The sequence below is a fragment of the Lycium ferocissimum genome, chromosome 11 (assembly GCF_029784015.1).
Source record: "Lycium ferocissimum isolate CSIRO_LF1 chromosome 11, AGI_CSIRO_Lferr_CH_V1, whole genome shotgun sequence".
NCBI classification, from domain to species: Eukaryota; Viridiplantae; Streptophyta; class Magnoliopsida; order Solanales; family Solanaceae; genus Lycium; species Lycium ferocissimum.
In genome coordinates, this window is record NC_081352.1 from 25,503,840 (window position 1) to 25,572,771 (window position 68,932).

General features: G+C 37.4%; 1 protein-coding gene, 1 long non-coding RNA gene and 1 pseudogene across 2 annotated transcripts; all 3 read left to right on the forward strand.

Annotated features, from left to right (window-relative positions):
* The first annotated feature begins 33,055 nt into the window (after positions 1-33,055).
* On the forward strand, positions 33,056-40,760 carry LOC132036535 (uncharacterized). Its single transcript, XR_009409605.1, has 4 exons — positions 33,056-33,283; positions 37,929-38,006; positions 39,940-40,143; positions 40,626-40,760. It is a non-coding gene; the product is annotated as an uncharacterized LOC132036535 (long non-coding RNA).
* Positions 40,761-40,978: 218 nt separating this feature from the next.
* Positions 40,979-42,102, forward strand: LOC132038167 (uncharacterized; annotated as a pseudogene).
* A 21,308-nt stretch (positions 42,103-63,410) lies between these two features.
* Positions 63,411-68,775, forward strand: LOC132036534 (cytochrome P450 84A1-like). Its single transcript, XM_059426887.1, has 4 exons — positions 63,411-64,063; positions 64,535-64,895; positions 66,757-67,192; positions 68,298-68,775. The coding sequence occupies exons 1-4, from the start codon at positions 63,477-63,479 to the stop codon at positions 68,483-68,485; spliced, it is 1,572 nt and encodes a 523-aa protein (XP_059282870.1). The 5' UTR covers positions 63,411-63,476; the 3' UTR covers positions 68,486-68,775.
* The last annotated feature ends 157 nt before the right edge of the window (positions 68,776-68,932 follow it).

Consider the following 68,932-nt stretch of genomic DNA (forward strand, 5'->3'; position numbering starts at 1 on the left):
AGTCCATTTATATATTCCACATAAACCAAAAATAGATTAAATTTTATCCACATATCCTATACCTCATTTACAAATTCAATTGATTACCCAAATTCGGGGTAAACAGTTTGGCGCCCACCGTGGGGCTAGAATAATAGTGGTCTTTGATCTTGGCTTCTATCTCTTACCCGTTAAGATTGAAAAAATCTTTTGTTCGTCTTCGTGAAAACGGACCAAATGGCAACCCAAGTAACTGTCACGTCAACAACAACGAGATTGTGGCCGAAAATGAGAACAGTGGGCTACGGGGCTTACCAGCAGAACCCATCGACCCAAACTCCGTTGATTCGAGGGAAGGCCTCAACCGACAGAACACCGTGAACCAGGAGAATGCCGCCCAGCCGTCCACTGATCCCTTAAATACTCACAATTCAATTACTTTATCCCGGGCACAAGGCCGGAAAGTGCCGGATACCCCGGATGATATTAACTTACGTTTAATTTTTGAAATGTTGCAGGAACAGAGAGCAGCTATTGCCGAACAAGGAGTTGCAAAGCAAAAATAATGAAACGACCTCGGAGAGGACGAAAGGTGTTGCCGAACCCGTAAAATGACGAAACACAGATGGTCGAGAGTAATGGGTCCAAAGCTGGCTCATCCACCGAAGTTCTGAGAATGCTCGAAACATTGGCGAAGCAGGTAGACTCAACTGAAAAGAAGGTGGAAACATCTAACTCTCGGGTGGACTATATCCCGGAGGCTCCGCCTATCCTCGAAGGACTAGATTCGAAGAGGTACATTCAGAGGCCTTTTCCTCCAAGTGCGGCTCCGAAATTGATCCCGAAGAGGTTCAAATGCCGGATATCCAGAAATATGACGGCACAACGGACCTGCAGGAACACGTGACTTCATACACCTGTGCCATAAAAGGCAATGATGTCGAAGAGGATGAAATTGAATCCGTGTTGTTGAAAAAGTTTGGGGAAACTCTGTCGAAGGGAGCATTGACTTAGTACGACCATCTGCCCGAGCATTCAATCACTTCTTTCGAAATGCTCGCGGATGCGTTCATAAAAGCTCATGCCGGTGCCAAAAAGGTGCAGGCCCGTAAGGCGAATATCTTTCGTATAGCCCAAAGGGATGATGAGTTATTACGTGAGTTTGTCAACTGGTTCCAAAGGGAACGGATGGAGCTCCCTCCGGTTCGGGAGAAATGGGCTGCGCAAGCTTTTACCAAAGGGATTAATCCTCGAAGCTCGACGGTCTCGTTCAAACTAAAAGAGAACTTGCTGGAATACGAGGCTGTAACCTGGGCTGATGTTCATAACAGATATGAATCAAAGATCCAGGTAGAGGATGACCAGCTTGAGCTTCTCCCGGGACCTGTAAATATGAGTAAAAGTTCTGAGAGATCGAGGAAAAATTACGAGCCGTAGTCTAGACCATCGAGGGAAAGGTATTGGCCGTACTATCATTCAGAAAAGCTAAGCTTCCAGTCGGAAAAATCGAGGGTTGGTCCCGCCGCTCTCCACGGGGGTGATAAACGGACCGAGCGCCCGTCGAACAGCCGAGGACTATCATTTATAAGTGATGCCAGGAGCTCGGCTACTAATAAAGATTTGCCGAGGATATCGGAGTACAACTTCAAAGATCAATATTTCGGATCTCGTTTCGACCATAGGTCGTATCGCAAAAGCAAGATGGCCGAGACCATTGAGATTAGATCCCGGACAACGGGACCTAAACGTGATAAATGAGTACCGCGGAACCCATGGACACAGGACTGAAGACTGTCACCAATTGAGAGAGACGGTGGCTCGGTTATTGAAAAATGGCCAGCTTCGAGAGTTCCTGAGTGAACGGGCTAAAAGCCATTACAAGAAAAAGGAATCCCACAAACGGGTCCGAACCAAGAGAACCTCGATATAATCAACATGATAATCGGGGTATGGACGCGCCTCGAGGCCCGTGATGAAATGGACAAAGGTTTCCATTGTACGTGAGAAGCACAATCGGGATTACATGCCCGAAGGTTCCATCTCCTTTAAAGAACGAGGATGCAGAAGGCATCATTCAACCGCACAATGATGCTTTGGTAATTTCTATTCTTATTTTCAAATCACAAGTCAAGCGTATTTTGATTGACCCAGGTAGCTCAGCCAATATCATCCGGTGGAGAGTGGTCGAACAACTGAGACTACTCGATCAGATCGTACCTGTGGCTCGAGTACTCAGTGGGTTTAATATGGTGAGTGAAACCATCAAGGGGGAGATTTCTTTGCCGGTCAATATTGACGGCACCATTCAGCAGACGGTGTTCTATGTCATTGAAGGAGACATGAAGTATAATGCTTTACTCGGTAGACCATAGATACATAGCATGAGGGCTGCCCCATCGACATTAAATCAGCTGCTGAAATTCCCAACGCCGGAGGGGGTAAAAACCATCCGAGGAGAACAGCCCGCTGCAAGGGAGATGTTCGCGGTTGAGGAAGCGCCACTCATTCCCAAAAAATTGAATCTGAAAGAGGACGAGCCAATCGGTGGCAAGAACTCTAAATAACAACTAAAGTGTACGGGTTCAGCAGCGGAGCAGCTGGGATCTGACCTGGGGTATGAAGAAGATGATTTCGGTGTACCTAGATCTTTCGTCTTACCGGATGACTCGGATGCAACCAAGTCTACAGTGGAGGAGCTGGAGAAAGTCGTGTTGTTCGAATATCTACTGAATAGAAATGTATACCTGGGCACGGGGTTAACTTCGGAGCTCAGGAACAGGTTAATTAAGTTTCTTCAAGCTAATGCCGATTGCTTCGCATGGTCCCATATAGATATGACAGGTGTGCCACCGGAAGTAACAACTCACATGCTCAGCCTCGACAGGAGATTTCCCCCGTGAAGTGTAGCCTATGGCAGAACCGAAGCACGCCTTCATAAAGGATGATGTAACAAAGCTTTTGAAAATAGGCTCTATTCGGGAGGTAAAATACCCAGATTGGCTGGCTAACATAGTGGTGGTGCCGAAAAAAGGTAATAAATTTAGAATGTGCATTGATTATAAGGATTTAAACAAAGCATGTCCAAAGGATTCATTTTCGATGCCTCACATCGATAGACTGATCAATGCGACGGCCGGGCATGAAATGTTAAGTTTTCTCGACGCTTACTCTGGGTATAACCAAATCCGGATGCACCCGGAGGATCAAGAGAAAACATCCTTTATTACCCGATACGGGACTTACTGTTATAATGTCATGCCCTTCGGATTAAAAAATACCGGTGTAACTTACCAACGCCTAGTTAATGGGATGTTCGAAGAACAGATAGGAAAACCAATGGAAGTTTATATTGATGACATGGTTGTCAAGTCCCTGGAAACAGAGGACCATTTAAAACATTTGCAGGAAACCTTCGATGTGCTCCGTAAATACAACATGAAGCTTAACCCGGAGAAATGTGCCTTCGGTGTCCGGTCGGGCAAGTTCTTGGGTTTCATGGTGTCCAACCGAGGGATTGAAATTAACCCGGACAAGATCAAAGCAATCGAGGATATTGAGGTGGTAAATAACGTCAAAGGAGTGCAGAGGCTCACCGGAAGGATAGCAGCGCTGAGTCGGTTCATATCGAGATCCTCGGACAAGAGTCACCGTTTCTTCTCCTTATTAAGGAAGAAGAATGACTTCGCTTGGACACCGGAATGCCAAAAGGCCTTACAAGAATTGAAAAGATACTTGTCCAGCCCGCCTCTGTTGCACACATCGAAGGCGGATGAGCAGGTTTTCCTCCACCTTGCCGTATCCGAAGTGGGGGTAAGTGGTGTTTTGGTCCGGGAAGAATCAGGTACGCAATTCCCTATATATTACGTGAGTAGAACTTTAGGGGATGCGGAGACCCGTTATCCCCACCTTGAAAAATTGGCTTTGGCATTGGTAAGTGCTTCTAGAAAGCTCAAACCTTACTTTCAATGCCATCCGATATGTGTAGTGACAACTTATCCTCTAAAGAACATCATGCACAAACCGAAATTATCGGGTAGACTAACTAAATGGGCCGTAGAGATTAGCGGATATGATATCGAATATAAGACTCGGTCGGCCATTAAGTCCCATATTTTGGCTGATTTTGTGGTAGATTTCACTCCGGCCATGGTCCCCGAGGTTGAGAAAGAACTTTTACTAACCTCGGGAAAAGCTTCAGGTATTTGGTCGTTACACACGGACGGGGCCTCGAACCTCAAAGGTTCCGGGCTAGGAATCGTCCTTAGAACTCCCACCGGGGATGCCATTCAACAATCCATTAGAACTATTAAATTGACTAACAATGAAGCCGAGTATGAGGCAATGATTGCAGGTTTGGAATTAGCTCGGAGTATGGGGGTCGAAATAGTCGAAGCAAAATGCGGCTCTCTCTTGGTCGTTAACCAGGTGAATGGCATCTTCGAAGTTAAGGACGAACAGATGCAAAGGTATCTGGAAAAAATTCAAGTGATACTACACCAGTTTAAAGAATGGACCATGCAACATGTACCCAGGGAGCAGAACAGCAAAGCCGATGCATTGGCCAATTTGGGCTCTTCAGTCGAAGGGGAAGAAATTAACCCCGACACCATGGTACAGTTAATGAATTCGGCGATAGAAACCGGGCATGCTGAAATAAACACGATGGGTCTAACATGGGATTGGCGCAACAAGCACGCCGACTACTTGCAGGATGGAAAGCTCCCGAGTGACCCAAAAGAATCACGGTTACTGGGGACAAAAGCAGTATGATTCTGCTTAGTGAACGGCCAATTGTATCGACGGTCTTTCTTCGGGCCCTTGGCCAAATGTTTGGGTCCCGGAGAAATCGAGTATGTTATGAGAGAAGTCCACGAGGGGACCTGCAGAAATCACTTCGGTGCAGAAGCATTAATCCGAAAAATTATCAGAGCCAGTTATTATTGGAACCGGATGGAGGAAGATTCAAAGAATTTTGTCCGAAAATGTGATGGGTGTCAAAGACATGCCCCAATGATTCACCAACCGGGGGAGTTGCTACACTCGGTGATGTCACCTTGGCCCTTCATGAAGTGGGGAATGGACATTGTTGGTCCACTGCCGTGGGCACCAGGTAAGGCCCGTTTTATTTTGTTTATGATTGACTATTTCTCTAAATGCGTTGAAGCGCAGGCCTTCGAAAAGATTAGAGAAAAGGAAGTTATTGACTTCATATGGGACCATATTATCTGTCGTTTCGGCATCCCGGCCGAGATAACTTATGATAACGGTCCTCAGTTCGTTGGCAGCAAAGTCAATGATTTTCTCGAGGGGTTGAAGATCAAGAAAATTGTATCAACTCCATATCACCCGAGTGCAAACGGACAGGCAGAATCCACAAATAAAACAATAATTCAAACTCTAAGGAAAAGACTTGAAACATCGAAGCATCACTGGAGGGAGGTGCTCCCGGAGGTATTGTGGGCTTACAGAACCACAGCAAAATCAAGCACGGGAGAAACACCTTTCTTGTTGGTCTACGGGGCTGAAGCGATCATCCCTGTAGAAATTGGCGAACCGAGTCTCCGGTTCAGATACTCCACCGGTGAATCAAACGAAGAGGCCATGGCCATAAAACTCGACCTCACGGATGAACTTCGCGAAAATGCGTTGGTCCGAATTGCAACCCAGAAACAGAGAATGAAAAGGTACTACAACCGGAGGGTCAATTTTTGACATTTTTAAGTTGGGGACTTGGTGCTTCGGAAAGTTACTTTGAACACTAAGAATCCCAACGATGGTAAGTTGGGTCCGAACTGGGAAGGGCCGTACAAGATAATCGGAATAACGGGTAAAGGGTCGTATCAGCTGGAATCCATGGACGGACAACGGTTGCGCAATAACTGGAATGTGGCGCATTTGAAGAGATACTACTACTAAGGTATGGACACCTGCCCTTGTGCTTATATTTTGCTAATCTTTCTTTTTTGCAGGAATTCGAGTACCGGATGAAGTTAGATGTTAGGTCTGAAAACACGTGTTGCACTCTTTTCCTTAGTACGGTTTTGTCCCAAATTGGGTTTTCCGATAAGGTTTTTAACGAGGCAACAAGTACAACGTGTTACTTGATAAAAACGAATGTAAGTGTCCGGGGGTACCCTACGAGTGGGACTGGATAGTGCTTACCCGATCATGCAGCTCGGATAAACACTAGGGGACTACTATACCCACATCGAGGCTTACCCCGGTAAACAGAAAACGAAGCAGCTCAACAAAGCAGAACGCCATTAGGTCCTCGAAATTTTATTTCTCACCTTCGTCCAAAAATCGGACCTTCTGTATTAGGTTTCGATGTAAGGACCAAACGATCAGAATGAATCGTGTCCACTTAGTGTTTGCTATGGCAAAAACAGAAGGAAACGGACGAAATCTTCATATCATGTACGTACAAATACTTGCAATACAAAGATTATTGAAAATTCAGATTATTGCATTTGGGATATGTCTTCTTATTAAACACCCTCCCCCGGTGATTACCGCCGAATTTCGGCATCACTTTATTCAGATACCCTACACCGGGGATTACAGTCAAAATTCGACAAAGGCAACAAGGTCACATTGAACCGAGCCAAAATCTTTAACACCCTCGAGTGGGGACTGCTATATCAGAATTTGCTAAGGCTAGAATTCAGGTGTCCGAACCTAACCCATGATAAATGAACTGGCTAAAAAATATCGGCCCTAAAATGCCTAATGTGATTCGGAGACATCTGAATTCACAGAGCATAATTAAGTCCCATGGGCAAACAACTTGATCAAATCCCCAGACAAAGTGAAAAGCCGATAACAAGGCATAATCCAAAAAAAAAAAAAAAAATCTCCGAGCAAAAGTCATAATAAACACAGATCGAAGGATAAAGAAAATCAACAAGAAAAATGCGCATTCCATATATGAAAGGTTTTTTACACCTGAAATTCCTACGAAGATAGAAAACAAAAAACAAGCCAAAAAGGCAAAGGCAAAATAAAGGCTAAGTACAGGCCCTGATCTATCCGGTGCAGCTGGAACCAGAACGCTCGGATACTGTCTGCTCGGAATCCTCAGAATCGGTATCAAGGGCTCTCTTGGCTTCCTCCTCGGTCTTTTTGGCTTCAAGTATCAGGGCCGGGAGGTCCCCAAAACCTTGTTGAGCTTGCTCGAGGGTGGCCCTCCGGGACTTCCACCGCTCATACTCCACCGCAATAGTAGTATGGGCCTCGGCAGCCTCCACGTTCCTAAGGGCTTCTACCAAGTCATTCTCAGCCTGGGCCAGTTTGTCCACCAATTCGGATCTCTCAACATCGAGGATTCTTTGAACTTGAGTAGCCGACTCGAGCTCGGCCTTCAGGAGGTCATTGGCCTCGGCTGTCTCCTCGAATTTGGTTTTGAGCTCATCGCATATCCGATCCCTATCCTCGGCTTTCTGCTTGAATACCCTCAACTTGTCCTTGTACTCGGCATTCCCGGATTCAATCCACCGATGCCTCTCGGCCATGTTCACGGCATCAGTCTTGACCGAGTCAAGCTCCCCCCGAAGTTGAGAGATAGTGGCCTCGAGTTCACCAAGCCTCGAAGAAAAATGACCATTATCTTGGCTAAGGCCGACCTTTTCCGCTTCTAGGAGCTGATTTTTTTCAACCATCCCGGCCAACTCATCCTTTAACCGAAGATATTCGGCTTTCGCTGCTTCGAGCTCAGGTTGAAGGTTGGAAAAGGCAGCCGCTTAGTTCAATTGATCCTCCTTCACTTGCAAAAGGTGCTGGAACTTCTCCGTTTCCCGACCCTGGGCGTCCAGCTGGCCCCTAAGGTCGTCAACCTCTTGCTGAGCACGGATGAAGGCTTCATTGATGAGCACCACGCTCTATGAAAGAAAAGAGACATTAAACTTAGATAAAACGAGAAGGAAAAATTCACATTGAATTATAGAAAGATAGGCTGATAAGCTTACTCGATTGCCCGCGTGCATGCCCTCGTTAATAAGACTCTGCCAAGGGACCCCACTCATCTTCTACTTATCCGAGTTCGAGACGAGAGGCCTCAAATAGCTTGCAATTCCCACAGGACGCGATAAAAAACTGCAGTCCTCGGGAACGGTAACCACGGCCGATCTTGTTCTTCTAGGTTCCACACTCGGGGCTGGGAAGATACGCACCAGGCTAACTCTTGAACCTGTTACGGTGGACCGACCATCTGCCCTTGTGACTCGAGGGATAGGGAGATATTCGAAACCGACAGCTTTCCCGGTAGCAGGAGGAGTATCCGAGAACATATCATCAATGTTATCTGACCTCGAAGCTGGAGTTGGGGAAGCCAGAACAACACCAGCAGCCTCGGTAAGAGCAGGTGCCTCGAATGTTGTAGCTGGGTCCCCGACAGGTGTTGAGCCGGTATCCAGTGGAGCCTCGATCTCGGGGACCGGCTCAGCCCTCTGTTCGGCCTCGGCAGTTGGTGCATGCCCGGATCTTCTGGTCCTTTGCAGGGGGGTCTCCTCGGATGAAGCATCACCTGAAATGTCAACATATTCAATTGACCTTAGAGGAGTCGGGTAAAGAACTTCTTCCCCACCTGTGTGCAATGCCGGAGCTGACGGTCCTTCCCCGGCTGAAGGAAATGGCGGAATGGTTGTATCCTCCTCCGGAATAGAGTCAACGGAGGGAGTCACACCGACCCTCCGAACAAGGAAATCGGGCTCTGTTTCATCTCTTAGAGTCCGAACGACGCTTCTTGCCCTCTTTTTCGATTTCTGCCCTTTGTCCGAGGGCTTTCTCCGCCTTTTGTTGGCAGCAGCAATAATACGGGATGTACCCGCTGAATCAAATTCAGGTGCCGGCGCAGCTGGCTCGGCTGCTGGCTCCGGTCTGGGCTCCACCGAACCCTTGGGTAAACCTGAAAACCGAAGAGGTTAAGAAAAAGGGGAAAGGAAAAGGTAGAAAATACGATAAATTCCAACCCAAGCAGAGTATTACCGTGGTTTTGGGCGACCCATCGGCCACGCGACAGGTTCCCCCATGTCCGTGCTTCATGGGTGTGTTGGCTGAGGAGAGCTCCAACCCATTCATTCATGTTCCGGACAGCCGGAGGTATCCATGCCACGGCTGATATAAAGAAGAGGAGAAATCGTTTTAATACGAGGGGGCAAGTGTTTGACAAAGCATTCAAGGGTAATTATTGAAGAAGGAACTGAGAAACTTACGATTATCATTCTACCTCTCCAAAAAGGGCATATAGTCGGCTGAAATAATGTCCGCGGTCCTCACCCGGACGTAGCGCTCTAGCCAACCTCGGTCTCTATCTTCATCCATCTTCGAAAAGATCGAATTTCGGCTTCGCTTGGCGAGCTTGATCACACCCCCTCGGAAAATATAAACGGATGAAGTGAGCCATCGTAAACTCCTTTTTTACGTCGTTGGCCAACAACCGGAGGCAGGCCACAGTCCTCCAGACTATCGGGCCAATTTGGGCCAGGGTCACATTATAAGTCTGACACATATCCAATATGACTGGGTCGATTGGGGGGTCGAGCCTTAGTGTAAAGGGATAGGTATAAACGTACAGAAAGCCCTCCCTATAATCGGTGATCGATTCGTCGTGCCGGGGGGCAAACACTTGCACCGGACGGTTAACCCATCCACAATCAGCCCGAACTTGGTCAAGTTTATCCTCGGTAATGGACGATGGGTATCGCCTTACATCGAACCCTCTATCAAAGAACCGGAGAAGGCTTCTCAATGACGGTCTTGCCCTTGGGTTGTGAAGTTGGCTCGGCCCCTTAAGAGGAAACCGAGGGAACATCATGGGAGGTAGTTTCGGTGTTGGCAGACATTTGATTAGATAATGAAAAAGGAGATTCGGTGAACTCGAATGAGGGAGAAGGAACAAGTTACAAAAAATAATAAGAGTGAAGAAGCTGTTGAGAGAAAATTTCAAAATGGCAAAGTGAGAGAAGAAGCAAAGTGGCACTTTCAGTCAAAAGAACAGCAGTAGAGAAGTTGACAGAGTTGGTCTTTTTATGATCAAAACAAATAGGAAGGGGGATGATCACGATCAAAGAAGAAAAATGGAGAGAAAAACGATCAGTGAGTGAAAGAAGGAGAAGTGAAAATGGTAAAATGAGGGGGTTAAAAGCCTTATATAGGCATAGGGACTGAGACGGTTACAGAGCCCAGCTAACCGGGGGATGCCACGTGTCCCACAATTAATGAGACGTGATTTGAAACGACGTGTGTTATGGTGGTTACCAAAGTTGGTTGTTCGGGATGAGACACGTGGCTGATGGCAGAGGGACGTGACATAACTGTTCCTGCCAAAATAAAAAGATAAGGACGAGCTTATGAAACCACCGGTTTGGTGACTCATCCACTTCCCGTTACTCCGATAAAACTACGGTCCGGGAAGTGTGGGACTATCTGTATACTGTAAAAATCGGATATATGCAAGACCGGTGAGACCGGGGACCGGATATAGGAAGAGACACGCATGATCACCGAGTCTTCCCTTAGAATTGGTAAAATTGCACCGGCTGCGGCTGACCTGAGAAAAGTGAAGCAAATGATACCGGACCAAACTCCGCATCACAGCCAGTCCGGTTTCTCCATGACCGAGTTGATCGTGGCCGTTGGTTCGATTCCTCCATAACCAAGTTGATCGTGGCCGTTGGTCCGGTTTCAGCATGACCGAGTTGATCGTGGCCGTTAGTCAGGTTAATCAGTTACAAAATCGCCACGCGTCAACATCGTTCTATCATATTGTATCGACAACCGTATGGGTGTCATACCGTACGGCCCAACCTTATCCTTTTAAGGTTTACTTTATTCAAAAAAGGCTTTATGTTGTATGCAAGGCCCACAAGGCAAAACTATAAATAAGAGGCATTTCCCTACTTTTAAGGGTTGGTTTTTTGAGATCTAGAGCATTGTAATAGCAAATCAAAATATCATTTCTCCCTTTGGCCCGAATCAGTGGAATATTGTTGTTTTAGCTTACTCTTCTAACACCATTAACTTAATCATCCATAGCAACATATTTATTCAAGTTATTAACGCATATATTCATATATACATACCATTGCACATGAGTCCATTTATATATTCCACATAAACCAAAAATAGATTAAAGTTTATCCACATATCCTATACCTCATTTATAAATTCAATTGATTACCCAAATTCGGGGTAAACAATCATCACAGGCAGATTTTGCAGGGCGCCTTAATATATAAAGTTATAAATACATGAAAGTATATGTAAAATGCATGGCACGTGGTCAAGAGTTTGAAATTTGGAACTCACTTTACCAAGTATATTGTAACAAGCCCGTCCCATACTATCTAGTAGCTACTATAATCAATCATTTGAGAATCTTAGTTCGTTTAAGCACATAACATTATTCTGGCGACTATACTAATCTTGCACATAACATTATTCTGGCGACTATACTAATCTTTCCAAAAAATTTGTTCTTAAAAAGAAGAACAATCGTATAGAATGGTGAGGCTCAACTGTGCTAAAAATCGCAAGTGCAGTGCTTGGCTTTGGCAACCCAAGAAGTCAAAATAGATCAACAAGAAGTCGGTGACCTATTTCCTCAGCGCGAAGTGTGAACAAAGTCTTACGTTGATAGCTTAATTGACCTTTTTTTCGAAGTTGGTAAATTTCTTTCTTATACTTTGATTTTGTTCAAGTTGCTTTAGTGAATGAGAAGGTGTACCCATGTTGACCTGCTATAGTCATCAACCATGGTTAAAAAATATTTATAATGGCCATGGGTAGCCATATGGTAAGGGCCCCACAAATCAAGGTGAAGCAACTCAAATATTTTGGATGTGGATGTGGTTTTGGTTGGGAAAGGCAGTCTGGTTTGTTTGGCCATGGGGCAAATTGTGCAAAGAAAAGGTTGCTTTGGTGCAAAATGTACTGAAATGCATGACATACCTCTCATCTTTACAAAGGGTACATGTCCCAATCGATTGTGCCACAAGCAATACAACAATCATTTGAAGGAAAAGCAGAAGAATAGGTAGGAACAACATGTAGTTTGGCAGTTTTATTATCTGAAGAAGGAAATCTTACAAGGTGAAAAACATCATGAGAACTTGGACTATTTACAATATCAGAGACAACATGTGAACTTAGATTACTCAATGTGCTACATACTTCCTTTTGTACATTAGAGACATTATAATCAGACATAGAACAAACAGACATGACAGGTGAGTCAACATTTGACACAGAAGTTGAATTGAGAAATTAACATCTTGAGCATAGGTAGTACAGGCCATTCCTTGCTCTACCAATCTCCAGAGGCCTCTTCATTAAAAGGGCCTGCAATGTGCATTTATAAGCAGAAAAATTAACATTTGAGCTGATGAGGTGCAGTGTCAAGGAATGAATAGATATGAGATTGAATTTGAAACTAGGCACAAAAAGTACTTTGTTTAAAGTCAGTTTTGGACTCAGAACTGCATCACCAATCTCTGTTACTTTTACTTTATAACCATTTGGTAAGGTAACTAAGAATGGACAGGGTAAGGTCCTAGTGTTGATTAATAGTTTGCTATTGTATGACATGTGATATGAGGCACCAGAATCCAAAATCCAATAATCAGCAGATGAGCTTGAACATTTACATGAAAATTACTCAGAATTTTTTTATGAGTTAAGCAAGCTAATATACCTGCAAAGTTTGCAGCTCCACCAAGAATATTGTTTGAGACCTCTGCAGCATTTCTAACTTGGAATTTGTCCAGCAAGTGTACCAGTTGATTGTATTGTTCCCTTGTCAACTGTTGACCTTGGTTTTGATTCTGATTCTTACTATCAGCTTCATTTCTTGGAACCATCTCTCCACTAGTTCCATGAATATTTGTTGCTGATCCTGCATTCCTCCCCATGGTGAATTTAAAGTTTGGTGGGAATCCATGTATCTTGTAGCAGTTGTCTTTTGTGTGTCCTCGTCTTTTATAATAATCACAAAGCAGTTGGGAAAATTTGTTAGGTTGAAATCTGTTATTGTTTGATGGGTAGTTAGGCCTGTATGAACTGGAATTTGTGTTGGGACTTGTGTGTTGACTGCAATTGGTTCTGAAAGTATTTCTTCCAGTATTGTTTGTGCTAGCATTCAGTGATGTAGACTCCATGATTGCTTGGTTTGAGGGCCTGACTTCCCTTTGCTTTTCCTCTTGAATGAGAATGGAGAAATATTATGCTATAGTTGGTAGGGGGTTCATCATCAGAATACCGCCCCTCACTACAGTGTAGACCTCATTCTGTCCCATAAGGAACTGAATGAGCTTTCTATCCTGTTCAACCTTATGCATGTTGCTTTTGCTCCACAGGTGCATGTACAATCACACATACCACTCGTATCCAATGTATTAAGTTCTTCCCATAATTTTTTCATTTTTGTATATTATCTAGTTATATCTAGTGTTCCTTGACTTAGATCATTGATCTTCTTTTGCAATTGATAACGTTTAGCACTATTGGTTTGATCATATATGTCCTTTAGCTCCTGTCAGAGTTCCCTTGCATTGTTGACATACTGCAAGCTATCAACAATATCCCTAGAAGGCGAATTTAGTATCCACGAAGTGAGCATGTCGTCACACCTTACCCACTGTTCATAGATTGGATCATCTAAGGCTGGTCTTTTGCTTTTACCATTGATGAAGTTCATCTTATTTTTCACTGAAATTCCTCTGAGCACACCTCTCCTCCATGATCTGTATCCAACTCCATTGAATGCCACAGGCACCAATGCAGGTCCAATACTTTGTGATGGATGGATGTATAGAGAACTAGTTGCATCTGGTGTGGTATCTTGGTTTTGATTGTTTTGATTTTGATTTTGATCTTCAACCATTAAATTTAGAGTTTTTTTTTCCAGAAAAGAAGCAATGGATTAAAAGAATTGAAAAGGTCAACTGCAACCTGGAATGCGAATTGAATCAACTACGACTGAATTTGAACAATTTTAGGTATGTATGAGTAATTGAAGCAGAAAAAGTGAACGTAGATGAGCAAATTGAACCAGAGATTCGACAAATCACAACCAAACTGGTTCAAGAGGAGAATCTAGGAAATTTGGACAAAAAATGAGGGTAAATTGTTAGCTTGCAACAGAAATTCAATGAAATTGCGATTTTGCGATCGAGAAAGTGAAACCCAAAAAAATTGAAAAATTAGGTCAACTGTTGTTGCGATTCGACGAACGAAAACAAAGATTAAGCGGATCAAAATCGTGATACAATGAACGAGCTTTGCTCTGATACCATGTTGAGTAAATGAAACTAAGATTGAGCTTAGAGCTCCATTGATGAATTGCTCGAGCTTGGGGAGAACAGTGGAGAAGAAGAGATAATATGTGGAGTATGAAAAAATGTATTATTGAATATCAGATATGTGTATATATACAAATCAACTAACTAACATTCTAACTATTTAACTAACTATTCCAGCTAGACACAGCCAAGGCAGTACATGTGTATTACAGATAGTACAGGTGTAGTACAAATAAATATCCTCTCAGCTAACTGACTACTTTATCCTAACTAACTTTTTTTTTTTAAAAAAAATTGTTTTTTATTACATTGGGGGAAAGGAAAGGAGATTATAATGCAGGGATTCGAACTCTCACCAACAAGGTGAGAGTTCAGGTATCCTAACTAACTGCATTCTTACTTCTTAATAAAACTGACCTCCAAAAGAAGTCAGAAAAAATAGACTTCTGGAGATCGATTTTTTCAAGAATTTTTTTAAAAAAGAAATCGACCTCTGGAGGTTGATTTTTTAGCGCCAAAAACCGGAAAAACGCAAGCCTCCGGAGGTCCCTTTTTTTTTTTTTTTTTTTTTTTGGTAAAAGTTAAAAAAATTATTTCACAATCGATTTTTGCAAAAAAAAGAAAAGAAAAATATAAATAAGAAAATCAAAATCTTAAACCAACAAGCACCGATGGTTCTAGAAATGTATCTGCAACGGTAAAGATGGGTTCAATCTCTAGATGGTGTCGGTTTTCAGTGGCTTTTTAGTAGTGTATACAATCTTCCTTTTCCATAATATTATTACTAGCAAAGACCATATTGGGATTGAGAGAAAACCAGGAAGAGGTCAGAAAAGATCAACGAGTTTTAGAGTCTTTAAATAAATAATAAAAGAATATGAGGTTGACAAGTGGATTTTTTTGTGTTCTCAAGATCAATGTGTTCATTGGAGGATTTCACACTTCATCAAATTTGGATGTTTTCCTCCAAAACAGCAACTTTTTAGGACCAATAGTATGGGGCTATTATATATTCAACAGTAGCGCACACACACTGGCAAGTAGGATTGTCTTTTTTCATATTTTATCTGTTCAATTTCCTGCGATACAAGTTTTTTATTAATCCATTTAAAAATTAAAGAGCGACTTCGTTTCCGCATTTAGAAACACACCCCATGCTAAAGAATGGAACTTTTTATGACCATGTCAATTGATTTGAATTCTTATGGTCTATAATTAAGGATAAATTTCGATTATTTCACTTTTGACTAATTAGACAGTTAAGATTGTAGTCTTGAGAGGTATAAGTATAGAGCTAAATGCAAATGCATAACCTGTTTCTTTGTATTGGTCCTGCACTATAAAAATTAACTGCAATTAAATACGAAATCCATTGCTAATCTATCATAAAATAACTCGTAAATAACAATTTTCTTTATAATTTATCACTAACCTATCACTAAATAGAATTAGCAACAGATTTGTTGTTTAGCTAAAACATTATCTATTGCTAATTCTAATTTTTTTACCAATGGTTTATTTTATAACCATAATCAAGTAAACACATAAAACAAAAAGAATAAGTGTCACCATTACATCAAGATCATGAGTTTAAACTCACCACCTAACCAGAAAACGATCGCTAAAGCATTATCCACATTTTCAGCCTGACATAACATGAATTTACAAAGAATATTTTTTATCTTTTAACTTTTACTTATTTATTCAGTAAAATTGATTTTTATTATAAATTTATGACAACAATTATTTGATCATTTTTTCCCATTTTCTTTACTACCGCGCAAAGCACGAGCAAATTAACTAGTTAAACTACTAATCCAAAGAAAACACGTATAATGACATCCGTTATTTATGACGTATATTACATAAATTAACTATGATTAAGCGGTAAATTGATGTAGTAATATATACTCCATTAATTCCCGTTTATGTGATCTCATTTCTTTTTTAATTTGTTCCAAGAAATTGATCTCTTTTTGAATAAAAATAATTTAACTTAAATTTTTTCCTTTACTCTAACTGACAGTTTTTTATAGATCTACAACTATTATAGCACGTTTAAAAAATGGATGAAGTAATTTTGATTAATGATGATTAAGTGATAAATGTGTATGTTAAATATACTCAATATATATTTATTGGCTTGGTGTAAATATTTTGTATAATATAATAAACCTTTTATCAATGATTTGCAGCAGTAATTTGAAAACATTCTAAATGTATAAACTGGCACGTGGTCAATAATTTGAAAATGGTAATTCGATCAGTACTTTACCGACGGTAGTCTCTACATTTCCTCAGCATTTAAAAAGCCTTCCCTCATATTATTTATAACCAATCCATTAAGAATCTTAATTCATTTTAGCACATAACGTGTTTTGGAGACTTAACATATTTTGGAGACTGTATTAGGTAAAATCCATACTCGGGCTGGATTCCGTACCCGGGAGCTCGGAGAGGCCGGGAGGGCTTCCTCAGCTGGCATCCACTCACACAAACTCAAGACACAGTAACGAATCTCGATCAGAGTGTTGTGGCAGAGGAGCATGTTGAGCACAGTTAAGTCATATCAGTCGAACGTTAGGGTTGAAAAGTCTTGTTTTTATTTCTATATAGATAGCTTATCATGTAAGCTAAGGCATTTCACTTCCTCTCTTATAACCTATCTCTTATTTTCTCTCAAGGGCAATATACATTCGGGCGCATCATATACCTTTGAACATATATTTATCTTGCTTGCTTACTTTTATTATTTCTTTAGCTCCATTTGTTCAATCTGACTCTTGCAATCACAAACACTGACCCTGAAAGGAGAGTTTCCGGGATGGGGTACCACTTACTTGTCTTTAAACCCATAAAATACAAATCTCTAACTGATTATCCGTTTTCACCGGGAAGCAGTTTGGCACCGTCTGTGGGGATAGGTAGTTGTGGAGTTGTCCTGATTCGCAGCAGGAATTCTCCTTCCTGAAGCTCTAGCAAAATCATTATACGCAGAAAGACATGTCTAATGGTAACTCGAGCAATATACAGGGGCTCGAGGACACACATATGTTGGTGAGAGGTATGAAGGATCTGGTGGAGGTGCAAGTGCCCTAGCACAGAGAGGAACCCATTGAAGATCACATGAGCAATAGGGATGGGACACGAAATAGGCGGCCTAGTGAGGAGCGAAGAAGAGGTGCCCCAAATGCCGACAAAGCATAGCAACCATGCAAGCGTGCGTTCGGAATAACGGGTCGGACGGGATCTCAGCATGACGGGCAAAACCTGCTCAAAAGACGGGTTTCTTGACGAGCGAAATATTGATAGCCACGTTCAAGGAGCAGGACGAGAGGATGCAACGCGTCTAAAGGGCCATGACTACCATGGCTAAACATTCTAAGGCAGGGACTCTGGTGTTGAATCAGAACACTGGTAAGATCCTTACGACCCTTAAACCAAAAAGGCTGGAGTGGCGAAAGAATGGCTGTATGCATTTACTGAGGAGTTTCCCAGGGTCAAAAGAGATGGGATTGAGTGAATCAGCCAAATACTAGAAGTCCCATCCTTGAGGAAGGGCACAGGAGCCAGAAAGTACGGTATAATGTCGTACCCAGAAAGCACAGCCCCCGCTCTTGAATGAAAGGCATTAGAATGGGTCGAGGTGGGAGACGCTGTAATTTCGGCCCCCCTGAGGAGGTTGGAGTTTCAAATGACGAAAGAGACGGAGTATGTCCCGGCTAAAACATGGAGTGAGATAAACCCCAGATATGCAGCTAGAACGTGCATCAATGAGGATTGAAGGGCGATGGTTCAGATAGAAGAAGGCAGTCACACGGGAAAAAGACTGAACCGGGTGTTGAAGCAAACGTCACAAGTCGCTGGTGACCGTTTGATCCGTATGAGACCCGCATGCCTTCAGGCCGAAATTCGAACAAGGGGAATAATGGGAGTGGCCGTGGTATCCTCAACAGAAGAACCTCACGTCATTCGAGATCGGCGTCAAAAGGGGCCGGACCCCCGAAGATCTCGTCGCAGTCATGAGGACAATGAAAAAGGCTAGATTCCCAGAAGAGATCGAACCAACCTGAACAGAAGGAACACCGGCTTGTGGTCTCACTTCCATAACACCCACGGACATACCACGGAGGATTACACGAACCTGAAGGTCGAAGTGGCCCAGCTCCTGCTAGCTGGGCACCTCAAAGAGTACATCGGTGATCGGGCCGAACTCAACCTAAATAGAAATCATAGGTAGCAGTTAGACAAGGCGCTCTATCTTACATGATTCTCGGAGGGGAACGGTAAACAAGATGTCAGATGCAGAGCACCGAAAATCCAAAAGCTTCATTCACAACCTAGAGTCACTCCTAGGGCCTTGCCAAAAGCAAGAAAGTATCCTTTGCCGATGCTGACTGCACACCCCTTTTGACGATGACGCCTAGGTAATTTGTTCAAATTGAAAATTCTTTCATTAAGCGTGCGTTTGTTGATCCAGGTAAAATTGCGAACGTGACGCGGCTCCAAACTCGCAAGAAGATATATAAGGTGCAACCCCGGTGGTTCAAACCCTGTCTTGAAAAGGCCCATACAACAGGCTCGAGGGGAGATTGAGCGGATAACCCTAAAGAATTGAGATCAATCCAAGGAATGCCCGAACCATTGGAGAAATACCGGGTATACTTGATAAAGCCAACCTCAAGAAAGCCTGATGCTACAATCCCATGTGAGCAGTGAAACCCGAAGCAACAGGCCACAGTATGATCAGGGCCGGCCTAGAAGGGACAGGGACGCACCACGTTATGAACCGCCAAAAGACCCGAGTCTGTCAAGTGTCGCATCTTATAACGTTAAGGTCGGAGAATTGGTCACCGTGATGAAACAACATGGTGGAGGTCAGGTTCCCAGGGTCAAAAGGTCCAACCCTACCCGGCGGGACAAAGATTTGTGATGTGGGTGTCATATTGTTCCGGGGCATTCGACTGAGGATTGCAAACATCTCTGTTACGAGGTCACGGACCTGCTCCGTAAGGGGTATCTGAAGGAGTTCTTAGACAACCGAAACAAGCAAAAAAGAGGCTGGGACTCCCCGTAATGGACCAACATCCCCGATAAAGAATTAACAAGATCATTGAAGGAAAGGTAGTAAGAGCTGTAACTCAGGAATTGGAGCAATGGGATCCGTCTCCAACCCAGAAAAGAAGGAGAAATCACCCAGAAGACATTATTATCTTCAATAAAGTGGAGGAAAAAGTCTCTAACGCATTGGAAATATCCTTACAAATCTTGAATTTTGATACTAAATGTGTGCTCGTCGACCCAGGTAGCTTCGTGAATATAGTGCTCCTTCAAGTGCTCAAAGAGATGCAGGTGGTGGAACAGGTAAACCCGGTAATGAAAATTCTGACCGAGTTCAACCTGTCGAGCGAGGCCACCTGAGGGCAGATCAAGCTGGTCACTCATGTGGGAGAAATCTCCTCAGATCCAGGAGAACCGGAGCCTAGTCAAGGGGATATGACCCTGACAACCATCGAAGGAAAGCCCGAAAGTAGTGGCCGCTAGCAATTGCATAACCCTAACTCCGGAGTTCGATCCCTAGTTAGGCTCAGTGAGCCGCGGATAAAAATTACCTGCCCCTCCCCCCTCCCCCAGGGGAAGCGATAGGCAGAATAACAAGAGGGTTTGTAGTACCGGAAGATTCAGATGTAGGAAGATTCGCGGAGGAGGAGTTGGAGTTGATTACTTGCCGACCAAATACCTCCGATGAGCAAGTGTCCCGACGGGGTTAGCTATTCAAAAATTAATCACGCATCCAGATAGTCAGCTTGTTAAACGAAATAGGCGCCAAAATTTTTACCTGTTTTGGTCAAAAAGGCCTTGCCCGATGTCGAAACGTGTCACCCATAAATGGAAAAGATTGCCTTAGCACTAACAACCAGGGGACGAAGATCGCACCCTCGGTGGCGATTTAAGCGGCACGATGGCAACGTCTCTTTCGCAGATCGTCTTGCACAGAATTCGAGCCCACGCATGAGTCGCCAGGGAACCAACCGGGAAGACCCGAGTCAAATCACGGAAGCCATCAAGGAAAGATCCCACTCATGGTATCTCTCGAAGTGATGGCACTATTCACTTTTTTCTAGATAAATTATTTTCCCTCCCGTACTAGGCTTCGAGGTCAAAACCGCTTTGTCACCTAGGGGATGGGATTAAGATGTGCATCGCTGACTTTCCTGACAGGGGGGTTGTGGGGTTTCAAACCATGGTTTCAAAAAAATTTAATATAAAATTTAACCCATAAGTTTATATTTTGTAAAAAAAAAAAAAAAAAAAAAAAGACCAATAAGTTAGTAGATATTTTTAACAATTACTCCCACCAACCATTTACCAACCTCATTAACTTCCACCAATCTTTATTTATGTCTACCAACCTCATTACTATTCATGTTAAATTTTCATTTTTATTGAACTAAAGTTTGATCAATTGATGTTGTATTTTTTAGAAAAGCCTTCTAGCAAAGATATTAATTTTGTTATGAACTATGACTTGCTCATTTGGTAAGATTGTATAAGAATTGAAAATGTTTTGATAGTTTTCACAACTTGTGAGGTTTTTATGTCTATAAGATAAAATACAACTTAAGATAACCAAATTGTTTGTCCAAACATGGTTTCAAACCATGTCCAAATGGCTCCTAAGAATACACATGAAAAACAACTGAATTCATGAATTCAGGCTTCATGACCCAGAAATGCCAAAATAAACTACGTTTGTCATGGAGAACATGATAAATATTGCTCATTAGCCTGTTTCCTAAAGACCCACCAAAATCCAGGCCAATTGGAGTCCGTCAACCAAATTCTGGAAAATCCATGTACTAACACTACACACAAAAAACAACCAAATTCATTATTTCGGGTTTCATGACCCCGAAATGCCAAAATAAACGATCTTTGTCAAGACGAACATAGTCAGTATTGCTCATCAGACCGTTTTCGATGGACACACCAAAATTCAGGCCAATCGGAATCCGTCAACCAAATTCAAGAAAATCAACATGTACTAATACACACGAAAAACAATCAAATTAATTAATCAGGTTTCATGACCCGAAACGCTAAAATAGAGGCCATAAATTTATATGTATATACTTATAAAAGAGTAATGAAAAAGTTGATATGACACTTCTTTAATTTTAAGCCAGAACAAAAGTTTATCTGTTTTTTCGGTTTTGGGGTTTCTCTCTCATTTTAATACAATATCAAGAATAAATGCCTCAAGTATCACTATTTACATTACTTATTGATTTTCTATCTCTCTCTATAATTATATTGTTGGCAGTTAAAACTGTACACGTAGATATGCATTAATGGTGCGAATTGAAAGATTTGAGTTTCTGGATGTAAATTTAGTTATATTTTTTGAAATCCAAAGAATGTGAGCCCCAAAAGATTTTAAGAAATGCTTGACTATATTCCTCCATTGAAGAGGATGAGCTAAATTTTGTTGCATATGATGGAAGGGAGTTGTCACTAAAGTGTGAAAACTCAAGCAATTGAGAACAATAACTAATGATCGTGGTAATTTTCTTCGTAGTGTCTTTTACAAGCTTCTTTTTGGATTTTATCACCCTTAGCATTTAAAGTATTAGATATGCTTAGATACCGAAGTAGAGCCCGAATTTGTAGTTTATGAATTTTGAATCACAATTTATTTTACTTACTCCGTTCTTGATGTATTATTTATACATATTAAATGAAATTTTAGTAAGAAAGATAAAATTGCATTGCCTACATAGATATATGAAACCAAGTATCCCTAGAAGACCAAAAACTCTTAAACAGTGCAAAACTTGAATAAACTCTAAAACTAATTGTAAATAATGAAATGGATTAAACATTAATTTTAATTTATTTGGATTTGAAAGCTAAAAGAATTCTTAACACATTCTTTATACTTGGGTATTAGAAAAGTTGGCATATCTAATAAGGTATTTTACGACCGCGCGAAGCGCAGACCATTTCACTTGTGTAATATATGTGTTACGTTCAATTGAATTCGGTAATCTCAGTTCATATCTTTCATACAAAGATATGTATTAAGAAATCTATAAAATATGGGTAAATGTTAAATTGTGAACTCAATTATTAGCACTTAAAGTTATTATCCTAAAATGCTGGTAAATTTTAATTATACACTCAAATTACGGCATGTTCCAATGGAGTACCTGAACACATGATAAAATGTTCCTACTAGACACTTCGGCTAAAATTTTAAAAAAGGTTTTTGGGCATGCTCTCAAACGCTCATTATGTAGATTAGTTCGGTAGCGGAGCCAAGATTTTTATTAAGAGGGTTCAAAATATAAAAAAGTAAACATAAGGAGAAGCCAGAGGGGGCTCAACATCTACTAAATATACATAAAGAATAATTTTAACCATGTATAAGCAGTGTTTTTTTTTTTTTCTGCCGAAGGGTGTTCGGACGAACCCTGTTGGGCCTATGTGGCTCCGCCACTGAATTAGTTAACCACCTAAAATATGCATGTCACCTCCTTTAATTGTACGATTTAGCTTCAATAAGCCATAAACTTTAGGTCTGTTATTGTGACAATGTGCATAATTAAAGGAAGTGACATATATTATGTGTTTAACTTATCTACATAATAGACGCTTTAGAATATGGGGATTTTTTTTTTCTAAATTTAAACCGCAAGTGTCTAATAGAAATACCTTATCATGTATTCAAGTACTTCATTAGAACAGGCCGTAGTCGTATTTAAATGAAATCTACTTAGTTCAAGGGGTCCTCGATGTATTCTGGTCTCTCTAAAGAGGTGGAATATCATGGAGGACATATCATTGAATTTTGAGAGTGACCTCAAATTGAATATCAGAACCTGAAAATGCTATCAAACGTGGCAACTGCCATCAAAACTTTAGTAGCATATAAAAAGAAGAAAACAAATAAATCCATAAAAATGTCAAGGACTTTGACTCATAGGGAGCCTACAAATACACATAACATGTAATAGTTCGTAAAAGTCAACACAATACTACGTATGGTATAGTATTATTTTAGAGCCTCCTTTTTTCTGTTTAAAAAATAAGTAGTTGGAGCTATTAAATCTTTGATTTCTCAGTCGAACTACGTCAACACGTGGTGACCATCAGGATTTTAGCTTTGAGGTTTTAAAAAATGTAACTGGCACAACTTCGTTTATTTTAAAGCCTATATGAGAAAATAAGCACTGTAATCAAGTATTAAAATAATATTTTTTCTTGAAAAATAATTTCCCTGCATACTAAATGCACCCATAAAGTTGTGATTAGTCTCAACTGCCAACTCCTAACGCTGTGGCAAACGTGATTTTAGATGCAGGGTGCAAAGTGCAAACATCATTATTGCCTTAAGTTATTATATATATATTTGGAACTTTTTAAAAATACATATTTATTTTACATTTTGAAATTACTATCACGAAGAAACACTAGTGTTTGGATCAAACGCTTATCTGCACCGACATAAGATTTTGGATATGCCTCTAACTACAAGCCCTTCTTAAAGTATTAAAACCATATTATTAAAAAATGGAAGATGTATTCCTTTTGAATTTTTGATATCAAGATAAGTAATGCATTAGATTAATCTGTCTAACATTCATGAAATTGATGGTTGAATTGGGGATGCACCTAGGCATGAGTTGATGCAATAACGACAGAGTCAGAAATTTCTGTAAAAGGATCAAAGAAAAGATCACTTGATCAATCCTTTGTAGGATCCTGTATGGTTCAATATATCTGTGATAAAGATTCTCTTTCTCCCCAAATCGCATGATGCCTTTCATAAGCGAAACTTTCAGAAACACACAATTATCAACCTGAAATTCTAAGTCTCTACGCCGCACTATGTGTGAGATATATAAATGTCGCACTTAGAATTTGAGCTTGTGATCATCTAAAACAGTTTTTAAATTACCTTTGCCATTACATTAGAACTTCCTTATACTAAGGATATTCAATAGTTTACAATACTAGACAAAAAGATTTTTTCCACCGACATTCAGTGGGAAATTTATGCTATAAAATATGATTTTTCCACCTCATTCCCATCGAACCAGCTCACTGGGAAAAAGCATGGTGGGAAACCGGTTCCAATTAAAACGTTGAGAAAATTTCTAATTTTTTTGTGTGAAAGCACTACTATGTAGGTGTTTCGCATCGACATTGAGTGAGAAATAGTCACTGAGCATTTTACTGTGGGAAAATAGAGATATTTTAGCAATGTAATATACAATTAAAAAAAATATTTTTATTAATATAATTTAATTTTTGGATGAAGGAAATTTAATTGAATCTTTTTGACTCTATATTTCCGCCGTTGGATGTGGTTATTGTTAGATTCTCTTTATTAAGTTTAATCAAAATGTGATCTTGTATGGGGTTAGCTTATGAGAAGGGATAATATGACATGGGTTTGACAACTAACCTTTCCCAATTTCGATGACATATTTTACTTTTAGTCTACAGAATTAGATACTTAAATTTTGTATTTAGATAGAATTTATTTATCAAGATTTCATTTTACCCTCAATAATATAATATAGCTACACAAATGTCTGACAAGTTTAGATTACAAGTTTTAAAAGTTATTTTTCTTATTTTCTTAAAAATTGTGGTCAGTCAAACACATATTAAATTGAAATAAGGGAGAAATTATACTTCATCTGTCCCAATTTATGTGAATCACTTTCCTTTTTAGTCTGTCCCAAAAGAAAGATACATTTCTATTTTTAGAAACAATTTAATTTTAAAGTTTTCAATTTTTATTTTATGCTTAATCATATGATTTATAACCACAACCACACAAATATCTATGACTTGTTTTAGATCACAAGTTTCAAAAGTCTTTATTTTCTGTTTAAACTCTGTACTCGATCAAACTAGTGCGTCACATAAATTGGAATGAATAGAATATAATTAACCAACTAAATTAAAATGAAAAAGCAGTTCATGATCACCAGTTATAAAACTTATGTCCGGGTTCAAAAATATTAAAAGAATAAGAACAAGGACGATATCCAGAGTTGCAACAACTATAGAGGTATCAAGCTGCTAAGCCATACTATGAAAGTGTGGGAAAGGGTGGTGGAGATGAGGGTGAGGAGAGGTGTATCTATTTCGAGAACCGGTTTGGATTCATGCGGGACGCTCAACTACGGAGAGGCCATCCATCTTGTAAGGAGAGGTGGAATATAGGGAGAGGAAGAGAGACTTACATATGGTATTCATCGACCTAGAAAAGGCTTACGACAAAGTTCCAAGGGAGATCCTATGGAGATGCTTGGAGGCTAAAGGTGTACCTGTGGCGTACATTAGGGTGATCAAGGACATGTATGAGGGAGCCAAGACCAGGGTAAGGACAGTAGGAGGAGACTCAGAGCACTTCCCAGTTGTGATGGGGTTGCATCAAGGATCAGCTCTTAGTCCATTTTTATTTGCCTTGGCGATGGATGAATTGACGCGGCATATTCAAGGCGAGGTGCCATGGTGTATGCTTTTCGCGGATGACATAGTCTTGATCGACGAGACTCGTAGCGGAGTCAACGCTAAGGCTCGGAGGGTTGGCGTCAAACTTTGGAGTCTAAAGGATTTAAGATGAGTAGGACCAAGACAGAGTACTTGGAGTGCAAGTTCAGTGAAGCACCTCAAGAGGCTGGCGTGGAAGTGAGGCTTGGTACCCAGGTCATTCAGAAGACAAGTAGTTTCAAGTATCTTGGGTCTATTATACAAGGCAGTGGGGAGATTGACGATGATGTCACACATCGTATTAGGGCAGGGTGGATGAAATGGAGGCTCGCTTAAGTGCTATGTGATAAGAAAGTGCCACCACAACTTAAGGGCAAGTTCTACAAAGTGGTGGTTAGACCGACCATGTTGTATGGGGCGGAGTGTTGGCCAGTTAAGATCTCTCACGTTCAAAAGATGAAAGTTACCGAGATGAGAATGTTGAGATGGATGTGTGGGCACACCAGGAGTGACAAGATTAGGAATGAGGCTATCCGGGACAAGGTGGGAGTGGCCTCGGTGGAAGACAAGATGCGGGAAACGAGACTGAGATGGTTTGGACATGTGAAGAGGAGAGACACAGATGCCCCAGTGCGGAGGTGTGAGAGGTTGGCCATGGATGGTTTCAGAAGAGGTAGAGGTAGGCGAAGAAGTATTGGGGAGAGGTGATTAGACGGATATAGCGCGATTCTGACTTACGAGGACATGACCTTAGATAGGAGGGTATGGAGGACTCGCATTAGGGTAGAAGTCTAGTAGATAATAACGTTTATCCTTTCATATTAGTAGTCACATTTGTGCTTTGATTTACTAACTACTATTTGTTATCCCGTACTTTGATTATCTTATTTTATACCGTGATAGCTACGCTCCTTTACAACCGCTTCATCATGGCTTAGTCGCTTTAGTTATTTGCATTTTCATATCTCTTTGAATCTCTTGGCCTTATCTCGACCTCTTGTTATGCTTTTATGCTTTTATGCTTTCTATTGAGCCGAGGTCTTTCGGAAACACCGTCCTACCTTGGTAGGAGTCAGGTCTGCGTACACTCTACCCTCCCCAGACCTCACGTTGTGGGATTTCACTGGGTTGTTGTTGTTGTTGTTGTTGTTGTTGTTGTTAATCATATGATTTATAACCACAACCACACAAATATCTATGACTTGTTTTAGATCACAAGTTTCAAAAGTCTTTATTTTCTGTTTAAACTCTGTACTCGATCAAACTAGTGCGTCACATAAATTGGAATGAATAGAATATAATTAACCAACTAAATTAGAATGAAAAAACACTGCATGATCACCGGTATATAAAACTTATGTCTGGGTTCAAAAATATTAAAAGAATAAGAAACGAGGAAGCCAAGGGGGTTCAACATCTACTATTTATACATAAAAAATTAATTTTAACCTTGTGTATACATGATAATTTTTTGCCGAAGGGGGTTCGGGCAAACACCCTGGCCACCACTTGGCTCCGCCCCTGCCTATATTGAAATGATTATTAAACATGATGTAAAATTGACTTTCAACTGAAAAGCAAAAGTGAAGTCTAGCTAGTCAAAATTGGCGAGATTATATTTTTATTAGGGAAAATTTCAGAGACCTCCCTCACGTTTTGTTTCCTTTCACTGACCCCCCCTCATGTTTGCAATATTACGGCTATCTTTCTTATTTTAATTTTTTGTAACAACTCTTTTATTCTATTATTACTAATGAAAAAATAACATTCATGGACTGATTTGCCCTTCCTAAGATCATGCTCTTTGAATTAATTATTATTTTATTAATATCTCATTTCCGAATAAACTGAAAACAAAAAATGCCAAAGTGTTCTTCAGTCTTCTCAGCGAGGGTTCTCTTTTCCTATTCCTCTTCAACCCTCCCAAGTGTTTTCATTATAAAAAAAAAAAAAAAATTATTTTTTACTGAGTGTTTCTTCAATAAATAAAGGTAGTTTACTTTTAATCTTTTTTGTAAGTAAGTATGTCAAGGTAATTTTTTTTTTTTTTTTTTTTTAAGTTTTGGAAGGGTGAGGGCTTTTGTTAAAGTTTTATTGCTTGATAATTTTGCAGGGCCATTGGTGCAATATATTTTCAAAAAAGTTAAGATCACAACTGATATTTTGTTTAAATATGTACTTTCCTGTCTTCATTTGTATATAAATATTATGTTAAGGATTCATTTGTATATAAATATTATGTTAAGGATTCTTCATATCAGGCACCACGGAGAAGGACAACATTTTGTAACAACTAATTGATATATGATATTTATTGCAAAGAAATCTAACTTGATAATGCCCATGACCTGTAAACTCTTATCTTCATCTTCATCTCCAATTTCCATGATTTTTTATTTTTTTTTTTGTAAAAAGATTATTGTTATTAATAGTTCAGATAATAACATCGGCGGATATAATGCACAAATTACGGTTCGAATCCAATAATTTGTATACCTTACACATGCATTAAAAAGTTTATTAAACAACGATAAATATTATCGAGAAAATATAAGGAATTGATAAAATTTCGAATTCAACTATAACTCATTGTTAAATATGGTGAGCTTGTCGTGACCGTAGATTGAAGTAAGATATCACTGGACTGTGTCTCTAATTTCTACCCTTGAATTTATATATATATATATATATATATATATATATATATATATATATATATATATATATATATATATATATATATATATCTCTCTCTCTCTCTCGTTATTTTCCTGTTAAGAAAGTTCCAAGTCAAATTAAATTATTACTTCATCAAGATTAGTTGATACATGGTTAATTCATATCTAATAATTTGTCTGCTTTGTCGGTTGAGGGTGTTACAATATGTGAATGTTAATTTCATTTAGATATTACTCCCTCCATTCCAATATAAATGAATTTCTAGCACATTTTTTATGGTCCAAAATTGAATGGATTTTTTAAAGTCCAAAAATGTAATAATTTTTTTTTTTTTTAAATTACCCTTCTTTTTAATGGGGTTTTCAACTATTTTACATTTTCTAGGAATATAGTATTAAAGAGGGAGTATTTTTCAAAGAAAAGTTTGAGAAGAAGCAAGAAGATAATATTAACAAATTACCCTTTGATTAATATATTTAATTAACTTTCTCAAAGGGAACGTGCCACAGCCAAAAATCTACTTCTATGTCTAAGCTATTACTGAAAATTTGAGGATGGATAAGATTCTTCCACTTTTTAGTAAGAGGTTTTCAGTTCGAGACTTAGGAATGGAATTCTTGATACAGAGCAATTCTCTTAAAATGGATCTTATACGACACAAATCTGAATTAGTCTGGCCCGAAAGTTTCGGATACCATAATGATAAAACCAAAAAAATAAAAGTCTGTCTAAACTATTTCATTATTTTATACTTCGCTCATGCTAAGTTTCATGCATGTTGATCATCAAATAATGTTTTTTTTTCCTCCAAAATTACAAAAGCTGCGATTTGTAGTAATTGCCTATCTATGATCACAGGTGTATTGAAAGGAATGAGATTCCTTTATCTTTAATCAGAGGTCTCGAGCAAAGAGCCATGTAAATGAAGAGAAATCCTTGATAGAGAGCGCTTCCTTTAAATGGTCTTACAATACGAATTCGGATTAGTCAAGTTAGTGGATTTCGGATACCAAATGATTATACGGAAACAGAACTTCTATATAACTAACTTAATCCATTATTTCCACAAACTTTAGACAAAAAGCCGGAAAGAATTAAGAGGGCAATTACCACAATATCTAGGCATAAGAATAGATTTGTCTCATTTCATAAATTTGCATGAAAATATCATACCCGGTACATATTTCATAAGAAATTCATGCACGTCCTTCCACTAGCTAGTTGATTTTCGATAAAGTTTGTCCCTTTTTTTTTTTTTTTTGACAATTTGAGCCTATTGTCTATCAACTATAGGAATTATACAACTTTAGTAGCCTATTCAAACTACCTTCAAGTAAGGGTGTCAAGTGGGCCAGGCCGGGTCATTTAAACGTGGGCCACAAGGGGCCGGGAAGGGGCCGGGCCGTAAGTTAGGGGGCCGGGCTTGGAAAGGGAAAAGGGTGTCCGGCCCAGCCCACCCTGGATAGGGGCTACACCTCGGGCTAACCGGGTCCGGGCCGGGTTATAGTTAGTGGGCCGGACTTTTTTTTTTTTTTTTTTTTAAGTTCTAATACAAAAATAGACATTTATATTTACTAATAATAATAAAATTAGTTACATCTAATGATAAAATTGCTAAATTAAAAAGAAGTTTAGTCGTCGTCAAATTCAAAAAGCTAGCCGTTGTAAATTTAAAAAACTAGTCGTTGCTAATTTTATTTGAACCCCTAAATTTATGAATAACTTCACTTTGGTCATATTTTGAAACTATAAATACCCCTCCATTCTTCTTCATTTTCACACAATTCTCTCTTTATCTAAATTTGTTATTCAACTAGTGTACATAACTTCACCTCCACCTTCTCCTCGAGTTCGAAGATCAACTTCAAGTGCGGTGCGGATGCATTTTGAGCGAGTAAATGAGGAACATGTTAAATGTCAACATTGTGGTGACATATATCTCCACAAGTCCGGAGCGTCGGGTATTAGCCTATTAGAGGGGGTGGGGGGTGGAGGGGGGTACCGGTGTGTTGCGTAGACACTTGTGAAAAGGCATGAAATTGAACTGAATGATTTATCAAAGGTATATTTGTTGAGATAAGTACTATCACAATCTAATATATACTATATACTGAAAATGTATCAAAGATATATTTGTTGAGAAAACAAGATTATCTAGCTTTAAAATACAATTTTAAAGAAAACTAAAGTGCTCCGTAAAAAGAGACTCCTAATTTATTGGGATACAATGTTTTTAAAATACTTATTATTAGTAATAAATGTAGTACTTATCTTTTTTTTTTTTTATTTGAAGTGGGCCGGGCCGGTGCCCCGGTGGGCCATCACTCGGGCTGCTCTGGGCCGGGCTGGTGGGCTGTCCACCTTGTCCGGCCCAGCCCCCTAATAAAGCCCACCTAGCCCAGCCCCTTACACCTCTTAGTGGGTCTGGGCAGAGCCGGTGGTGGGCAGGGTTTATCGGGCCGGGTTCGGGCTGGCCCGGCCCACTTGACACCCTTACCTTCAAGTGGCATATGAGAAGACAAGTTATTGTTCTGTAGATATTGAACACTCCAGGTATTATTTGAAAATTAAACTTGACTATTTTCAAAGGATTTCAAGATGTTGAAAATTGATATTGTGGATTTGGGAGATCAATGCGGTCATTCAATTTATCACATGTGCAGTTATAACAAATTAATAATTCATAGATATGTGTTTGTGTCACTTGTCTTAAATTCATCACCACTAGTGGGATTTTTTTATTTGGTGCTGTACATTTACGACTAGAATTTTCTGAATATAATAAAATCATTTGTTAGAGAAATATTAGCATATCTAAGTCTCGGATGTTCGAGTAAACAAATAAAACAAAAAGAAAAAGAAGTTGTCTTATCTTGTCAAGGATGCTCAAATACACGTTTATATTTGTCAAACAACTTAGTAATTTTTTTGTCACTAAGTGGTTTCTTTCGGTTTGTTAAGCTTAGATGGGTAGATGTACTCTAAATTTGTATTAATGTGAGGTATAATATATAAATAGTCGAGATGACTAAAAATTAGCTCAAACATCACCTCTATTGAAAAAAGTCAGAGATAACCTGTTGAAGACATAATTAAGCAACTGAAAATTTGCTCTCTCTGACAAAGTTTATGGATGAGATGGTCACACACTTTAACATGGAATCAAAGCAGACAGAGATCCTCGGTTCGAGTCTTACTGTCAGTCATCACCAAAAAAAATTGTGTTTGGCCCATGAAAAAAATTAATCACACACTTGGAGGAACAGGCTGTTGAGACATAATTAAGTAATTATGAAAGTGTTTGGGTCTAACATTTTTATCTTTTTAAATGAAATGGTCACACACATCTATATTAACTAATAAAGGAAATAAAAAGTGTGCTACCTCTAAAAACTTAAATTTTTAGATGAGATGATCACAGACTCCACCACCCTGCACTTAACCAGAAGAGCACCAAGCCTTATCCACATTTTAAGCCATCAATTACACTACCAATTCATAGGAATGAAAAACTTTCCTACATTTTTTGCTTAACAAAAATCACATTAATCAAATATAATTAAGTGATAAACTGAGGTAACAAAAATCACACTAATAATAAAAAATAAAAAAAATCCTACCATCATATCCAATTCCCAATCCTTTTTTATCAATGATTTGGAGCGATCATCACTGGTAGATTTTGCAGGGCGCCTTAATATATAAAGTTATAAATACATGAAAGTATATATAAAATGCATGGCACGTGGTCAACAGTTTGAAATTTGGAACTCACCAAGTATATTGTAACAAGCCCGTCCCATACTATCTAGTATCTACTATAATCAATCATTTAGAATCTTAGTTCGTTTAAGCACATAACATTATTCTGGCGACTATAATAATCTTTCCACAAATTTTGTTTTTAAAAAGAAGAACAATCGTATAGAATGATGAGGCTCAACTGTGCTAAAAATCACAAGTAAAGTGCTTGGCTTTGGCAACCCCAAGAAGTCAAAATAGATCAACAAGAAATCGTTGACTTATTTCCTCAACGCAGAGTGTGAACAAAGTCCTACGTTGATAGCTTAATTGACCTCCTTTTCGAAGTCAATGAATTTTTTTCTTTTACTTTGATTTTGTTCAAGTTGGTTCAATGAATGAAAATGCTCAATAAAGCTGGTACGTCTTACTAGCCCTTACACTCATCAAAATTATTTACTCATTAAGTTTAGAAGGCAAGAACATAGTGACGGAATATTAGCGACAGACCATATTCTGTCGCTAATTAACGACGGATTAGCTACGGATACCTCATTTTGTCGCAAAAAAAGAAACTAAAATTTTATCTCATTATATAGCGACGGATTAGCAACGAAAAATGAGTTTCGTTACTAATAATTAGCGCGAATTTTTGGCGCCTTAAATTTACTACGGTTTAGCAACGAAGAGGCGCGACAAATTTTATTTTTAATTAGCGACGGATTCAAAGAACGAAATATCCGTCGCTAGGCCTTTAATTTTTCTAGAAAAAAATATATATTTGCGGAACGGAAAATTTTGTCGCAATATTAACTATTAAAAGAAATCAATGTATTATTTAGCGACGGATTGTAAAATCCGTCGCTATTCCGTCGTTAAATGTAAAAAACAAAAGATATCTCCTAGCTAGGTTACGCATTCTTTCATTTCCAACACAGTAGCCAACACGGATAGAGAGATAGACTGTGCGAAATTGGTAACATAGAGAGAGAGAGCACAACATAGATCAAAATAATGTGAATCTAGGGTTTACATTGTGTTTTTCTCTTCTTCTACTGCAATTTTTATCTAAAGGAAAGGTATGTTTTGATTTTTGTATGTGTTATGGGCGCTTTCTTTCTTCTTTACCTCCTTCTTTGTGTTTTCGACATTAAATCTAAAACGAAATTAAGATATCTGTGTTTTCTTGCTTATTATCTAAATGACGAGTGTTTTAAGTGTTTTTTTTGGCTAAAATCGAAGTTGGGTGTGTTGAAAACTTGTTGGGTTTATAATTTATTTGGAGGTTAAGTATTGGGAATCTCTATTTGGGCGAAAATCGATGAAAATGGAAATTCGGCCTTTGTTTGTGCTAAATCTTGTAGGATAATATTATTTGGTGGTTAAAGTTTGTTTTAATTTATTGCATGTCGAGAAAAAGCTTGAAGAACTCAACATTCTTTATATAATCCGTGATTTGAAATCGGTGTTAGTGAACTCGGGTTTCTTACTCGATTTTTTTTGTTTCGGTTTCGGTTTTGTTAATTTCGGTTTGTCATTTTTTTTTTAACTAAAAGGTGAATGATATGGTCTGTTCACTAAGTTATTTCAGCTTGTTCTTCCATTTAGAGGTCATTCGGTTGTATTAATGATATGAAGACGAACATTAATTTGATTGCTCTTTTTATGTCAACATTAATAGGAACATGAATAATCTAGAGCGTGATTGGATGTACAATAGGTTGGATGGCCGAGGGGTATAAATTCTAGCTTTGTAACCGGTGTAGATAATTTTATCCAATTTGCACTTTCTCAACGAAATTACATGAGCGGTAACAAGGTTAGATGTCCATGTAAAAAATGTCACAACATTAAATACATGGATGTTGAAATCGTTGAATATCACCTTTTTAATTTTGGATTTGTTGAGGACTATTTTGTTTGGGAGTATCAAGGGAAAAAGATGTGATCGGTGAGATAGCTTCGGTAATGATTTGCATGATGGTTATCAACTTTGAATCGGGATTCGATGATCCATACCGACAAATGGTCTTGGATGCGAAAATTGGACCCAACTTTGGTCGGGTTCGAGTTCGCAATCTTATAGCAATATTGAAGTTGATTCTTCTCATCCTTATAAACCTTTAATGGAGGAGGAGCCTAATCCTTCAATGGAGGAGGAGCCTAATCCCGAGTCCCAAAGATTTTACAATTTGCTACAAGTCGCTCGATGAAAAATTATATCCCGGTTCTTCTCTCTCTCAACTTGCAGTAGTCTCCAGAATGTTAAATATTAAAATGGAGAATACTTTGTCACAGAGAGGTTATAACCAAATGATACAATTGTTGAAAGACGCTTTACCTGAAGATAACAAAGTGCTTGATAGCTATTATCAAACTAAGAAACTAGTGCGTAGTTTGGGTTTGCCAGTTGAAAAAATTGATTGTTGTGATTCAGGATGTATGTTGTATTGGGGTGATGATGAACACCTTACATCTTGTAAATTCGTGGTAACCGGAGGTATAAGCGTCGTGTCGGCTCTCGTAAGAGGAAATTGGTCCCTTACAAGAAAATGTATTATTTTCCTTTGATTCCTAGATTGAAAAGATTATATGCATCCCATGCTACGGTACCGACATGAGATGGCATCATGAGCATACACAAGAGGATGGGGTAATGCGTCATCCATCGGACTCGAGGCTTGGAAGAACTTCAATGAAACTCATTCTTTTTTTCTTCGAACCAAGGAATGTAAGGTTAGGGTTATGTATCGATGGTTTCCAACCGTTTAGTCAATCTAGGAGGAAATACTCTTCGTGGCCAGTGATTGTCACCCCATACAATTTGCCTCCAGGAATGTGTATGAAAGAGGCATATATGTTCTTAACTGTCATTGTTCCTGGGCCAAACAATCCCAAACATAAAATTGATGTTTATCTGCAACCTCTAATAAAGGAATTGACTTTGTTGTGGGAGACAGGTGTAGAAGCATTTGACATCTCGAAAAATCAAAACTTTCAGCGAGGGCGCTTTGATGTGGACAATCGGTGACTTCCCAAAGATATTCTATGTTATCGGGATGCATCTTTTGCGGGCAAGTTAGCATGTCCTTATTGTATGGAGGAAACACAATCCTTTAGATTACAACATGGCAGAAAACATCTTGGTTTGATAGTCATAGAATGTTCCTTGACCAACATCATCCTTTTAGGAGAGATCGTAAAAACTTTCTCAAAGGTAAGATCACAAAAGACTATCACCACTCTATAGAACGGGAGAGGAAATTTTGAACCAAATTTGTGACTTGGGGATAAGGAAAGTAACGAGAGTTAGATGCACGGGAAGTTAATCAGAGAATATGTAAGTCTTGTGGATGGAAAAAGCGAAGCATATTTTGGGATTTGCCTTATTGGAGTTCTAACATGATTCGACATAATCTTGACGTCATGCATATTGAAAAAAATGTCTTTGATAATGTATTTAATACAATTCTTAATATTGATAACAAAACCAAAGACAATCTACAATCACGTCAAGATATGGTAAATTCATGATCGACCACAGTTGGCAAAGGACACTAGTGGAAAATATCCAAAAGCTATATATACAATAGCTAAGGAAGAAAGAGTTATCTTGTTCAATTGGGTGAAGGGTTTGAAGTTTCCAGATGGATATGTTTCGAATTTGGGTAGATGTCCAGACACAAACGCGAAAAGATTATTTGGCATGAAAAGTCATGATTGCCATGTGTTCATGCAACGACTAATGCCTATTGCTTTTCGTGAACCTGCTTCCCGATAATGTGTGGCAAGCACTTACGGAATTGAGCTTATTTTTTAAAGATCTTACTTCGACCACTCTACGAGTGGATGACATGGAAAGATTAGAGGCGACATCCCGCAAATCTTGTGTAAGTTAGAACGTATATTTCCCCACAGGTTCTTTGACTCAATGGAACATTTGCACAAGCACACCATATGAAGCAAAGATTCTTGGACACATACAATATCGATGGATGTATCCTTTTGAAAGGTAAATTTGAAACTTTATGTTCAAATTGTGACAAGTATGCTAAACATAACTTTTCTAATATAACGGTCCATCCATTTATGTATTTAGGTACCTCGGAACTCTTAAAAGAATGATTGGGAATAAAGCTAGTGTTGAGGGTTCCATTTGTGAAGCATACTTGATGAAGGAGTCAACACATTTGTTTTCTCATTATTTTGAACCTCATGTCATGATGACACGTAATCACGATGTGGACCGTAATGATGATGGTGGTCTTGTAGAAGATCTTGAAGGAAATTTATCAATATTCACCCATCCCGGTCGACTATGGGGAGAAGCAAAAAGAGGAATTTATCCCTTGAAGAAATCAAGGCTGCCCAAACTTACATTTTACTAAATTGTAAAGAGGTTGAACCGTTTGTGAGGTAACATTTGAATGTTAAACTCAATTATTATTATAAATGTCTCCATATATATCATGACTTTCTATTGAACTTAATTTGTTGCAATGAAGTATGTATGTGCAACGTACGCAAGAGAATTCCCGAATATATCTCAAGGTCAAATAGATGAGAGCCTTGAAGCATATTTCTCTATATGGTTCAAGGAATATGTAAGTTTCAACAATCATTAATTTTTATACAATATGTTATTAAATTCTCAAAATTTAACTAAGTCTTACATTTTTCCAAATAGGTCCGTCGCAACCATATTGAGAATAAATTCTTGCGTAGTCTTGCTCATGGACCACTAATAGGCGCTACATGTCATTCTCTATTTTACTAATGGATACAAATTTCACACGAGCGGTCATGGTAGCGCAAGATCAACAATGAACGGTGGAGTTTGTATCTCGGATCCAAATTTTGGTGATTACTATGGACGGATAAAAGAGATTATACAAGTGGAATTTCGTGAAGATCCTTTAAAGCAACCGTGTTATTCAACGTGAATGGTTTGATCCAACTATGGATGTTGGTGTTAAAAAGCATAATCAGTACAAATTGGTTGATGTTAATCATCGTCGCCGATATAAAAAATATGAACCTTTTATTCTTGCGATGCAAGCAACTCAAGTGTGTTATGTGTCGTATCCTAGCAAGAAAAAGGATAAGGATGATTGGGTCGCCGTGTTGAAAGTCAAACCTCGAAATGTTGTTGAATTAGCCGATGAGGAAGTAATGGTGACGGCTCAGGATTTGAATGTTCCATTCCAAGTTGAAGAAGTTGAAGTCCACGAGATAGATATGAATGTTTCGATTGATGAAAATATACTCTTATATGATCCAAACGGGAATCCAATTGTAATGGATGAACCCATCGATGATAGGTTATTGCCGAGCATCATGAAATCCAAAATGAATCTACGAAGAAGAGTTTGAAGCTCAAGAAGAGTATGAAACTCAAGAAGAAGAGTATGAAACGAGAGGAAACTACGGAGGATGAGGAAGAGTTCGAAGAATGAACAGATAGTGACTAATGCTTAGTAACATGTGTTGTTGTATCTTTAATGTATTTTGCTTAAGATTTGGGTGTAAAAATTTTCTGATGGATGGTTGAGTGTTTTGATTTGCACCACGCTTTTCTTTATTGTTTTCTTTAACCTATTTTACCACTTTCATCATTACTTACCGAATCTTGTAGTGTACTATGCGACTATGTTGTTTGATAAATGCCATTATAGTTTTAGTTCAACCTTTGATAGAATCCTCCTGATGTTATTTATATTACAGATACGTAGTGGACAGCTGGTCAGAATTCATTGACGTGCTACTCATTGAAGGTTCTGCATTTTAGCTGTTGTTGTTGAGGTATTGTTGCCTGTATTGAAGTTCTTCTCACTTAAGTTTATTTATCTCCTCTCTCTCTGTCTGTACAAGAACTTGACTATTGATTTGTATAAAATGATAAATAGCAGTTGTTGATGACAAAGAATGCTACATTTTTTCTACAATCCGATGAGCAAGTATGGCCAAAATTGAATTTGATGAAAACTACGCTTGTGTTGTCATGTATTACGCATTTTCTCCAATTTCGCAAACCGTTAACTCATCATGTGTGTCATACCATGTGATTCCGTTGTCATGATTACTTGTTGTGGTGTTAATATCTTCTTGGAAGGCAGTAATGCCTAGATTCTCATCAATGTATCAAATTGCGATGTGACAGTAAACTTGTAGATTAAAATGCGAGATTTGCTATCCGCCTTTGACTAGTCTTAAAGGGAAAGTGTGCCCTCTCGGAAAGACGGCAGACTTTTAGTTATGCTATCATAACATCAAAAGTAGGATCAACTGAGGGGCGGGACACTTTTAGTTGTTGTGTTAAGTAAAAGTTAGCCCCGAGGGAAAAAAATGGCGACTTTTAGTTGTGTTAAGTAAAAGTACGGAGGGGCGGTCCCACTTTTAGTTGTGTCTAAGTAAAAGTGATACGCCTTCATGGTCTTTTAGTTGTGTTTAAAAAGTTGTACTGCCGGAGGGCGGACTTTTAGTTGATGTTAAGTAAAAGTACGTTCTTGTGAGGGGGGCTTTTTAGCAATCTGTGTTAATAAAGTTTCGGGGAGGGGGGCCTTTTGTAACAAATGTGATAAATCATGTTAATCAAAGTTAAGCCACAGGGAATTTCTCCATGACTTTTAGTTGTGTTAAGTAAAAGTCGACATTGCCGGAGGGCGGCACTTTTAGTTGTGTTTAAGGGGAAAAGTACAACGCCGGAGGGCGGACTTTTAGTTGTGTTAAGTAAAAGGTCGTGCTTCAATTTCGCAGGGCGGTCTTTTAGTTGTGTTTAACTAAAAGCAGGTCCAAACGTAATCGCCATCGGCTGAGTTTAACCTTGCCAAGGGGATCCAGCGGATTTTTAGTTACCAGTGTTAAGTCTCTCCACCTCACCACCCTTGTGTCTCCATGTTGAATCATACGTAGGGCAAGAAACACCACTTTTATTTTTGTTTAACATCATGCCATTTTCTTTCCTAGCCACCTCGAGGGGGCGTGTCTTTTAGTTGTGTTAATATAAAAGTACGGCTGATGTCCTTCATGTGCTCTTTGACTTTTAGTTGTGTTTAAGTAAAAGTCACGCGGGAGGGGCGGACTTTTAGTTTTTTTTTTTTTTTTTCTCGTAAAGCAAACCACATACACCAGGGGGCGGACTTTTTCTCTCCACCTCACCAAATGTTTAATTAAATCACCCCAACAAATAAAAGTCACCAAACCAAAGCTCGGAGGGGGCAGACTTTTAGTTGTGTTTAAGTAAAAGTCTGCCGAAGGGGGCAGACTTTGCCTTATATATATATATATATATATATTTTTTTTTTTTTTTTTTTACTTTTCAAGGTAAACTTTTAGTTATGCCTTAACTAAAAAGTATGCCCCAAAGACATAACTAAAAGTATGCCCATAATGCGAAAGTTTTCCTTAAGGCATAACTTAAACTTTGCCTTATAAGGTAAAGTCTATGCATTAAGGAAAAGTTCTTGCCTTATAGGGTGCTCAAGTTTGCAACAATTTTTGCTGGTCTTGTAAGCTGGTGTTAGTTTTTTGCTACAGTTTTGTTAAGCTGTTGCTGGATCTATGTTGCTGTCTTTGTTGAAGTTGGTACAGAAATTAGGCTTTCTCGTAACTGTGCTACTGCTGCCACAGAAGTTGATCTCTATAGATTGTGATTTAAAACTGCAACTTAGTGTTGTTATTTGGATATTTTGACAGTCATGCTTTGGATTTAACCATGTCCACATTTTTTTTGTAGATATGGCTCGAGGCAGAGGTCGAGGTAGCGGAGGTCGTGTAGGAAAGTCCTCATTAAGGTGTGATTCTACTGGTCGTGCAAACATGCCTACCATTCCCATTCCCACCACAGTTAGTCCTCAACAAGGTGGTACGAGTTCCATAGGTGGGCCAGATCCTATAAACCAAGTTCAAACTTTACGTACGCCACCGGTTCAAGCCTCGTGTCCGTTTATTATCGCTCTCATAATAGAAACTATAAATTGTAGGTTTGCTTGTGTAACAAGTCGTTGCATTTTGTAAATCAAGCTGCAGATTTTGTAAATCATGATTAGTCATATTTGTAGACTTGCAAACAGCTTGTATAAAAACCTCTTTACTGATGGTTGCTTTAATTTCCTTACGTCAAAGGTCGAGGTAGTCCTCAACAAGGTGGTAGGAGTTCCATAGGTGGGCCAGATCCTATAAACCAAGTTCAAACTTTACGTACGCCACCGGTTCAAGCCTCGGTGTCCGTTTATTACCGCTCTCATAATAGAAACTATAAATTGTAGGTTTGCTTGTGTAACAAGTCGCATTTTGTAAATCAAGTCGCAGATTTTGTAAATCATGATTAGTCATATTTGTAGACTTGCAAACAAACTTTTGTATAAAAACCTCTTTACTCGATGGTTGCTTTAATTTCCTCACGTCCACATTTTTTTGTAGATATCGCTCGAGGAAAAGGTCGAGGTAGTCCTCAACAAGGTGGTACGAGTTCCATAGGTGGGCCGTATTCTATAAACCATGTTCAAACTTTAGGTACGCCACCGGTTCAAGCGTCGATCACGGTAGTAACCCAACCATCCCCGAATTATCTCCCATTACACCCGATCCGAGCGGCCCAAGAGATGAGGGTACATCAAACCGAGCAACACCGTCAGCGAAAGAAGAGTCCAAAGAGTCGTCGTAGGCAAATGGACACTTACACTTGTTACTCTTACTCCCGCAGGTTAGTCCATGCTTGTATTTTTTTTTATATATAAATTTGTGGTAGGCCTTGAAATAATATTTTCAAATTTATGCAGTTGGAACCTTCTAAAGAATGCTCTAATACCATATCCGCATCTTTCAAAAATCAACTTGATCCCAATGGAATCAATTGGAAAGGTGTCTCGAAGATACTAGAAATTTTTATTTTGGGGAATTCAAGGTATAACTTTCATCATAATTCGTTTTATAAGTGTATTAGCTTTTATAGTTAGGATACTAATAATATTAGTTTATAAACTCGTTTTCGAAGACATACCATTGGGACTCTTCGATTCCCGAGAGTGTAATAAAAAAACATTGGAATACTAAGGCAAAGAACAAAGTATAGGAATTTCATTAGCAAAATTAAACAAAAAAGGATTAAGCCGGATTATGTGTCCGATAATGTGTGGGAACGCCGGTTGCAACTTTGGGCGGATCCTAAGTGTGTCGAAAAGTCGGAGATAAATGCAAAGAATCGTTGTGAGGGAAAGAAGTTGCGGACTCACACGGGTGGCTCTATCCGCATTGGGGAGCATCGCAAGAGACTTGTAAGTATATATATTTCTTTTCATACACTCTTAAATTTTTTATATTTACTACTTGAAAAATACTACTTGAAAATTGTTTTTTCAAGGTGTTTTTGCGCTCTTGATTCTCGTTTACCTAGGTATATATATTGCTATTTTCTTGATTACTATGTTATTGTCTTTCTTGAATTATTTAGATTTTTCTATTGTCAAGTTATACTGCTATTGTTCTTGGTGTAATTTTCTCGAAATGAGTAACTTTTTGCATAGTCGTTACAAAGGGTCGAGATCCAACACCAGGTGAGGTACATTTGCATGTCCATACACATGATCATGATGGAGAATCTTTTGTTGATGAGCGTGCCCGAGCTGTCCATGTAAGTTCAAAATTTTATAATTTCAGAATTAAACTAATGACTCGTAAAGGTGTGGTAAACTAATTTCAGAATTTCAGAATTAATGGAGAATCTTTTTACCTAGCTGCTGTAAACAGCAAGGTTTTGCCGACGTCTCGTAAAGGTGTGGTTAATGATAACTAAAGACTGTGTTTAGCATAAAGACTGGTATGATGGTTGTGATATGTTTGTAAAGCAATGTAGGATCCTATATTAAGATGTGAAGCATACATTATGAATCCTGTTAGATAGTCTGGTGTTCTTTAAATAAATATACGACTAAGTTGCTTAGTGGTTATTATTATATATCAAACGAAACCAATCAAATTGTACAAGTAACATCACAAAATAAAAGCACAACAATAAACAAATTCTATGCTATGAATCATTGCCCAAAGACCTATCACTATATGAACTTGGTTTGCTTCCATGCATTTGTTTGTCGTTAACCACAAACCAAAGTTGTCATCAAACCAAATTTCAATATGTAAGTGCTTCTTGTTCCTCTCAGTAGTTGTAATGCTATGTAGTTTTGTATTACTATATGTGTCAAACTTAGCCAGATATTGCAAGTTTTCAATAGGAATGAGCATAGCTAATACTGCCCATTAAAAACCATACAATAGCAAGCACTTGGTTAGGAATATGGCTAAGGTTGGGAATATGAAACTTATCCATGTTGATAAGCCTTCTTCCAAAGATTGGTAGTTCCGAAAAATGACTGAACTCAACTTCACTTTGATACTTCTCACCAATTTTCTGAAAGTCTCTTCCTTTTCCTCTCGAAAATTCCTTATTTGCCAATTGAATTTTCATTTCTTCTCTCTTTTTCTTGAGCTCATTGATGGCTACCAGCTTCTTAGCATGCTCCTTTTGCTCGTTTTGCAAGCTTTGACTTCTTTTTCTTACCTCGAAGCACGTGAACCATGAAGCATGATCCTTTGCTTAACTTGTGAAAGAAATCCCGGATATAAATGAATAGAAATCGCTTAGGATGTTGTTAAGACCGATGAACCGATGAGCATAAAGACCGTGTTTAGCATAATTGTGCGCTTAATTGATGTTCGTCGTTCCCCGTCGACTCGCAAGAAGAACAAGTGCCGCATTTATGCAACCTTGTGCTCGTTAGTCCGTATTACTTGTACACCAACGAAAAATGGATAAATATCTCATTTTTTATCTTTGGAATTCATTTCTCTTTTTATTTGGTAAAATTGAATGGTTAGTATTCTTGATGTTTTAATTTAACTAATTATTACAGAAAGATATCAAGAAATATTACGGAAAAATCACAAATCGTACCGATATTGATCAATGTGAAGCATATTACGAAGTCGCCGGGGAACAAGGAAGAGAAGAATATATGGTCTTGGATCTCAAGCACAAAGTTATTATGGGCCAAATCTTTGCGTCAATTTTACCTTTAATGCTTCAAAGACGCGTTAAAGACCTTCAACTTCTCAATCAAAGACCTACAGAAAATACGGAGGAGTTAGTGATGCGATTGATTCCTACATCGATCGATCGCTTGCTTCCTTTATTTATCGAGAAGGCACGCGGAGTGATTTCTTCACCATCACATCATCCAAATACTCCCGTCGACAAACCATCGGGCCAGACACCCATAGTGCCTCCTCCTACTACCGCCAACATCGACGATGTTGATCCTTTAGTTTCGATGGTGATCGTAGTCCTTCACCCATGCATTAGTTTTTTATGTTATCCGCTTTTTTGTTGGAAAGAACAAACTTATGCACTAACAATACTTGATGGATGTGTGGGTTCTTTTGGTAGTTGATAGCTTGGTGTTGTCGGTGTTTTGGACTTAACGATTGAGATTTCGCTATCTATTTTGAACTTTTTTTATAAATATTATTTTATGTGAATGTCGCTTATTTTTAAGGGTATTTATTAATTTGTATTTAGTATGTTTCAACAGTGCGTATTTAAAAAAAAAAAGAAAAATATTTGTGACAGATTTGCGACGGATTTTGGTCGTTGCTAGAGGGACAAATATTCTATTGTCGCTAAATGCGCAGCACAAATAATTCAATATTTTGCGACGGAATAGCGACAATGGTTTTCGTCGCTAATTTACTAAAACGACGAAATGAAATATGAAATTAGTCACGAATTTATAACAATAGCAACAAAAATAATCCGTTGCTATAATGTGCAACGGATCTCATACGTCGCTACTCGTCGCTAAGTTTGCAACGGATTTCAATTTTCCGTCGCTAATAGGTTAGCAACGCGCAAAATCGTAATGTACGCCATTCCGTCGCTAATCCGTCGCAACACATGTTTAGCGACAGATATATGCTGATTAGCGACGGAGTACGTCCGTCACTAAACGCTGTTTTTTTAGTAGTGGAATGATAAGCATTCGGGCCTCTAAAGCAAGATTAAAGTGTCCTCATGGATAAGAAGACCTAAAAAAAAAAAAAAGGTTACCGTTGAATACTTTTAATGATATGAGGCCTTTTGGAGAAAATTATGTCGGCTTGGTCCAAAGCAAACAATATCACACCCATGTTAAAAATTCATTTGGGTTGTTTTAGCAAAAGAGGAATCACACGTAGACTTGGTAACTTTTATCCCATTTCTATATGTGTATTAAGAAATTTCCTTAATATTTATAAATATTTAAACATGATCTTACCTTTTAAAAAAAAGATAGTTGGTTAACTGGCCATGGATATTTTGTGCCCGATTATTATTCTATTTTAATGTAAGCCTCTGAGATCACTATAGGAACCTACAAATTTCAAATTCTGAATCTGACTCTGTATCCAATTGCAACCCAATGAATGCTTCTGATTTTAGTCTGTTTCATTTCTTATTAAGTAAACACAATTGTTGCTTTCTTTTCTTTTATTGGCTTAAAAAAACATAGAGCTAAGTATGTATTATTACTTGAGAATGATATTGATTGTCCCTACTTTTTTCGTTTAAAAACTAATAGATGATATAAACGTTAGACACCAATGCTCAGGAGGGCATAAGTTATTCTACTATACTCGGGTAGAAAGAGAGACAGAATGATTTCAAACATTTAGGGTTAAAGGCTAGATTAGATTAGTATTTTTTGAATATAATGAATTTTTTTTTTCATAATCGAAAACGGATAATGCAAAACTAAATAGGAAAACCAATAGTCAGCTTACATATGCTAAAGAAGAAAATTTAGGGGAAACAAACCTTGTATATGCATTCTTAGGAGAAGACATGATTAGTATCCTCCCTTTAATTTGGTAGCCGCACAACGTGCAGTTTTTTTTTTTTTTTTTTTTTTTTTTTTTTTTCCACGAACTTAATGTTATTGGCGTATAGGCATCAGGCATGATTCATGAGTAACCATATGATCCAAAAACATGTCCTATCTTATAAGCATGGCATTAAAAACTTGAAAGCGAAATCATTATCACTATTAAAAATAGTCACAAAACCGACCTCCAAAAGAAGTCACAAAAAATAGACTTCTGGAGATCGATTTTTCCAAGAATTTTTTTTTTAAAAGAAACCGATCTCTGGGTTTGATTTTTTTAGCGCCAAAAACCAGAAAAGTACAACCCACCAGAGGTATCTTTTTTTTTTTTTTTTTTTTTTTTTTGAAAAAATTAAAAACATTATTTCACAAAACCCAACCTCCAGAGGTTGGGTTTTTTTTTTTAAAAAAAAAAGTAATAAAAGAAACCGATCTCTATAGATCGATTTTTGCGAGAAAAGAAAAGTATAAATAAGAAAATTAAAATCTTAAACCAACAAGCACCGATAGTCTAGTGATAACTAGAAATGTATCCTACAACGGTAAAGATGGGGTTCAATCTCCAGATGGTGTCGGTTTTCAGTGGCTTTTTAGGAGTGTATACAACCTTCCTTTTCCATAATATTATTACTAGCAAAGACCATATTGGGATTGAGAGAAAACCAGGAAGAGGTCAGAAAAGATCAACGAGTTTTAGAGTCTTTAAATAAATAATAAAAGAATATGAGGTTGACAAGTGGATTTTTTTTTGTGCTCTCAAGATCAATGTGTTCATTGGAGGATTTCACACTTCATTAAATTTGGATGTTTTCCTCCAAAACAGCAACTTTTTATGACCAATAGTATGGGGCTATTATATATTCAACAGAAGCGCACACACTGACAAGTAGGGTTGTCTTTTTTCATATTTTATCTAATATTTTATCTGTTCAATTTTTTTATTAGTCCATTTAAAAATTACAGAGTGACTTCGTTTTCACATTTAGAAACACACCCCATGCTAAACAATTGCACTATTTATGACCATGTCAATTGATTGGAATTCTTATTGTCTACGATTAAGGATAAATTTCGATTATTTCACTTTTGACTAATTAGACATTTAAGATTATAGTCTTGAGAGGTATAAGTATAGAGCTAAATGCAAATGCATAACCTGTTTCTTTGTATTGATCCTGCACTATAAAAATTAACTGCAATTAAATACGAATTCCATCGCCAATCTATGATAAAATTGCTCATATCTAACAATTTTCTTTATCATTTATCACTAATTTATCGCTAAATAGAATTAAGAACAGATTTGTTGTTTAGCTAAAAAATTATCTATCGCTAATTCTAAATTCTTTACCAGTGGTTTATTTTATAACCATAATCAAGTAAACATATAAAACAAAAAGAATAAGTGTCACCATTACATCAAGATCGTGATTTTAAACTCACCACCTAACCAGAAAAAGATCGCTAAAGCACTATCCACATTTTAAGCCTGACATGACACGAATTTACAAAGAATATTTTTATCTTTTAACTTTTACTTATTTATTCAGTAAAATTAATTTTTACTATAAATTTATGACAACAATTATTTGATCATTTTTTCCCATTTTCTTTACTATCGCGCGAAACACGAGCAAATTAACTAGTTAAACTACTAATCCAAAGAAAAAAACGTATGATGACATCCGTTATTAATGACGTATTACATCAATTAACTATGATTAAGCGATAAATTAATGTAGTAATATATACTCCATTAATCCCCGTTTATGTGATCTCATTCTTTTTTAATTTGTTCCAAGAAATTGATCTCTTTTTGAATAAAAATAATTTAACTTAAATTTTCTACTTTATTCTAACTGACAGTTTTTTTATATTTCTACTTTATTCTAACTGACAGTTTTTTTATAGATCTACAAATATTATAGCACGTCCGAAAAATGGTTGAAGTAATTTTGATTAATGATGATTAAGTGATAAAAGTGTATATTAAATACACTCAATATATCTTTATTGGCTTGGTGTAAACATTATGTATAATATAATAAACCTTTTATCAATGATTTGCAGGAGTAATTCGAAAACATATACGAAATGGAGAAGATTTGTGGAGGAGGCCACTTTCAAGTTTCAATTGCGAATAAGGCCACTCAATTTTTTTTTCCAATTATCTTTCAGTATTAGGGTTTAGAAAAAGGGAAATGGGGTATATTTCATAATATTAAAAAGTTTGGAGGTTTTAAGTTATACACTTAAGTCCCTGTGACTTGTAATAAAATATACATATATATATATAGGCCTCTCTCTTTCTCCTAAAATATGCATAAGTCCCCTCCTCTCTCTTCACTCTCTTCTCTATCAAGACCAATCTCTCTAGTCGATTTTTCTTCTCTCTGAAGCCCAGAAGCTCTCCAATCATCGTCCTCAGGTATGTTAATTATTTTGCATCAGTGGCGAAGCATTTTAAGATCCATATTGCCTATTTAAAAGTATGATTTGATTAATTTTTTTTCCGATCTTGATAAAAGCCCAGTGTTCATAAAGTTCTGCTTTTTTTTTAAATCTTTGAAGTTTTGCCTGCTTTTCCGTCGAAATGTGTGTTAATTATACTTATTTTGCTTGTTTCAATCTTTCTTTTTGTGTTTTTGCTTTTTGTAAATTATGGTCTATTAATAGACTTTTGGTCGATTATTCTTATTCCCTATCTAAAAAACAGGCCAAATAAAGTCCCTATTTGAGGATGGCTCAGATACAACTGCCACGTCCCTGTTCAGATACATATGGTTCAGATACATGGTTCAGATACAGTTGAGAGTTGAGAGTGATGATTCTTATATCGTGGTTCAACAAAGTCTGTATTATTTATATATAGATTGTATAAATGCCTAGGTGTAGAGGAAGAAGAGGAAAAATACTTCCCCGTTATGGTGATATGGTTCAAACCCGTTCTACTGCGGATCGTAAGGATAAAAAAAGAAGAGGTGAAGAAGTTAGCCGAGATGTTAAAAGAAAAAGAAGTGCAGAAGCTGAGGGTGAGTCCTACTGAGAGTCCCTTGTTGAGTGTAGTGTTGATGGTGATGAAGGAGATAGAGTTGATAGTAGAGTTGAGAATGATGGTTATGTATCTGAGAATGGAGGTGTTTGATCAAGAAAGATAATAGAGGAGTTTGATCAAGAAAAGAGACAATGGAGGAATTTGTTCAAGAAAAAGACAATGGAGGAGTTTGAACTTTTGGTCGGTTTTATATAGGGAAGTATGTATTGTTATGGTTGTAAATATAAGAAGTTTTTGTTTTATTACCGTTGTAGAGAAATTTGTGCTCGGTCAGTCGAAATAAAGTCGGGTGTGTTGGGTCAGTTATAAGCCAAACCGGAAATAAAACACCTTAGTTTATAATAACTCGGTGCTTAGGACAATTTTAGACCATTTTGGTCGATGATAAACTAGAGAAATAAAGGCGAACGGTGGAATGAAAAGCATGCTGAATTTGCACTAGCCTAATGGAGAAAAAAAAAACCCAAACCCCAAAACCCAAATTGCACAAATCTAAAGGATCGTGGATAGGTATACCATACATCGACCATCGTCAATAGCTAATAATTATCATTTAGGCTCGACTTCACGCATGATCAATAATTATCCACATGTTATATATAGACCAAGGACAATATTTGTCTAAAAATCTATAAATAAAAGGACATTCCACTCCACTATTTAAACATTATAATAGCACTTTAATACATTATATGAGAGTCCCCATCCATTGAGCACATGATCATTTTAAGACAAGTAATGATACTTAAAAGGCCAATATTTGTCTAAAAAAGTCATAAATAAATTAAAAAAAAGGATATTAAAAATTATAATAACACTTTAATACATCATAGGAGAGTCCCCATCCATTGAACACATGATCAAAATAGTTTTAGGACAAGTAATGGTACTTAAAAGGCCAATATTTGTCTAAAAAGCCATAAATAAATAAAATAAAATTAAATAAAAAAAACTTGATACTATTTAAACATTATAATAACATTTTAATATATCATATGAGAGTTCCCATCCAATAGACACATGATCCAAAGAGTTTAAGCACAAGTAATGGTTATCCTTAGAACAAGGTTGTGCTTTGAGAACAATAAGTTGTTGTCAGACTAATTGGATAGTAGTGTTACGATTACCATTATTTGTCCTAAAAACTCTTTTGATCATGTGTTAAATGGATTAAGACTCCCATATGATGTATTAAAGTGTTATTATAATGTTTAAATAGAGGTATGTCCTCTTTTTATTTTATTTTATTAATTTATGGCTTTTTTAGATAAATATTGGTCTTTTAAGTATCATTACTTGTCCTAAAACTCTTTCGATAATGTGTTAAATGAGAGGACTCTCATATGATGTATTAAAGTATTATTATAATGTTTAAACAGTGACATGTCCTTTTATTTTTATTTTTTTTATTTATTTATGGCTTTTTAAGATAAAAATTGGCCTTTTAAGCATCATTACTTGTCCTAAAACTCTTTTGATCATGTATTCAATGGATGGGGACTTTCATATGATTTATTAAAGTTCCATTATAATATTTAAATAGTGGTATGTCCTTTTTTATTTTATTTATTTATGGCTCTTTTTAGACAAATATTGGCCTTTTAAGTATCATTACTTGTCCTAACACTCTTTTGATCATGTATTTAATGGATGGGGACTCTCATATTATGTATTAAAGTGTTATTATAATTTTTAAATAGTGGTATGTCCTTTTTGAAAAAAAAAATTATTTATGGCTATTTAGACAAATATTGGCCTTTTAAGTACCATTACTTGTCCTAAAACCATTTTGATCATGTTTTTAATGGATGAGGACTCTCATATGATATATTAAAGTGTTATTATAATGTTTAAATAGTGGTATGTCCTTTTTTAAAAAAATTATTGATGGCTATTTAGACAAATATTGGTCTTTTAAGTACCATAACTTGTCCTAAAACTCTTTTGATCATGTGTTTAATGGATGTGGACTCTCATATAATGTATTAAAGTGTTATTATAATATTTAAATAACTGTATGTCCTTTTTAAAAAAAAAAAAACTATTTAGCGCTATTTAGACAAATATTGTCCTTTTAAGTATCATTACTTGTCCTAAAACTCTTTTGATCATGTGTTCAACGGATGTAGACTCTCATATGGTGTATTAAAGTGTTATTATAATATTTAAATAGTGGCATGTACTTTTATTTATTTTATTTTATTTTATTTACTTATGGCTTTTTAGACAAATATTGTCCTTGGTCTATACATAACATGTGGAAAATTATTGACCATGCGTGAAGTCGAGCCTAAATGAAAACTGTTAGCAATTGACGATAATCGGTTTATGGTATACCTATCCACGATCCCTTAGATTTGTGCAATTTGGGGTTTGGGTTTTGTGGTTTTATTTTTTTATTTTTTTGTCCGTACACTCTTTGTTATCACTATCAAGATCACCCTGTCACCTTGCTCATAGAAATCCAATTTCAACATTTTGAGGTCTCCTCCCATTCACCCATGTAATCACCACCTATTATAATATATTCTGCAATCGACGCCATAATAAATCTATAATAGACTACGGCTATGATTTATAACTGCAACGACACCATAGTAAATCGATAATAGACTACGGCTATGGTCTACGACTGCAATCGACTCCATACTAAGTCGCTGGGGACCGATTTTTCGATGAAAAGCCAAAACTTTCACCGAAAACGCGATCTGAAAAGTGGATAAAACGGGAGCTTTTAGAGGGATTTTTTTGGGGTAATTAAATGTTGGGGGTTGGGGCCAAAGTATAGTTTTCAAAACTTTGAGGCTGGAATTTGAAACAACACATCTTTGACATGTTGATGTCATAAATGGTTGCCAAAGTATCAATTTTTGAAGACTTTTGGTCTTTTGGCAAAATAACTTTTCAATATGGCCTTTTGGCTAACTCCCCCTACTAAATGTGTAAACTGGCACGTGATCAATAATTTGAAAATGGCTACTCGATCAGTACTTTATGTTACATCCCGGGTTTTCATGCGTTGGAAAGCGTGCGAGTTAAATGACATTAGACGGAAGTGAGGTTATCCCTCAAGCTTATAGGTGGTTAGGGTGATGGTACAGATGTATCGTAAGGATTAGAAGTTAAACCAATCGAAGAAAATAAGTTTCGTTGAGGTTCAAAATTTATTTGAATGAAATACGGTCCAAGCTATAATATCCCGTATTTTTGGACTAGGAAATTGAACCGTCCAACATGAGCAAATTTACCCGAGCCCGGAGAATTTGGTCATATTCAATCATGAAAATTAAGAACTCGGTGTATACAAGGAATGAAGTCCCGAAATGATTTAAGACGAAAAAATGTGACGACGATGATTGCAAATAATATTTTGTATGTACCAAAAGGGGGTATGGACTAGTGCTATATCACATGATCATGACAAATTGTATATGAAGTGTATTAAAAATGATTGCTATTTAAGTGAATTGTGATCAAGGAATTAATTAGGTGTGCAATTGGATAAATATTGAATTAATGGAAGACATGGAGATAATTAGTGATTATGTGGTATATGTATTAAAAGGACGCATGGTCTATGGAAATAAACAAACTGGTGACAATTATCTTAGGGACATCTAGTGGTGACACATGGCAATTAAGGTGTCAAGTTGGAAGTAAAGGAATAAGAGAAGGGATTTCATTAGTTATCTCTTAATTAACTCTTTTGCTACTATTGTTTTTTTGGAGAATAACGTCAGAAAGAGGAGACCAGCAATACATACATCTGTATAAACATATATATACTTATACGATCTTCTAGAGGGAAATTCATACGCGGAAGGAAAATACGAAGAAACATAGCAGGCGTTGCTCTCAACTTGGATCTCGTTGTTCCGCTTTTGTCACACGGACTTTCTTTGAAGTGAAATAAAGTGGAAGAAGAGTAGTTATGGATACATAAGGTAAGAATTCTCCTATTCTTGATATATTTAAATTCGTCTAGGTCATACTTAAATTGTCGGGTGAGAATTATGAAAATTATACCGTAAATCGAATTTGATGTTGTTTGTTGGCTTATGGGCTGTTTGTTGGACTATTTTTTGGGTTATGTAGACGTTGGTATGGATGGGAATTATGGTAAATAGCATGAATAAGATGTTCTTGAGGTTGTTGTATATGTCTATGTGTTTATGAAGAGAATCGATGGAAGATTTTTCTATATAGATTTGGACTAAAACTCAAGGAAAGAGATTTCATGTTCTTGAATTAATTAAAAAGGGATTGTGGCATAATTCTTACTTGGTTTGATATGTAAACTTGTATGTACGATTGTTGTTGATGTTGTTACCATTGATTGGGAGTTGTTTGAAGTTGGATCGGAGTAGGTAACATCGGGAAAATGCTGCCCGAATTTACGAAAGTTGGTTACGAACCTAAAGAAGTATTGTACGAACTCTTTGCAAGTTGTTTACGGTTTCCTTTACCTTGATTGTAGATTGGCCAGTGTTGGAAGCATAGGTTGAGTTAAATGGTAAGCGACAAAGGTTTGTAAAGCTATCCCTTCTTTCTTTTTGGCATGAATTACATAAAACGAGCGGACGATGAGCGTACATAATTCCAATGAACTCTAGTTCTCAGTACTTGACATGATAGTTGTCTTTGATTCTCCAGTGTTGGTTCATTCTAATTATTCTATTGAGTCTCAGATGATGATTTAATTTGTATATGGTTGCTCCTGATATTCTATTCGTGCATAACGTTATTACATCATTTCACCGAGTCCCGGGCCGGGTATGTATTCATGCACAGTTTCATTGCATTGTTCACCGAGTCCCTCACTAGAGGGTCGGGTACGGTATATATATATATACATACATATATAGATGATTATTTCACCGAGACCTTCACTAGAGGGCCTGGTGCGGTATATATGTATATGACTTCATTCACCGAGTCCCATAATGGGCCGGGTACGGTATATTATATAGGTAGGCATGACTCTCATCTCATAAGGCACAGGTGCATTGGTATCTTTGATTATCATACTTGTCTCCTACCATCTTTTACTCAGTTATGATCTTCTTTATTGTATTTCATGCTTTATATACTCAGTACATTTTTCGTACTGACCCCCTTTCTTCGGGGGCTGCATTTCATGCCCGTAGGTACAAACACTCAGTTTGGTGATCCTCCAGCCTAGGACTCCTGCTCAACTGTGTGGAGAGCTCCATTGTTCCGAAGCCTAAGTCATTTTTGTACAGATTCTTTGATATAGACTTATGCATATCCAGTGGTACGATGGGGCCCTGTCCCGTCATATTTCACCATTATACTCTTAGAGGTCTGTAGACATGTGTGGGTTGTATATAGGTTTTGGTCAGCTATCGATATGGTTCGTTTTGGATATTCCCGTATATAGTGGCAGCCTTGTCGGCTTGCATATTATGTTATGTTTTGGTTAGCTGTGACTCCTCAGGAGACAGGTTCATTATGATATATGACGTTATGAGTCTATAGCTTGCTTTTACAAATTTTCATATTGTCCTTAGTTTCAGTCTGACTATATCTAACAGGTTCGTATACGAGTGTCCAGCTCGGGCACTAGTCATGGCTCATCGGGTTGGGTCGTGACAAAAGATACAACCCGCACGTGTCTACAGACCTCTGAGAGTATAATAGTGAAATATGACAGGACAGGGCCCCGCCGTACCCCTGGATATGCATAAGTCTATATCAAAGGATCTGTACCAAAATGACTTAGGCTCCGGAACAATGGAGCTCTCCAAACAGCTGAGCAGAAGTCCTAGGCTGGAGGATCACCAAACTGAGTGTCTGTACCTGCGGGCATGAAACGCAGCCCCCGAAGAAAGGGGGTCAGTACGAAAAATGTACTGAGTATATAAAGCATGAAATACAATAAAGAAGATCATGACTGAGTAAAAGATGGCAGGAGACAAGTATGATAATCAAAGATACTAATGCACCTGTGCCTTATGAGATGAGAGTCATGCATACCTATATAATATACCGTACCCGGCCCATTATGGGACTCGGTGAATGAAGTCATATACATATATATCATACCCGACCCTCTAGTGAAAGTCTCGGTGAAATAATCATATATATATATATATATATATACCGTTCCGGGCCCTCTAGAGAGGAACTCGGTGAACAATGCAATAAAACTGTGCACGAATACATACCCGGCCCGGGACTCGGTGAAATGATGTAATAACGTTATGCACGAATAGAATATCAGGAGCAACCATATACAAATTAAATCATCATCTGAGACTCGATAGAATAATTAGAATGAACCAACACTGGAGAATCAAAGACAACTATCATGTCAAGTACTACTGAGAACTAGAATTCATTGGAATTATGTACGTTCATCGTCCGCTCGTTTTATGTAATTCATGCCAAAAAGAAAGAAGGGATAGCTTTACATACCTTTGTCGCTTACGCATTTAACTCAACCTATGCTTCCAACACTGGCCAAGGAAACTGTAAACAACTTGCAAAGAGTTCATACAATACTTCTTTAGGTTCGTAACCAACTTTCGTAAATTCGGGCAGCATTTCCCCGATGTTACCTACTCCAATCCAACTTCAAACAACTCCCAATCAATGGTAACAACATCAACAACAATCGTACATACAAGTTTACATATCAAACCAAGTAAGAATTATGCCACAATCCCTTTTCAACTAATTCAAGAACATGAAATCTCTTTCCTTGAGTTTTAGTCCAAATCTATATAGAAAAATCTTCCATCGATTCTCTTCATAAACACATAGACATATACAACAACCTCAAGAACATCTTATTCATGCTATTTACCATAATTCCCATCCATACCAACATCTACATAACCCAAAAAACAGTCCAACAAACAGCCCACAAGCCAACAAATAACATCAAATTCGATTTACGGTATAATTTTCGTAATTCTCACCCGACAATTTAACTACGACCTAGACGAATTTAAATATATCAAGAATAGGAGAATTCTTACCTTATGTATCCATAACTACTCTTCTTCCACATTATTTCACTTCAAAGAAAGTCCGTGTGACAAAAGCGGAACAACGAGATCCAAATTGAGAGCAACGCCTGCTATGTTTCTTCGTATTTTCCTTCCGCGTATGAATTTCCCTCTGGAAGATCGTATAAGTATATATATGTTTATACAGATGTACGTATTGCTGGTCTCCTCTTTTTGACGTTATTCTCCAAAAAAACAATAGTAGCAAAAGAGTTAATTAAGAGGTAACTAATGAAATCCCTTTTCTTAGTCTTTTACTTCCAACTTGACACCTTAATTGCCATGTGTCACCACTAGATGTCCCTAAGATAATTGTCACCAGTTTGTTTATTTCCATAGACCATGCGTCCTTTTAATACATATACCACATAATCACTAATTATCTCCATGTCTTGCATTAATTCAATATTTATCCAATTGCACACCTAATTAATTCCTTGATCACAATTCACTTAAATAGCAATCATTTTTAATACACTTCATATACAATTTGTCATGATCATGTGATATAGCACTAGTCCATACCCCTTTTGGTACATACAAAATAGTATTTCCAACCATTGTCGTCACATTTTTTCATCTTAAATCATTTCGGGACTTCATTCATATACACCGAGTTCTTAATTTTCATGATTGAATATGACCAAATTTCTCCGGGCTCGGGTAAATTTGCTCATGTTGACGGTTCAATTTCCTAGTCCAAAAATACGGGATATTATAGCTTCACCGTATTTCATTCAAATAAATTTTGAACCTCAACGAAACTTATTTTCTTCGATTGGTTTAACTTCTAATCCTTACGATACATCTGTACCATCACCCTAACCACCTATAAGCTTGAGGGATAACCTCGCTTTCGTCTATTGTCATTTAACTCGCACGCTTTCCAACGCATGAAAACACGAGATATAACACTTTATCGACGGTGGTCTATACATTCCTCAACATTTAACAAGTCTGCCCTCATATTAATCAATCATTAAGAATCTTAATTCATTTTAGCACATAACATACTTTGGAGACTTAACATATTTTGGAGACTGTATTAGGTAAAATTCGTACTCGGGCTGGATTCCATAACCGGGAGCTCGGAGAGGCCGGGAGGGCTTCCGCAGCTGGCATCCACTCCCACAAACTCAGGTCACATAAACGAATCTCGATTAGAGTGTTGTGTCAAGGAAGCATGTGGGAGCACAATTGAGTCACATCAGTCGAACGTTAAGGTTGAAAAGTCTTGTTTTTATTTTTATATAGATAGCTTATCATGTAAGCTAAGGCATGTTCACTTTCTCTCTTGTAACCTATCTCTTATTTTCACTCAAGGGCAATATACATCCGGGCGCATCATTTACCTTTGAACATATATTTATGTTGCTTGCTTTTATTATTTCTTTAGCTCCATTTGGTGAATCTAACTCTTGCAATCACATACACTGACCCTAAAAGGAGAGTTTTCAGGATGGGATACGACTTACTTGTCTTTAAACCCATAAAATACAAATCTCTAACTGATTATCCGTTTTCGTAGGAAACGGAACAAATAAGCGCCTGCGGGGATGACAAATTTCGTGGAGTTGTCACGATTTGCGCAGGAATTCTCCTTCCTGAAGCTCTAGAAAAATCATTTTACGTAGAAAGACATGTCTAGCGGTAACTCGAGCAATATACAAGGGCTCGAGGATGCACAGACTTCAGTGAGAGGTATGAAGGATCGGTTGGAGGTGCAAATGTCCGAGCATGAAGAAGAACCCATTAAAGATCACAGGAGCAGTAGGGATGGGACACCACGCAGGCGGCCCAGTGAGGAGCGAAGCAGAGGTGTCCCAAATGCCGACGAAGCAGAGAAACCGTGCAAGCGCGCGTTCGGAAGAACGGGTCGGGTACGATCTCAGCCTGACGGGCAAAAACCTTCTCAAAAGACAGGTTCCTTGACGAGCAAATTATTGAGGGCCACATTCAAGGCACAGAACGAGAGGATGCGATGCATGGAAAGGGCCATGACTACCATGGCTAAACATTCTTGGGTAGGGATTCCAATGTCGAATCGGAATGCGGGTAAGATCCTTACGACCCTCAAACCAAAAAGGCCGGAGTGGCGAAAGGACGGTTGGATGCATTTACTGAGGAGTTACCCAAGGTCAAAAGAGATGTGAATGAGCGAATAAGCCAAATCCTAGAAGCCCCATCCTTGAGGAAGGGCGCAAGAGCCAGAAAGTACGGTATAATGTTGCACCCATAAAATGTAGCCCCCGCTCTTGAACGAAAGGAGTTAGTATGGGTCGAGGCATGAGAATAAGAGAAATCTCCCCCTGCCCAAATAATATGGTGTTTAATGCATTAATAAATAATATTGTGGTCTCCGGAATAGCGGTGATTCCAAGGAGCGCGGTTAATATCATTTAATGGGGAGTCATTCAACAGCTGGCTGGATCGGTGCCGCCGGAAGAGCATAAAAAGAAAAACATCGTCACTCAACAACAAGTTAGGCAAGGATATTCAAGAATCAGGAAAAACGAGAAGATGGAAAGGCAGAAACCCAAATACTTACGGGTATTGTTCCACCTCTCCAGAAAAAGGTCAAGGAAGAGGTCATACAGGCGGTCGATGCGCATCGTCACAAACCGGTCGAGCCATCCCCAATCGTGATCATCCTTAGTATTTGAAATGAGGCCTAGGGAGCCTCAGAAAGCGAGGTCTATCATTCCTCCGTGGAGCATCCGGGGAGAATAAAGGTGGATCAAGTGGTGCAAAGTAAAAGGGAGGTGGCCGGACCACCAAATACTGCAAACATCGGACCACTCTACAGGTTTGAGGGGCCTATTTCCCCAGACATACACTGTACTGGCAACAAAAGGCCTCAACGTCCTCATGGATTGGGAGGCGAAATTTGATAGCAAAACGGTAAATATATGTCAAAGACATCCCCGAGATATGTTGAGTGATGTTGGCATCAAAAGGGGGAGGGTATACCTCAACCTCTGGTCCCCAGTGGCAGTCTATACAGACTTGAGGGATGGTGTGATCATCGATCGAAGAAGTGAAGCCTTCCGCAGGCTCGAACTGGCAGTTAACACGGAAATCCCTCTCGAAACGAAAACTCTAAGGAATGATGTTTGACGCAAGGGAACCCAAGTCTTCCACTCGGGAGTAACAACAAGGGATGTTCGACAACAAGAAGAGACCGCGGAAGTAGCCCCTAGTTGTTCTAGTATGATTTCCAGAATAATGTCAAAAGACGATGATGTCGAGGTGGATGATGAAGACATTGAGATGAGGAAAGAAAGCTCGGAAAAAGGGAAAAATAAGTTTGCACAAAGTAAGGGATGAAAGCATGGATGGAAAAATATGAGAATGGTCGCTCACTTATATATACATAGCCGATAGGTGTAATCATTCTCCTTAGGAAACGAAGCAACGCATCTTGTCAGGGAAACACCAATCGGCGTCTCAGAAAAAGTGCCGTCGAATAAAAGACTGGATGCATTAAATGCTGACCTGACACAACGGCTGGTCACAGGAAAAGAGGCGATATTTTATTTCTCGTTGGAATTTCGGGAAATTAGCAGATTCTTCCATTTCCCGGGCTCGTGGAAAATAAAGGGCCCGAAAAGTGGGGGACTATTTGTATTAGGTAAAATTCGTACTCAGGCTAGATTTCGTAACCGAGAGCTCGGAGAGGCCGGGAGGGCTTCCGCAACTAGCATCCACTCCCACCAACTCAAGCTACATCAACGAATCTCGATCAGAGTGTTGTAGCAAGAGAGCATGTGGGAGCACAGTTGAGTCACATCAGTTGAACGTTAGGGCTGAAAAGTCTTGTTTTTATTTCTAGATAGATAGCTTATCATGTAAGCAAAGGCATCTTCACTTCCTCTCTTGTCACCTATTTCTTATTTTCTCTCAAGGGCAATATACATCCGGGCGCATCATTTACCTTTGAACATATATTTATGTTGCTTGCTTTTATTATTTCTTTAGCTCAATTTGTTCAATCTAACTCTTGCAATAACAAACACGGACCCCGAAAGGAGAGTTTCGGCGATTGGATACGACCTACTTGTCTTTAAACCCATAAAATATAAATCTCTAACTGATTATTCGTTTTCACCGGGAAACAGAGACTATAATAATCTTTCTATAAATTTAACTCTTGCAATCGCAAACACTGACCCCCGAAAGGAGAGTTTCCGGGATTGGATACGACCTACTTGTTTTTAAGGGCATTTTACATAAATGACTACACTTTGGGGTTTAAAATTATACATAGCTACAGTTTCAATATTTACATGGCATAGCTACTGTTTTCCCGCTGTATTCATAAAATGGCTCCCTGTATTCATAAAACAGTCTCGCTGTATTCATGAATACAGTAAGTAAAAATGTATTAAACAATTCTCTTCGATGTATTCAAGTTATATGTATTCAACTCAACTGTATTCACGTCAAATGTATTCAACTCAGTTGTATTCATTTGTAGCTACTTTTACATTGTATTCACTTTACAGTATTTAAAAATCAGTGATATTCAAACAACATAAATACAAAAAGTTATTGTATTTAAATTCGATTGTATTCAATCTACATATATGCAACGAAACATATAGGGATATTCAGCTGTATTAAAAAATTCACTATATTCATTTGTGTACAAAAAAATCAGCTTCGAAATACAGGCGAAAAATACAAGGAAACATGGTATTTTACACTAGAAAAAAAAAATTGAATACACTCAAATCTGAGATACAAGAAATAAAATACACTTCGAATTCACTGTATTCATTTGTATACAAAAAGATCTCCTTCGAAATACAGACGAATAAAGTGTATTTTTCGTTCAGATTTGGACAAGAAAGTGTATTCAAAAATACAAAACACACTAAATCCGGCTAGATCTGACTGTTTCCCGTCCAAATCTGACACTGACACCACCAGATCTACGAAAACACCGCCGTCACCATCATCGTCACCAACAACCGCCGCTGTATCTTCATAATCCCGTTAACTTCGAGTTGCGCAGAAGATTTCCTTTCCAGATTTTTTCATGAATTTGAAATCATATACCAACTACAAAAACATGCAAAAATGGGAGTCAATGCAACCCTAAATGCTTCTTCCCCTAGTTCAAGTAGTTGAAATCAACACCAACATTGAAGGATTCATGTTCTCACTTTCATCTTCTAATTTTAATGATAGGAAAGTCAAAAGGTACTTCCTTTTGTTGAGAATAAAATTCAAGAACTGTACTAGTCACAAAATTGAGTATTTCTATTCTCTGAATTGTCAATTCGTTGATATCTCTCCCAAATCTAAAGTCATTGTCACCGCCGCCATCAACAAAGTCAGTAGGAGTCGAAGGTGGCGGAGTCGAAAGTGGCTTACCACTCCGCCATCGGGAAAGAGAGAGAGAGAGAGAGAGAGAGAGAGGAGAGAGCAGACGTTAGAGAGAGAGAGAGAGAGAGGAGGAGAGAGCATCTGACTTAGAGAGTTGGGATACACACATATGTTCAGTGGCGGACCCAGAATTTTGTACAAGTGGGTTCAATCGAAGAAATCATATGAGTGATGTTGAGTGGGACAAATGAAATTTACATGCAACACTTCCTTTCTTCGTATTTTCATAACTTGACAAAGTTATGTCTTTCCTTAAAAACGGTAACAAAAAATAAGAAAAGCTTCTAAAAATACATAACACCTTCTTATAAAGGGAAAAAATTAAAAACCGGCAAAAAATAAATAAATAATAATTAAAAAAAAAAAAAGTAAAACTCTATTTACTTTAATGTAAAGAATTGTATTTTATCTATTTAATTTAATAAGTTTTACTTCAATAAAAATAAACAACCTTTTAAACTTTAGAAAAAACTTCTTAACAAATATAAAATTTTCTTAAACTCCAAGAACTTAACTATCTAAAATATATCTTGTCATGTTTATAAATGGAAAAGCTGCAATTCACAAAAATAAGAAAAACGTAAATAGTTTCATAAATGACACATTCATATTTTAACTAAACTGATAATTGATAGATGCACAAAAAATTAAATAAAAATAGCTAATAAACTAAATTGGAAATTTCCATCTAACCAAACTATACAATTCCAACATAAACTAAACTAAAAAGAACCAAACCTATGAAAGAAAGAAATAAAATCGCCCCAAGTTTTACCTTTCTTAAAAAAAGTAAATGGGACTTTAGAATAAATCTTATTAAAGGAGAGTAAAGGAAGCTAGTATAATACATTACAAAGTAGTAAATAGAAAGAGAAGAGATTTAGTACATGGTAGAAATTAGAAAGGAAGGACCGTCACGTGCAGACCACAAATAACCAACAAAATACATAAAAACGTAGATAGGCGGGGACGAACTCTCGATCTCAATATGCCTTTCGAACCCGCATACCATCTCGCCAGAGCTGTGGCTTCGTTAAAGTGCGTTCAACATAAGATTAACATTGGAAAATTCTATTTTCAGCCAAATTTCCAATACACATACAATATAATTTCCGGACGAAGTGGGTTCAATTGATCCACTTGATACAACGTGGATCCGCTCCTACATATGTTCAGTTTATTTTATCTTAATAACTAAGAAGTGTCATTAACATATAACTATTAGTTATAGAAAGTAATTAATTCAAACTATACTAAACATAACTAGTAATAATAGTTTGCCACATCATGTATATTTTTCTGTTTTTAAACTCATAAAAATATAAATTTCGTACTAATTATCCGTTTTCACCAGAAAACATGATTATAATAATCTTTCTATAAATCTTATTCTTTAGAAACCCAAAAAGCATCGACTGGCTGAGGCTCAAGTGCTCAACAGTGCCAAGTCGTGCTAACTAGGATAAACTTGTTAGTATATGATTTGCTATTTATTTATTTATTTATTTCGTTTTAATAGTTCCATGTGCTGGACTTTGGAAATCACACCCAACTTGGGATACAAGAAAAGCAGGAAGGAAGTCAGAACAGAAGTTTAGATTTTTGACCTCCAAAAGCAGATTTGTGAAAGTCAAGTCTATGGTTTATAATAAAATTAGTTCTTCCTGTGTCATAATAAGTATCATTTTAGGCAAAAAATTATCTCATAATAAGTGTTATTTTAGAAAATTAAGAAATAAATTGATTAGTTTTTTTCCAACTCTACTCTTATACAGAAACTGACAAGTTAAAGTAACATCTAAATAATTATTGAAAAAGCCACACAGTAACTTAGTATTGTTGGATTCTTAATGTCAAAAGGATTATACTTGTGCATGCTCTAATTAAGAGGAAAAAATAATTTATTTTTATTATATAAGGATAATTTAGTAAACTTCACATTACATTACTAATTTTTTAATATGCGTGTTTTTTATTAGAGTGAAACTTATTATGGGACAGACGGAGTAACTTGAGAAAAATGATAGGCGTCTATTATCACAAGTCAAATTATATTAATCATATAAAAATCTTTAATCCTAATAAGAAATTAGCTTCTTGAGAAGTTCGCAGGGTACACATAACTCAACCCCATAATTAAGCTAAGCCCGGCTTGGAGGCACCACACTCACTTTAACTTACGGCAAAGGGCACTGACAGGTAAGATATCTAATGAAGTACGAAATAAGAATTGTGATAAATAGGACCAAGTAATTTAATGATAAAAACTTATACTGTATTTAGTAAGAGGAATTATAATTTAGAGTTTTTATGGGTTTTGGACTTGGTAATGAAATCATAACTAGTTTTAGTTATATGTTTTATATATTTAAGATATGCATATTTAATAAATTCCCTGACACTAGGATCTAAGCAAAAGCTACTAAATTCATCTGAACACGAATTAATTTTAATATTGTAGCTCCACCGCAGCTCGCACACCCAATATTCATACCGACCCACTAAATGTAAGATATGTCTTTCATACACATTTATCACTTAACTGATTATAATTATTGTTGAATGATATGTGATCTCTCTCTAATTTTTAAATGATAAGATTAAATTGCTCAATTTAGTATAAATAACTAATGTCTATAATATTTATCGAATTTAACTTTAAGCTGCCGAAATGAACGACGCCACAAGCAAATATACTAAACTATAGTTTCCTGAATTATAATTGAACAGAATATCAACAAACATCTAAGCCAACTTGGTGACGACATGTTCAATTCATAGCCAAATGAAACAAGTATATAAAAGGCCCCATTGTATCCACTCAAAATATTAAAACTAGCAAGTACATTCATCTCAAGTACAACCCTCATAGGTAATGAAAGAAATCATACAAAATAACGCCTATTCCCTACTTGATACTTTAGAAACTAACCCCATGATGTCAATCTACTTCATTGTCCCTATCATCTTCTTCTCCTTCTTCATTCTCTCAAGAATTAGCCAGAAAAAGTTTCCACCAGGTCCCAATGGGTGGCCTATTATAGGCAACATGATGATGATGGACCAATTGACACATCGTGGTCTAACAAAGTTAGCACAAAAATATGGAGGCATTTTACACCTCCAAATGGGATATCTTCATATGACGGTAGTGTCAAGTCCAGCTGAAGCCCGTCAAGTGCTACAATTGCAAGATACCGTATTCGCCAATCGTCCTGCAACTATAGCCGTGAAATACTTATCGTATGATCGTGCTGATATGGCTTTTGCTAACTATGGACCCTTCTGGCGCCAGATGAGAAAATTATGTGTCATGAAACTTTTCAGTCGTAGAAGGGCTGAATCTTGGGACTCGGTTCGTGATGAAGTTGATTCCATGACAAGGGTTGTTGCCACTAGCACTGGTTTGAGTGTCAATATCGGTGAACTCGTCTTTGGAGTTGCAAAGAACATTACCTACAGGTAAATTAAACGTGGAAAATAAGCAGATTGGACTGAATTGAGGGCGATGCGGGGTGGGGGGATAATAAATCGATAAATAGATCATTGATCCATTCCTTTCAATTTCACATGGCTCAAAATGGATTATTAGATAAAAAGGCGTCAAATAATGAGTCTTAACTCAATCTGATCCCAACCTGACCCGACCTGGTCCCCTTCTTTTTATTTTGCTTGTTGACCAAAAAATGCTAAAGCTAAATTTCTTAGCTTAAGCTCTTCCAAATTTACATGATTCTCAGTCCTCAATTTTGATTTTGTTTGTTTAATTTGGATATGAGTTCCATTTGAACCGTTGCGTAACATCATTTTAACTAGTTTTGACCTAGTAATTCGATAAGTCATTTTGAATTCCACTTGTTGGATCAAGCCAGTCGAACTTAATTAATTAATCAAGTTGTTTAAATGAGTTGATTTTGTCACCTCTATCTACAGGGCGGCTTTTGGAACATGCTCAGACGGAGGGCAAGATGAGTTACTAAATATTATGCAGGAATTTTCGAAGCTTTTTGGTGCATTCAACTTGGGAGATTTTATACCTTGGCTTGGATGGGCAGATCCACAGGGGTTAAGTACAAGGATTCTAAAAGCTAGGGCTTCACTTGACAGTTTCATTGATTCAATAATTGATGATCATATACTGAAAAAGAAGGCGAATAATTATGATAATGAAGTTGATGGTGACATGGTGGATGAGCTTCTAGCTTTTTATGGTGAAGAAACAAAAGTGAATGATTCTGCTGATCTGCAGAATGCTCTGAGTCTTACAAGAGATAATATTAAAGCTCTTATCATGGTAAGTTTCTTTAGTTTAATTTGACCTCTCCTAATTTCAGTATACTCATAGTGTAAAAGAATTTTTACATTGTAAAAAATTACTAAAAAATAACTATTGTTAATTAACTATAAAAAGTAAGATTAGTAACCCGGATTGGTTAACAACGGCGGAGCTAGAAGTTCAGCTACGGTTCCATCGAACCCAGTTTTTTGCTCAAATAATATATTTGTGTTAAGAAATTCATTAAATATATGTACATACTAAATTTAGAATTGTTGACACTTCAAATCATCATTCTAAAATTTCAGAACCCATAAATTAAAGTTGAAATCCTAACCCTACTTCGTCTCTACCGGTTAAGAATGCACCAATAATATAAACCTAGCGGTATGAACCATATAACTCTTCTCTTTAGGCAAAGAGAAGAGTTGAATGGGAGACTTCTGATAGGACAAGCCATGTTTTGCCTAGTGGCAAATAACTGAAGATTGAGTAGGTAGTTAGGTACTATAATGACGTTGAGCAATAGAATAGTGAGAATACGTCTTCCATAGTCGAAACGACCACGAATTTATTGTATACAATGAAAGCCTATTTTGGAATTTTGGTAAACGCATTTATAGTAGACAATGAAAGCCGAAAGCCTATTTGGAATTTTGGTAATGTTCAATAAACTTTTGAAAAGTACGTAATTTAACATATTTGGATAGTAAACTTTCATGAAAACGATGTGAAAATTACACTCCTTGTCCTGAACACCTCCACTAACAAAAACTCAAAAAAAGTTTTGCACTACCAGTATAATATAACAGACTATTTGTCTTATATTTTCAATATATTTAAGTTATATATATATATATTACCCATGAAAAGAAATTCATTTTGCACAACGGTACAATTTAACCAGTTATAACAAATTATTACTTTCCTTTTCAAGTTATCTTACTGAACTTGTTATTCTTTATTAAATTAAATTTATTATGAAAAGTTACATGTTGTGATAGGTTCATTTAACTTGCTGGCGTGAAAAATTTATACTTCTTCGTCATGCATATAGTTTAAACTCTCTCTAGATAACTACCTTCACTTTCTGTTACATAGATTTATCCTCAAATTGCATTTAACTCTTGTTAACAATTTAGTGGAGAATTTTTTAAAACTCTTTATGCATATAGTTTAAACTCTCTCTAGATAAGAATTTAGCGGAGAATTTTGTTTACTTCTTTATGCATATAGTTTAAGCTCTCTCTAGATAACTACCTTAGCTTCACGTTTTGTAGATAACTCTTTATGCATACAGTTTAAAATTTATACTCTTTATGCAGATAGTTTAAACTCTCTCTAGATAACTAGCTTCACTTTTTGTAGGCGAGTTTGAGTTATATGCACTCATGGCATAAGAAATACTTACCCAATCAGGTCACTTAATAAAGTTAGATACAATTTGAGGATAATTCTATGTAATAAGAATTTATTTTTTTCAAAAAAAAAAAAAATTACGCACATAGTGGAATTTTTTAAAACTCTTTATGCATATAGTTTAAAATTTATACTCTTAATGCATATAGTTTAAATACTCTCTGGATAACTACCTTCACTTTTGTAGGCGAGTTTGAGTTCTATGCACTCATGGCATAAAAATTACTTAGCCAATCAGATCGATCACTTAAATGCAATTTGAAGATAATTCTATGTAACAAGAGTAACATCGATGAGTAACCTAAAATATATGATAATAACCTGTTATAAAAAGTTAAATTATACTATTGGGTGTACAATATTCGTTATACCGTCAGTTTATAAGAACACAAATTCTTGTATATGACAGATACTTATAGTTATCTTTTTAGGTGACTTAATAATGCTCTGATTACTGCAGGATGTCATGTTTGGTGGCATAGAGACAGTGGCATCAGCCATAGAATGGGCCATGGCTGAGCTAATGAAAAGCCCAGAGGATCTCAAAAGGGTACAACAAGAACTTGCCGATGTTGTTGGCCTTCACAGAAAAATAGAAGAAACAGACATTGAAAATTTAACCTTCTTGAAATGCTGCATCAAAGAAACTCTCCGTCTCCACCCTCCGATTCCTCTGTTAATCCACGAGGCAGCCGAGGATGCCGCCATCAATGGTCACTATATTCCGGTTGGATCGCGTGTTATTGTGAATGCGTGGGCCATTGGACGTGACAAAAACTCATGGGAGGATCCTGAGAGTTTTAAACCTTGTAGGTTTTTAAAAGAAGGTGTAGCTGATTTTAAAGGTGGTAACTTTGAGTTTTTACCATTTGGATCCGGCAGAAGGTCTTGCCCAGGTACGTAAGGATGGATTTAAAATTTAAACTTGTTGATCTGATATTGTGAGTTCTTTGAGAATATGGGTTTGAACCTTATTTTCAATGTTATATGGCGCTCTTTTATTTAGTCTGCTAAAAAACGACATATTTATTGGGGAAAAGGGTCAAAAATGCTCCTCTATTTTGAAAAAAGGGCTAAAAATATCCTCCTGAAATTTGGATCAAAAATACCCTTCCGGTCATTAAAGTTTCAGATATACCTCTATCTTAACAGAAATTCTCGAATCCGCCAAAATAACCCGATTTCATTTTTAAACCCGCTTCATTTAAACCCAACCCAATTACATAAAAAACTCCTATGAGACCAACATGTTCCCGAGTCCTACATCTAGAGCCACTAGGCACAGGAGCGAGCAACCCATATGGGTCTTTTATTTAGTTGAGTCGGGTTTAAATGGAGCAGGTTTAAAAATGAAATTGGTTATTTTGGGAATTTCCGTTAAGACAGGGGTATATTTGAAAACTTTAATGTCGAGAGGGGTATTTTTGACCCAAATTTATGATGGAGGATATTTTTAGCCCTTTTCCCAAAGTAGAGGGGTATTTTTGACCCTTTTCCCTTTTTATTATTTAGAAACGATCTAATTTTTAAATTTCTCTAACTTTACCGTTAATGTATACTTCCTCAGTTTCATTTTATGTAAAAGCATCCGTGGCCACTAAGTTTAAGAAGAAATAATGATTTTAAAAAATTGTGATCTTAAGCATATTATAATATTTTTGTAGCTGTAAAATCAGGGCATTAGGGGTAATTAAAATTTAAAAAAATTAAAGTTAAACTATTTTAAGTATAAAAAGGCATGATTCATTTTTGGAACATATTAAGAAGGAAAGCGCGACCCAAAAATAGAACAAATTAAGGGAGTATGCATGAATTTATAGCCATATAAAAATATCAAAGCATGTTTAAGATTACAAGTTCCAAAAGTCTTTCTATTTTTCTTAAACGCCATTTTTAGTCAAACAAATGTACATAAAATTGAAACGTATGAATCATACTAGCTACTTTTATGTGAGTGCAATTGAACCGAGTCCTAACAATCTTAGGTATGTATTTCTGCAGGTATGCAACTTGGGTTGTATGCATTTGAAATGGGATTGGCTAATCTTCTTCATTGCTTCACTTGGGACTTGCCTGATGGAATGAAGCCAAGTGATGTTGATATGGATGATGTTTTTGGACTCACTGCTCCTAAAGCTACTCGACTTGTTGCCGTGCCAAGTCCACGCTTGTTCTGTCCACTTTATTGAACAAGATTTCTCACTTTGTGATTTTTTTTTGAATTCCTACACATATTGGAGTATAAAAAATAAAAGTATGTTCATAGATATATTATAGGTAGGAAAGCAAGAATTAATTTCTTGAATGGGTTGACAGGAGTCAGGAGGGAAGAAGGGTTCTATTTTAAGATTTGCTTTATACATTCCTCCTGCTCTCCTTTTCTCTCTTTTTCTTTCTTTTTAGTTCCCTTTTGCTCTTCGAAAATAACAATGTAATCAAATAACGACTTATTTCCTCATTGAAATAGTTTTGTAATTTACCTTGCATTTTGTTCATTGTGATTAACTTTGCATCCGGTTAAATTATTTTATATATATATACACACACACACTCATAAATTATTCAAACTTATTTTCTTAGTGATATTAAATTCTAGTTCTCTATGTGAATCGATTTGGACCCTTTATCCAGATATA

Excerpts from the sequence above, each read along its gene's own strand:
- LOC132036534 (XM_059426887.1), top strand. The coding sequence starts at position 63,477 with ATGAAAGAAATCATACAAAATAACGCCTATTCCCTACTTGATACTTTA. Across the intron at positions 64,896-66,756 it reads ATATTAAAGCTCTTATCATG|GATGTCATGTTTGGTGGCAT; the intron begins GTAAGTTTCTTT and ends TGATTACTGCAG. Across the intron at positions 67,193-68,297 it reads CGGCAGAAGGTCTTGCCCAG|GTATGCAACTTGGGTTGTAT; the intron begins GTACGTAAGGAT and ends GTATTTCTGCAG.